This window comes from Myxine glutinosa, chromosome 9, assembly GCF_964187855.1.
Source record: "Myxine glutinosa chromosome 9, kmMyxGlut1.1, whole genome shotgun sequence".
In the NCBI taxonomy this organism is placed as follows: domain Eukaryota; kingdom Metazoa; phylum Chordata; class Myxini; order Myxiniformes; family Myxinidae; genus Myxine; species Myxine glutinosa.
In genome coordinates this window covers 74,326,161-74,386,660 of record NC_136269.1, presented here as the reverse complement: position 1 = coordinate 74,386,660, position 60,500 = coordinate 74,326,161, and the positions used below count along the sequence as shown (strand labels likewise).

Genomic DNA, 60,500 nt, shown 5'->3' with positions numbered 1-60,500 from the left:
TTTCCTCGAAAGGCTGCACGAGCAAATGGAAGCAATGTTTCTTCCAGAATGACCCTGTACTTGAACTGGTTCAGGTTTCCATTCAGAACAACCAGGTCAGTTTTGCCCCCTGCATGAAAAGCAGCCCAAACGGTCACCCCACCACCTCCAGCTTGGACTCTTGGCACTATACAATCTTCGTTGTGGGCTTCATGCACTTGTCTGTGCACTCGGACGCGGCCATCTTGACGATAGACCAGAAATCTAGACTCATCACTGAAGGTCACGTGATTCCAGTGTCCTGGCTGCCATTGACGGTGCTCTCTGGCCCACTGCAATCGGCGCTGGCTGTGTTGTCTGGTCAGGCGTGGCTTTCTCAGGGGACGCCTGGCACGATAGCCTGCTTGAACCAGTCGTTGGTTGACTAGCCTTCTGGATACAGGCACATTTGTCAGTTGCTGCCACTCAGCCCTAAGCCGATTAGCTGACTTGGTACGGCCATTGCAGACTAACCGGTGCAGCTGGTGATCATCTCTCCTTGTGGTTCTGCGTGGACGTCCTGGCCTCGGTATTGGAGTAGGGACACCCCTCTGAGCATTTCGTTTCAGTATCTTTGACACCTGACCTTGAGTGATGCCATACTGCCGAGCAATAGCACGCTGTTTCATGCCAGAATTTCATAAAGCCACCACTCCATGACAAACTGCATTGTCAAGTTGACGGACCATCTCCAGAGGAAGCGGCAATAACTTTTGTAGACGTGCAGCAGTTGTTTTCCACTAATACAGAATGCAACAACCCTTATATACCCGATTGTGAAGCCAATCTTCAAATGTACCTGTCCTTACATTTTGTCACGCCACCTGTGATATAACCCTGTTATTGACTTCTTGCTGAGAAAGACAATCAGTGACATGGTTCTTTCAACAAAGACATCACCGAAGGGTAAAATAAACTCACCAGATTGATATACTGAGTTCAGAAAGTAAACCCAAGTCAAGAAAGAAAAAAAATTCCATATTAAATGCCAAGTCTGTATTTGGTTTGCAGTGGAAGAAAACAAAAAAAGCTGGAAAAATTACTAAATATTATTCTACACAGAAATCCTAAAATGGCCCAGATATTATTATTGGCACCTTTTCGAAGTTGTCAGAAATAATTTGATTTCAAGCACGTGATTCTCCTTTACTTTGGAATTGAAATCACCTATGGTGAGTTGCAGGTTCCTGCAATATAAATAAAATCACTCATTCAAACAGTTTGAATGGAGAAAAGGAGTCACTCTGCTGTTTTGTGTCATTGTGTCCCATTTTGTGTCACTTCATGTTGTAGAAACAATGAGCATGGAGAAAAGAAAGAAAACCAGAGAATTGTCTGAGGAGGTCAGACACAAGATTGTATACAAGCATGGACAATCTCAAGGCTACAGAGACCTTGTGTTACGTGCTCCTCCCCAAACCCCGGTCACGGTGTACCTCCGAGCCCCGAGAGGAGTCACGGCAGAAATGTGTTATTCCGTGTGTCAAAGATCAATGGTGAAACCACACCAATTGTTACCAACAAACAAGTATTGTATTAAGATCACACAAGAATAACAGCACAATAACAATATTAATCAATTGTACAACCGATATATCATTCCTATGATGGTACCATCAGTTTCGTACAATATAACTCACTGTGCTCCAAGTGAGCGAAAATAACATTCCCAATGTCTCTGTCCCAACTTCAAACCAAAGTCGATCCACGCTCCATTGATCACCAGAACGATGCTGTATCGAGACCAGAATCCTGCTCGGTTGACAGTCACACTGCCAAAGATGGGCAAAGGTGTCCTCAAGAGGCGACTGGGAAATCAGACCTTCGGGTATGGACGTTCAATGGCTCACAAACGGCGAACCGCAAATTAACCTTCGGGTATGGACGTTCAACGGCTCACAGACGGCAAACCGCAAATTCCCACTCAAAATCCACGTTACGCACACACACACCAGATTAACGTCTGGATGGTTGTGAAAATGGTTGAAGCGAGGTGAAGAGCCGAGAGCGTTGCAAAATCGGTCGCGAGGCAAAATGGCCAACGGTCCGTTCTCGAGACGTAACGGCACTCCAATGATTTTCTTCGGAATCAACCGCAAAACCTGTCACGCAGGTTTATCTGTCACAGCGATAACAACTCTGTCGCAGTAATCCCTTTCCCAGGAAACCCCAAAGTTCACTAGTGACCCCCGTTCACCAGCATTTGCTCCAGACCTCCAAGCAGCTCGGCTTCTTCTCTGACCTCACTCGCTCCGCCTCTTCTTCCTCTTCTTCTTCCTCTTCTTCCTTTTCGTCCGGTTTCCGGTTTCTTTTAAAACACTAACTTTTTTTACCTTTTGAAAACAGCTATCTCTATTTCACTTAAACGATAACAATAAAATAGTACATGGAACCAAAAATGTTTACAGTGGATGAGAACCATAACAACGGAAGTGACGAAGCCGTAACACTTGATGTTCCTGTGTCCACCGCACACAATGTCAGCAAGATGTTGAAAGCCTATGACAATGTAGCCAACCTCATTGGACGTGGCCGCAAGAGAAAACTTGAGCGAAGATTGCAGCGAAGGATTGTTCAAATGGTGGAGAAAGCACCTCGATCAAATGCCAAACAGATTCAAGCTGACCTTCAGAAACAAGGTACGACAGTTTCAACTCCCACCATCCATCGCCAACTTAATGAAATAGGGTTCTATGGTAGGAGACCCAGGAGGACCCCACTGCTGAGAGAGAGGGACGAAAGCCTGACAGGAGTCTGCCAAAGCACACCTGGACAAGCCAAAATCCTTCTGTTGACAGATGAGACCAAATTGGAGCTTTTTGGTGAAGCAAATCATCTCTATGTTTACAGAAAACAAAATGAATCCTTCAAAGAAAAGAACACCTTCCCTCCAGTCAAACATGGAGGAGGGTCAGTGATGTTTTCGGGTCTCTGTGCTGCCTCTAGCACTAGGTGCCTTGAATGTGTGCATGGCATCATGAAATCTACAATCTGAAATCATCATCATGCCATCTACTCTGGACATGTTGCTTCTGCTGTCTCAAAAATGGACGGAGGTCCTCAATGCCAAACAGGAGATCAGAGCTGTCTCACTTGACATATCACGTGCCTTCGATACGGTCTGACACCCAGCTCTGCTCACCAAACTCTCCTCCTATGGTATCCATGGAAATCTCCACTCATGGCTTGTGGACTTCCTCTCCAGTCGTAGTCAACGTGTGGCCCTGAATGGATTTCTCTTATCTTCCCTTCTTGGTCAGGCTGGAGTTCCCCAAGGCAGTGTTCTGGGCCCTGTGCTATTTCAGGTCTTCATCAATGATCTCTCCGACTCTCTGGAAAATCCTCTCTATCTCTTTGCTGATGACTCCACTATCTGCCACTCCATTCCTCATCCCTCAGATCGGCAGTCTGCAGCCTCCACACTCTCTGCAGACCTGGACAAAATCACAGACTGGTCAAACAAGTGGAACATGTCTTTCAATCCTGACAAATCTCACACTCTACTATGTCTCTCCGAAAAGACCGACTGGAAAACCCTCCCATCCACTTTCTCAACAATCCTCTCCAAGAAGTTCTGTCGCTCAAGCTTTTGGGTCTCACTATCTGCAATGATCTTTCTTGTGAAAACCACATTTCCAAGCTGGCCTCCAAAGCCAGTCGACGACTGGGCATCCTCCATCGTGCGAAGTCCTTCGTTGGCACACCTGAGCTCCTCACCACGTACAAGGCTTTCATCCGCAGCTCAATGGAATACTGTTCCCCCCTCTGGGCCCGGTGCTCCTGCCTCACACATATCTCGGCTTCACGCTGTTGAAACCAAATCTTTCAGAATCATTGGAATCTCCTGCGATGAAGCTAACTCAGAGGGCCTTTCACTCACTCACCACAGGCAGGTTGGTGGTCTTTCTGTTTTCTATGGACTCCTCTCCGGCCTTGCTCCCCCAGCTCTCTCTGTGCTCTGTCCCCCTAATATTCCTTCAGGTCGCACATGATCTGCCTGCAAACCTCTTATGGTTAAACTGCCAAAATCTAGGCTCTCTGCTCACCTTCACTCTTTCATTCCCCTTTTCTCCCGCCTCTGGAACAAACTCCCACACTCCCCCCTTCAATCCCACTCCGCCCTCCAGGTCTTTAAAACAGCTGTTCACCACCATCTCATCTTTCCCCATCCAAAACCTTGATCTTTTCTGCCCCCGCTAATTCACCCCAGATATACTTTTTTTGAAATTCCAACTTCTTTCCTGGAAGTCCTTGCAGTGTTCATGTGTTTTATACCTCTCCCACCTCCCCCCAAGCCATCCCTTTCCTACATTTCTCCCGATGGCCCTGCTCTCAAATGTTGTTTTTGTGTCCTTCCCCCTCTCTCCCCATCTTGTCTACCGCTCCCCTTATTTTTGTGTTTTATGTGTCGGTTTGACTTTTTGTGTGATTAATGTTAGCTGTTTCACGAGGCTCGATCTTGTACACCAAAAAAAAAATCAGGAGATTACCAAGGCATTTTGGAGCACAATGTTCAACGCAGTGTCAGAAATCTGGGTCTCCGTCGAAGGTCATGGGTCTTGCAGCAGGACAATGACCCGAAACACACTTCAAAAAGCACCCACGAATGGTTCAAGACAAAATTCTGGACTGTTCTGAAGTGGCCAACAATGAGTCCAGATCTGAATCCCATTGAACACCTGTTGGGAGATCTGAAAACAGCAGTTGAGAGAAGGCACCCTTCAAATCTGGGAGAACTGGAGCAGTTTGCACAAGAAGAGTGGGTCAAACTGCCAGTAGAGAGGTGTGGGAATCTCATTCATGGATATAGGAAGCGCTTGACTGCAGTTATTTTGTCCAATGTCTGTGCTACCAAATATGAAGTCTTGGGTGTCAATAATTTTCCCAATGCCATTTCTTTTTATTTTCTGATTTAAAAGGATATATTAAGTTCTGAATCAAAAACAAAGGTTCTGCAATATTAAAAGTGAAATATAGAATTGTGGAAACCAAATACTTTTGTCAATTTCAACTTATTTGTAGAGAAAATTGTGAGATTTGAAAAAAGTGCAAGGGTGCCAATATTTTTGGCCACGACTGTATGAACAAAAGGTGGGAGCGGAGGGGAAGCTGTAGCCAGAGGGACTCTTGGGGTTTGGGAGGTATAAGAGCAGTACACGGAGAGTGAAAAAGAAGTTTTTTATGTACATCTTTTATATCGTTTTTTAAACCGTTTTTTATTTATTTATTTCTTTTTTGTTGTTTTTAAATAAGAATGCGATTCGACCATCAACTGTGCTCGGTGTAACTCATTTGAAGTGTTCTCTCATGGATATTTTAAAATTACAAAACTGCATTTTTTTGCCTGTTACGGATTACAACCTTCCAAGTCCCCAAGCGTAAATGGATGACGTCAGACGTTTGTCCATCGATCGTTTGAAGCGTGCACACGCGTCATTTAAAATGTGCTTTATCCGTAATAAAATTATCCTGTTAGTAAAACGCGCGCAACCTTCACTAAAAATGGATAATGGCGTTTCAATTTATATGGTTTAAAATGACATAAATCAGAATTGCGCGATTCGACAAACAACAACTCGTTTGGTCCCTTTCCTTTCGGCACCCATACGGATGTGACGTCATCATGGCCTTCCAGGCGAGAGGTGTGAATGGTACAGTTCACCGCTTTAACTGTGATTTGAGGGAATTTAGTGGAAGTATCACATTTGCTTTTAAGTTATCTGGCCTAGGTTCGATTACCGACCCAACTACAAGCTGTCCCATTGGTGTTTCCCAGGCATGGCGTTCAATGGTAGAATGCGGCGACCCTCGGATGGGAATCACCTGCCACCTGGACGTCCCGTCTGCCCACATTAGTTGGTGGATGTTATTATTTAAAGACCCTCGGTGTTCTGCGCGAAGACTAGGTGAGCTATCATCTTTGCCATTAACAAGTTCCAAATTACTACCCTCACTAATGCTGGGAGAGGGATGGCAAACCACCGAGCATGACTCTTGCAAACAACCTGCTTCAGCAGCACCAATGTTCTCAACAGAGTAACAAACAAGAACAATAGAACATACCTCTGCTTTAGTGCATATTTCTGTATACTAGCATAGAACCTACCATATGGCACATAGTGATAGTATACCTTTATTTACCTTATCATACTTTATCTTCTGACACATACCTTTATTTGGGCGGTGTATAAGCTACTGGCAGCTGCCTCAAGTGGTCCCGAATACAGTATACAACAACAACAACATGCATTTTAAGGCCATTTTCCCTGCAAGAGTGGGGGTTAGCCTTGCGGTCCCCATGACGATCTTCTCCATCTTGCCCTATTTTCTGCATCTCCCCTTGTTAACCCCCTTGCCCGCATTTCTTCTTCCAACATCTTTAGCCAAGTCTTTCTCGGTCTTCCCCGTCCTCTACTTGCTTCCACATTCATTTCCATCACTTCTCAACCAGTCACTTTCATCCTTCCTCAACACATGACCAAACTATCTCAACCTGTTCCTCTTCACAGCATCAATCACAGGCTCTATTCCCATCATCCTTCGCAATTCATCATTTGTCTTCCTCTCTCTCAACGACACTCCGCACATCCACCGAACCATTCGCATTTCCACCCTTTCCAGCCTTCGTTGCTGCTCTACATTCATGACACATGTCTCGCTCCCATAAATCATAACACTTCTCACACATGCAGCATACACCTTTCCCTTCAGCTTCAATGACACTCCCCTCCTTGACCGCACGCCACTCAGTTCCCGAAACTTCTTCCATGCACATCTCACTCTCGCAACCGTTGCCGAGTCTGATCCACCTTCTCCATTCAGCATGTCTCCGAGGTAGCAAAATGTTTTCACACCTTCCAGCTTCACGCCGTCTCCAAGATTCAACTCAACATTTCCTCCATCTGCCACTCCCTCTGTGCACACATCACATTTGAATGTAGCTGCCATACTGGTTAATGACCCTCTCAGACCACTACATTTTTGATGAACCCACTCAGCACACATTGTACACTGAATGGAGTTCACTCCGACACCCTTCCTGACACAGCACACGGCCACTTCCCAGTTCTTTCCACCTCACCACATGCTTTACCACTTGCCATCACCTTCGTCTTTCCTATATTCACCTTCAGACCTTTTGTCTCCATACATTCCTTCCACTTGTTCATCTTTTCCTTCAGTCCATCCATACTTTCCGCAATCAACACCAGATCATCTGCATACAACAACTCCCACGGTAAACCCTCCTTTACGGTCTGAGCCAGCACTTCCATCACAGCTACAAATAGTAGTGGACTTCGTACCGACCCCTGATGCACTCCCACCTTCACCTCAAACTCACCACTGTTCCCGTCCTTCGTCCTTACAGCTGTGCGCGCTCTTTTGTACATTGCCATCACAACTCTGATCAACCATTCCTCCACTTCTAACTTCCTCAATGCCCATGTCAATATTTCGCGTGGAACCCTATCGAATGCTTTCTCCAGATCAACAAACCCAAGAAACAACTTCTTCCTCTTCTCCTGCAACTGCCTCACAATAAAGAGCGTGTCTGTCGTTCCTCTTCCTGGCATAAATCCAAACTGCATTTCGTCGATCTTCACCTTCTTCCTTATCCTTCTCTCCAACACCCTTTCCAATACCTTCATTCCATGCTCCCATAACTTTATCGCTCGGTACGAGCCACACTCCAGAGGGTGACCTTTCCCCTTGTATAGAGGGACGAGGGTACTCAGTTCCCAATCCACTGGAATGCGACCTTCTTTCACCACCAGATTACAGATCTCTGCCATTCTCTTCACACCCCAACTTCCTGCTGCCTTCAACATATCTCCCACAACTCCCGTCGGCCCTCCCGCTTTTCTACTCTTCATTGCTTTTATCGCTTCCTCAACTTCCTTCTCAGTTATCTTTTCTACCGGTCCTAAAACTGGGTTACTCTCTATGTTGCCATCCCATTCATTCTCTGTATTCAACAACATTTCCATATATCTTTTCCATCTTCCTTTAATTCCATCTGGGTCCACAACGATTTGTCCCACTTCATCCTTCAAGCAACTCACCCCCATCACATCACACCTCTCTTTCGCTATCTGCTTGCAATCCTGAATACCGCTCTCTGACCCTCTTCCGAATCCAAGCGTTCTCCGAACATTTTCCTACATGCCTCATGCGCCTTTGCTACCTCTTTCTTTGCAGCCTTCTTGGCTGCCTTATAACTTTCATGCTCTGCTTTTTCTGCTCCCGTACCCTTCGCCTTCTGCCACTCCTTGAACTTCTTCCTCTTCTCGTAAATCCTCTTTCCAACTTCATCATCCCACCACCATGTTTCCGAGTGCCTCGGTGGTCCTTTTGTCCATCCACATACCTCACCACCGGCTCCCAACAGACTATCTTTCATTGACATCCAACCACGTTCAAGCTCAACCACATCATTCTCTACCCGACTCAGCCTCTCTTTTAATGCCTCCCTTACTGTCACCTCTTTCAACCTCCACACCTTCATTCTCGGTTGGTACTTCACCCGCCGAGCTCTCCTCACACCCTTCGCCCTTATGTCGCAGACAACCAAGTGGTGCTGTGAAACAGCCTCCTCCCCTGGGATCACCTTTGTGTCCCGGTGGTGCCCCCTATCTCGCCTACGCAACATCAGGTAGTCAACAGTTGTCGTCGACCCAACTGACGTGTATGTAACAAGCTTATTATCCCATTTCTGGAACTGAGTATTACAAATCAACAAATCAGCTCCGTCATCAAACTCCAAAATCCTTTCACCTTCTCCATTTCTCACACCATATCCGTAACCCCCATGAACTCCCTCAAAACCGTCCATACTCCTTCCCACATGTCCATTTAGGTCTCCTCCTACCACAAAAACTTCCTCAGCTTTCACGTTTTCCATCAGCTTCTCTATCACACACCAGAACTTGTATACTGAATATATTTATATATTCCCGAATATATATATTGTTACAGGTCGCGGACAGATGTTATAGACCGAGCGGTGGTGTAAGACCGCGACCTAACAAAACTCACCCGATTCACCCAGAACTTTGGCCGTATCGCACCGTAGCTGCTCAATGAGGGAAAAGACAAAAACGACGCAATGCAAGAGGAAAAGGAATTAAAACGAGAAGACGTACAGACGAGTAATGGGGTTTATTATTTACACACACAAGCAAAAAGGAGCAATCAAGTTTATTTACAACACATAAGACGCAGGTGACACAGTGCAAATACTAGCTTATCTACAGGCTTAACTTATCCCAGGACAGAACAAACAAAAGACACTGACTCACGCGGGGAATTGCAGGAATCGCAGGATGTGGATGGCTGGAGGGAGAGGGAGGTCCAAGGGGGGTCATGCAGCACGATCGGCGCGTTTAGCAGCCGCCGTTCCTTTTCGGCCCTGCTCCAAACCGCCGCCCAGGCCCCAAGCGGCTGCCGGGTGTCGCTGCTGCTCCCGCCTCCACTTGCCTTGCCAGGCCTTGTCCCACTCGTCTGGTCCAAACCCTCCACTCTTTCTTGGTCCCTCACTCTGACCACCGACTCCTCACCGCAACCAACTCTGTGCAACCAACCCTGACCAACGGTGCAACCAACTCTCTGCGCAACCAACTCTGTGCAACCAACCAACTGTCCAACCACCTCTCTTTTACTTCCGTGCGCGCCTTTTTATAGCGCCTCCGGCGGTTAAGCCGCCGGTGTTCAGGACACGCCCATCGGGGTGCTCACCTCGGCCCTGGTTGGTCGCGCGACCCTCGGGCTCCGCCCTGGATGACGACGGGCGGGCACGCCCCTCCTCCCCTCTGACGAGGTGGAGACACGCCTTTCTTCCCTGACTCGAGCCTCGTGGTCAATGGCGGTTATTGGAGGGGAGGTAATATGGGCAATCGAGGCTCGGCAATGACGAGAGGGGATGTAATATGGGATGGAGATTTTGGGGATGGGAAGGAAAGGGGATCTATTCTCTTTCACTGGTGCAATGGAGTACTTTCAATTAATGGGAGACACAGCCTTATCCTAAAACACAGAATAAGAGATAACTATCGAACATGGATATTCTATGATTGGCTGACGTGTATGCTTGTGGACTATGGGACGCCCTTTTGGTCTTTACACAGCTCCGGAGGCAGGAGGCACAGAATAAACAATAATAATAATCATACAGCACACAATCAAAAAAAATATACAGTCCTCATATCCACAACACTGCACCCTCCTCCTCTTAGGCACGGCCCGGGCCTACAACTTTTATTTAGTGTGACACGTAGGTGTAGTTCCCTCTATTTTTAACCTGACCCTGAGTGCGACAGTTTTAAAACATAAATAAATGTGTCCCGCTGCTCCATTGCACCCTGCCTAACAGTCTTACGCCCACAGTTAACCGAATTGCGGAATGGTCTTCAAACTATACACTGACGGTGGGGAGCATTATTTACACTGACACTATTTTTATTTACAAAACTAACCCAGGACCTGTAATTGTTCTTTCTGGGGGGAGACAGTCTGCTCTGCATCGACGCACCATTAAAAGCACCCAAAAACGCACCCAAGCACCAATCGGTGCAGTCACCATAGTTCATCAGTGTTCCATAAAAATAAACCAACAACCCCTAACCCTGCAGGTGATCTCTTGCTTCTTCGGCTCCCTCTGCTGGTTATTATTATTTGTCTTCCAGATGTTGTCATTCTCTTTTGCTTTGCTTACTGGCGGCCTATTTGCAATAAAGTGTGCCCAATGTGTCCTTCTTATTTATTTTATTTATGGCCCACAGGGCCGACTAGTGTGGTTCACCTGTGGGGCATCGGTGCCCTGTGGCCAAGGTCCGCCAGCAAGATTTCGGGCCCTCATGGCCGGTTCCAGCAGAGGGGCCATGCCCCAACCCATGGGGTCCATAAGTGGTGCTCGGCCACAGGCATGTGGTCCATAATGTGGTGCATCGATGCAGACAGCTGGTTCTGGGAATTTCGGGCGCACAATGGCCGACCCACGCACGCTCCCCTCGGCGCCCAACGGCGCACAGGTCATGTGGGAGACAAAAGAAAGACAATTGAGCGAGGGGTAAGGTCACAAGGGTACACGTCAAAAAGGCAATGCAAGGCGAAATGCGTACGGAGGGCGAAGTGAGAAAGCTCGTCCCTACCGTACGTCACCCCCCTGTTACCTAGCCCACCCTTGCCCTTACCCCATATGTACAAAACCTACACATTACCAATTCGTCACTACTGTCACGTCTTCCCCATATTTCCCCTATACCAAATTCGTCTCCACAATCCCTCTACTTCAAAATTTGCCATCACCAAATTCATCATCAATCCTCATAAGGAGGCAGAGATGGAACATCAAAGCACAATGTCACACCCACGTCATGATGCGTCTCACAATCCAAACATTTGCATCATAAAAATAATTAAACCATGGCATGGTGTGGAGTACCTGTCACCTCAGGTGAGTGGATGCAGATGGTGCGAGGAGACTTCATCCTAACTACTTTCTAAATGACATTAACACACTTTACACTACCCGGGGTCTTTCCCTGCCAATCCATTGGCCAACTTACACTATGGGTTCTAATAACCAATTCCCATTGATCAAACTGTGGTGCTTTTCAATTTGGGGTCTCACTCCCCCGATTCATCTCCCGGTGCCCTCGCACAATTTCTGGGCCGCGACGTGTAACTCTCCCAGCAGGTCTACCCACCTGCACACCCCCACCACTGCAGTTGCCTCCGAGCTTACCTGCTCCCTGCCCTAACCTAACTACCTGGGGAAGGCCCTCTGGCGCTCTCCCCACTCGGTGCCCTCTCTGGCACTGGGCTACCCGGGTCCGTCCTCCGGATCCTCGGGCCCCACTGACACTAACGGCTCCCAGAGCCCACCTGCGGCCTCACCTGGCCGACATCCTCACAGTGGTGGAGTGCCCAAACCAACTACACATACTAACAGGCTACACGCCCAGCCATTTCCACAACACTAATGCACCCATCCAAATACCATTCTGTCACCCGCACCACAGATGCCAATATCCAACCACAATTTACCTGTACCCTCTACCTAACACTTACACTACCCGCCCCGGGTATCCGTGATGGGGGTCCACTCTTCCCCCATTCACACCTTCGCACCATCCACTCCACTCCACAATTTCCACCATTCTCACTCCACGACCATCCATTCCAATACTCCATACCATTTATTCCATACACCTGTCTTTCATTCACCTGTCGTTGCACACCTGTGCAATCCTACCTGGTGCCACCTGCACCCTCCTCCTCTTCCTGGAACAGTTGGTCAACACAACACACAATCACCACTACTCCCTCATACACTGCTCCACACACCTGTTCAGTTGCACACCTGTGCAATCACACCTGTTCAATCACACCTGTTCAATCACACCTGTTCAATCCTCATACACACGGCATCATCTCAGCTAACTACTCCCCTCTGAAACTTGCGCTTCCCAGTCGTCCCTTTAAACTATTGCGCTCCCACGTCATTATCATCCACACTAATCTACCTGCGTCCCCACTACAGGTATCAGTCACTAACTAACCTTATCGTCACCTAATGTCATCTTCGCTAGATCCCTATCATTATCCAAGCCCTCCCTGGCTCGGTTGTCATAGCCACCCCGTAAACTATTGCGCATTTGCCCCCACGTCTGTGAGGGATGGTGGATTTGCCATCCCACCACATCGGGGGTCTCTCCACTATCAATTTTGTTCGTCCAAATTCCAACCAATTCAAAAATTTTCCATTTACTGCCAATTCTATTCACTTTTCTAAATTTCTGATGAAAACACTATCACTATCACGATCACCATCATCACAGTCCGCTATATCCTAGCCTCGGTGCGTCATGACATCATTAAACTCGGCTTCGTAAAGCCGAGCAATGAATTCGGGTGGTTTGGTTGCCTGCAGGTTGAATCCGTCCGGCTTTCGGTTCAAGGGAGGTGGTTTGGTTGGACCGAGGCTCCACGCACCATCTCGGCGCGGCACCTTGCGGTCCCGGGCCCGATGGCTCAATCTCCCCCGGTCGGAACCCCGTCCCCACGAGGGGGCACCGTTCCGCCTCCTCCCACTCGCCCTTGAACCGGACCGGTCGCCTCGCCCGGCAAAGCCCGGACTCGACCGTGCGGGGCGGGGCCAAGCCCGAATCGGCAACGACGCTTCGAAGAGAAGCGACGCAGCATCGATCCGCGCCGGGCCTCGCACCCAACCAAGCACCGCTCGCACCGAGTGCTCGCATCGGCTATCCGTCGCTCTAACCACTAAACCGGTCACCGTCGGTGCTTTACTTGCATGCTTACAAGCATACGCTACCCCTTTCACCCTCACAAAACCTGGCGTTCCAACGCCGTCCGTACATTCCACCAACGCTCTCTCTGTTACACACCACACCTCTTGCGCACACTTCGGTCCACACCTCTCCTCCGTTACGTCCTCCGTAACACTCACCATGGGCGTGCACTCCGTATTGCTCTCACTCCCTGTGTCACACCCCGTACACACCGACGTGCATTCTCGCTCGCACTCGGTTTCACTCCCACACTTTATAACACACCCACTCGCCGACGCACACTTTTTTCTCCCACGCGTGCCATTTCCACTCACACGGGACCCTTCACCAACGCCCGGGTGCTTCCTCGATCCCAAGCGCGCGAAAATTCTTTTGTCGCTAAACATCCTCCTGCAAAATCTACCCGCACAATATACAGCGCGACTCACCTGGGGGATCCTTTTCTCCACGCGAACCTGCAAACTTCCATTCGGGTTAGCGAGTACAGCATCAGGATGTGCATTTAGACTTTGAGCAATTTCCATTCCTTCCTCCGATTGTTGCTCTTTTAACTTTAAGTCCCCGGTCTCTCCAATTTCAACTATACCCATAATTTCTTTGTTCACCTCGACGACCGTTGGCTTTAATAAAATTCCCTCTACCTCATCGGTCGCCGGCTTTTTCAAACCCCGTGTCGCGATTTCTACCCCCGTCATTGTACCCGTGCTTTCCTCCGCTTCGCTCAACCAGCGCTTTTCGACCCGCTTTACCTCCTCGTGCACCCGTGGGACCTGCTCGCCCAACCTGCGGTCTCTGTCCCTCTGCTCCCTTTCCTCCCAATCGGCCCCCATCCTATCCATTTTTGCATTCATTTCGGCCATGAAGGCTTGCATTTGGGCCACCGTTGGTAGTACAAAGGGTACTGTCACGATTTGTTGCAACAAAAGGTTCAAATCCAACGGCGGCGCTGCTACGGTCGCGGGCGTGGGCGCCGTGGCCATGTGCGAGGCGCCATTTTGCGCGTCTGATACCCCCTCAACCACATTGCCATTTTTCTCCTCCCTTTCCTCCACATACATTTCCCCGAGGTCCTGGGTCGATTCCACCCCGTCTATCTCTCCCACCGGCATCCCGTCGCCTTGAACAGCCATGGCGCGATTTCAAAATTCGGGTTTTGCTTTAAAAAAACAAATTTCGGCAGCTCGTAATTTTGACCAAAAATTTTTTTTCTAGATGTTTTAAAAATTTGGTTCGGGACCCGAATTCCACTCCCAGACACCAATTGTTACAGGTCGCGGACAGATGTTATAGACCGAGCGGTGGTGTAAGACCGCGACCTAACAAAACTCACCCGATTCACCCAGAACTTTGGCCGTATCGCACCGTAGCTGCTCAATGAGGGAAAAGACAAAAACGACGCAATGCAAGAGGAAAAGGAATTAAAACGAGAAGACGTACAGACGAGTAATGGGGTTTATTATTTACACACACAAGCAAAAAGGAGCAATCAAGTTTATTTACAACACATAAGACGCAGGTGACACAGTGCAAATACTAGCTTATCTACAGGCTTAACTTATCCCAGGACAGAACAAACAAAAGACACTGACTCACGCGGGGAATTGCAGGAATCGCAGGATGTGGATGGCTGGAGGGAGAGGGAGGTCCAAGGGGGGGTCATGCAGCACGATCGGCGCGTTTAGCAGCCGCCGTTCCTTTTCGGCCCTGCTCCAAACCGCCGCCCAGGCCCCAAGCGGCTGCCGGGTGTCGCTGCTGCTCCCGCCTCCACTTGCCTTGCCAGGCCTTGTCCCACTCGTCTGGTCCAAACCCTCCACTCTTTCTTGGTCCCTCACTCTGACCACCGACTCCTCACCGCAACCAACTCTGTGCAACCAACTCTGACCAACGGTGCAACCAACCCTGACCAACGGTGCAACCAACTCTCTGCGCAACCAACTCTGTGCAACCAACCAACTGTCCAACCACCTCTCTTTTTACTTCCGTGCGCGCCTTTTTATAGCGCCTCCGGCGGTTAAGCCGCCGGCGTTCAGGACACGCCCATCGGGGTGCTCACCTCGGCCCTGGTTGGTCGCGCGACCCTCGGGCTCCGCCCTGGATGACGACGGGCGGGCACGCCCCTCCTCCCCTCTGACGAGGTGGAGACACGCCTTTCTTCCCTGACTCGAGCCTCGTGGTCAATGGCGGTTATTGGAGGGGAGGTAATATGGGCAATCGAGGCTCGGCAATGACGAGAGGGGATGTAATATGGGATGGAGATTTTGGGGATGGGAAGGAAAGGGGATCTATTCTCTTTCACTGGTGCAATGGAGTACTTTCAATTAATGGGAGATACAGCCTTATCCTAAAACACAGAATAAGAGATAACTATCGAACATGGATATTCTATGATTGGCTGACGTGTATGCTTGTGGACTATGGGACGCCCTTTTGGTCTTTACACAGCTCCGGAGGCAGGAGGCACAGAATAAACAATAATAATAATCATACAGCACACAATCAAAAAAAATATACAGTCCTCATATCCACAACAATATATTTGTTGATTTTACCAGAATACCAGAATAATAATAATAATAATAATAATAATAATATATACCAGAATAATATATTCCCGAATACAGGGTGGTGCTCAAAATAAAAAAAATATTTACTGGGACATGGCTTTATGTTGTTCCTTTTGTTCCAAAATGAAAAGACACCAAATATGAAAGCAATCTGATTTTATTTAGGGGTGCCACATCAGCCTTCAAACTAAAGGTGTCTGCAAAACTTTTCTATATATGGATCGAAAGCAAAACCAGAAGTTTGTTTTATGAAAATCCACCCTCCACTCACTTTCTTTGTATTCTAGCAAACACAAGTTACAATAGCTGCACAAATAGCACTATATTGCTATGAAAACTCAAATTCAATGATAACAATCCAAATGTTCAGTTCATAAAATGAAGAGACACCATATCACATAATATTAAAAAACCCAAATATAATGAGAAATGTAACTCCTATTTCTGGGCCTGTTTCACCACTGTTGCCTTCTTGGCATCGGGGTACATCTTCCTGTGAGCAGCAACAACTTGGAGCAGAGCTTGCTTTTGCTCTTCATCCTTTGTAAGGAGCTTATTGTAGTCTTGTATCAATGCGACACCCCTTTCTGCCCTGTCGTTCACCACGACTAAGCCACTGGCGGCTTTCTTTGCTTCCTGAAAGCTGGTTTCTTGCTCCCATGAACCAGGATCCTTATCCATCCAATCAGTTGGGGTCCCTAGGATGCTGAAGAAATGCTTGGTGTGTTTTGTTATGAGGCCAGCGATTGACAGGGCGGTTCCTCGTTTGATAGCTGGTCTCTTTGGAGAGGGGTTTTCACCGTCATTTTTCAATGCTTCAATCATATTGATCTTGCTTTCTTTGTCAATTCTGGTGTCAAAGAATGCAAATGCCACTAGTACTGGGCTCATGTACCACGTGTGGCGGCCAAGTGCCTTCAAGGCTGCCTGAGCCATCTTCTGATTGATTTGTTCAAACTTTTCCAACTTCTTGAAGAGGTTAATGTCATTCAGGGGAGCCTCAATAGCTTGTGGAGCCCGAAACCAAGCCTGTACATATACAAGGCAGACAAAAATGTTGAAGGCTCGGAGTTCTCTCGCCTCTCGAAGTGTCAAGTGGAACTCTGACTGAAACATGAACACCTGTAGTGAATATAGTGCTTTTGCCATCCATCTGGCTCTGTGCATTGCTCCTGGAGCCATGATCCGGATTCCACGAGGTGGGATTCCTCCCATGTAGATGACAGTCAGTTCTAGGAGTTCACGATAATCATCTCGTGGCTGCTGATCTTTCAAACACACGAGCAAATTCCAGAGCTTCATCCATCATGTCATTGTTCTGTGCAAACTCAGCTGCCGTATCAGGATCTGTGAATCCATTTTTTGGTTGGTGATGGGCAATGGACGGCCACTCCGCCTGAAACCGCTTAAAAAGCTGGATGTCAGGGCCTGATGAAGGACCGAAAAGAGTGGTGAAAACATCTCCCAGAATGATTTCGTGCGCATGATGGCGGCAAGCCAAATGAATTAGTTCAGTCTGTAGCTTCTTTTCAATGAGGACAGCAGCCCCTCCACGAACACCTGAATTGCTGGCCGTTGTGTCAAAAGACAAAGCCTTCACCTTGCCCACAAGGTTCCAGCTCTTCAGTGTGTCCACTACAGCGGTTGCCATAGCTTCTCCTCCCCCGTCAGGTAACTTGGGAACATTCAACAGCTGCTCCATTCCATGGTACTGGTTGGACACAAGGATTGGAAGACGATCCACCTTCACATGCACAAAATCTCCAGTGACATCGGGAAGAAGCTTTCCATCCCAATGGACCACTAAAGGACCCTGCACATTATGATGAAATGCTTCTTTTATTTCGTCCATGGTTTTGCATCGATGCATCATGCGATTCCGCCGCACTGTCCATCGGTTCAGTGCCAGCTCTGCAGGATCCCATCCTACTGCTCTACAAATGGATGCCAAGTTGTGGACAGCCATTCGGTCACTTGTTTTCGTACGATCCAAAGAAGCTGCGACTTCAGGAGTGACAATGTTGATAGGCCTTCTTTTCTTGGGACGAGATATCCCACCATCAGATGATGAAGAACCAGCCTGGGAATTCCTATTTTTGCATGGGGGAAAATTCATCACTGATGTGGCACCCCTAAATATTATTGGATTCCATTCAAATTTGGTGTGGTTTCCTTTGACACCAAAAGGAACAAAAATAGACCATGTCCCGGAGAAAATCTGCATTTTGATTTTTTGAAGCCCACCCTACCGAATACAGTATACTGTGTATATATATATATATATATATATATATACAGTGAAACCTTGACTTACGAGTGCACCAACTTACGAGTTTTCCGAGATACGAGCCGTCGCTCGGTCGATTTTTTGCTTTGTGATGCGAGCCGAGATCTGAGTTACGAGCGAGCGAGCTTGGATATAAAACACGTAATCGTCGAAAAACATGAGCGAGGTGTGCGTGTTGTCGACTTGGCAAGGCAGTACGATCGTAGTACTTATACGATATGTACGATGTTGAAGCAGAAGGAGTCGATAAAGGCTATAACGCCAGCCAAGGGCGTTAAGATTATTTCAAAGCTCCGGACCTCTGTCCATGAAGAGATGGAGAAGTTGTTGTTTGTGTGGTTGACGGAGAAGCAGCTCGCAGGAGATACCATGACCGAGAGCATCATCTGTGAGAAGGCACGAGACATTTACGGGGATTTGGTGCAGCAGACGGCGGGAACATCATCGGACGAGGCATCGGAAGAGTCATTCAAAGGCAGTCGGGGATGGTTTGATAATTTTAAGAAGAGGACCGGCATTCACTCCGTCGTCAGGCATGGTGAGGCAGCAAGCTCGGATGTGAAGGCAGCTGAAGATTTTATTATAACTTTTGCCGAACTGATAGAAGCCGAAGGATACATCCCCCAGCAAATCTTCAACTATGACGAGACAGGGCTCTTCTGGAAAAAGATGCCGAACAGGACGTATATAACAGCAGAGGAGAAGAGCATGCCAGGCCACAACTTGTTCAGAGTGCCGGCGATAGCTCGCCTTCTCTTTGTGGAAGACACGGTGAGATCCTTAACATCCAACAACTAATGGGACGCAAACGGGGCGCCCAGTTTAGCGGTACACACTGATGAATCACCCTGCCTGTGAAACACCGACATGACAGGTTATAGCTGGGTCGGGATTCAAACCCAGGCTGGACAGTTTAGAGTCAAGTGTGCGTACCTCCAGTCCAGGCCATCCTGCCAACTTGTATGCTGCATACAGGTGAAATATAAAGCGCGAGATATTTTTATATATATTGTTGCGGATATGAGGATTGCATTTTTTTTGATTGTGTTGTATTATATTGGAAATGGTGATGAACATTGTTGAATATGGCCCCTCCTGCCTCCAGAGTTGTGTAAAGGTAAAAAGGGCGTCTCGGTAGTTAATTCCATGAAACACCACATTGAAGGACACGATAAAACCCTTGTTCAGTAGCTTATATCTTATTATGTGTTTTAGAGTAAGGCCTTGTCTTCCATTAGAAGGACACTCCATTGCACCGAATCAATTAAGAATAGCTCCCCTTCAATACTTCCATTTCCCAGCCAAACTCTCCATCTGCGGGTAAAGCAGTTCACAAGCGTGGGGTGCACGCCCTCTCATTTCGCTGCTATAGTGAATATGTGCTCCGTGCTCTGTTTGAACAGGAGGGGCGGGGTCGCCCGGGAGAGGCAAGCCCAGGGCGCGCCACGAAGGGCGGGGCTGTTCAGCCCCATGCCCAAATAAGGAAACAAGCCCGTGGCTCGCCACGAGGGGCGTGCCGTCAGCCCCATGCCCAAATAAGGAAACAAGCCCGTGGCTTGCCATGAGGGGCGTGCCGTCGGCGCCATGCCCAAATAAGGAGACAAGCCCGTGGGATTACCATACAAGGTCACGAAACAGAGCACGGCGGGGGAGGGCGGTACCGAAACCGAGGAGGGCGTGTCAGACCCGCGCTGAAGGTTTGGACAGAAGGGTGTGACGATCGCTGGAACAAGCTACACCAGAGATACGGCAGATGAGTCCAGGTGCGTAAGAGGGTTGGCAGTCCACCGGGAGAGAGTTCAGAGTAGCACCGGAGTTGCGTGAGAGATACGAAAAGCCTTTGACAAAGAGCCGCTTCAACCAGCCCCGTTTCAACCAGCCAAGTGACCCTGCCGGCGTGCGCTGTAAAGCCGAATACAAGGAGCTGCCGGCTCCTCGCTCCACGCCCGGAGTGGACCTGCTCGCTGTGCCCTGTGATTCCACCTGCTCATCCCTCCAAACGATTCCTGCCCTTACATCCATTTGCGTACGTGAGTTTGTTTTGTTTGTTCTGTCCATGGGTATTTAATTAAGCTTGTATAAGGAATTCACTGTGTCTCTAAAAAGCTTCTGCATATTATTTTCTTATCTTTCCTTCTACAGGAGTAGATAAGATTTGTAGAAGTCCTTCTACAGGACTTCTACAAATCTTATCTTTCTGTATACTGTCCACAAGGCTACAAGTCCATCTCCAGAGACCTTGATGTTCCTACGTCCACTGTACGTAATGTTATCAGGAAGTTTAAGGCACATGGTACTGTAGCTAACCTCCCTGGACGTGGCCGCAAGAGAAAACTGGATTGAAGATTGCAGTGAAGGATTGTTCAAATGGTGGAGAAAGCACATCGATCAACTGCCAAACAGATTCAAGCTGACCTTCAGACACAAGGTACGACAGTTTCAACTTGCACCATCCATCGCCAACTCAATGAAAGGGGTTTCTATGGTAGGAGATCCAGGAGGATCCCGCTGCTAAGAAAGCCTGACTGGAGTTTGCCAAAACACACCTGAAAAAGCCAAAATCCTTCTGTGGACAGATGAGACCAAATTAGAGCTTTTTGATAAAGCACATCATCTCTATGTTTACAGAAAACAAAATGAAGCCTTCAAAGAAAAGAACACCTTCTCTACAGTCAAACATGGAGGAGGTTCAGTGATGTTTTGGGGTTGCTGTGCTGCCTCTAGCACTGGGTGCCTTGAATGTGTGCTTGGCATCATGAAATCAGGAGATTACCAAGGCATTTTGGAGCACAATGTTCAACCCAGTGTCAGAAAGCTGGGTCTCCGTCGAAGGTCATGCGTCTTGCAGCAGGACAATGATGCCAAACACACTTCAAAAAGCACCCAGGAATGGTTTTAGACAAAACGCTGGACTGTTCTGAAGTGGCCAGCAATGAATCCAGATCTAAATCCAATTGAACACCTGTGGGGAGATCTGAAAACAGCAGTTGGGAGAAGGCACTCCAATTCTGGGAGAACTGGAGCAGTTTCAACAAGAAAAGTGGGCCAAACTGCCAGTAGAGGTGGAGGAAGCTCATTCATGGCTATATGAAGCGCTTAACTGCAGTTATTTTACCCAAAGGCCGTGCTACCACATTAAGTCAAGGGTGTCAATAATTTTGTCAATGCCATTTCTTTTTATTATCTGATGTTAAAGGATATATTAAGTTCTGCATCAAAAACAAAGGTTCTGTAACATTAACAGTGAATGTGGTAAAGTAACAGTGAAATAAAGAATTGTGGAGACCAACTTCTTCTGTCAATTTAAACAATTTAAACTTAATTTTTAGAGAATATTGTGAGTTATTTGAAAAAAGTACAAGGGTGCCAATATTTTTGGCCACGACTATAGGACTGTGAGAGCAACCACACACAGCTCTGAACTTATCAATATATTACAACTCGTCAGACGTATGCTAGCACAGGGAGCTGCAATTGGCAGATTAAAACAAGTTTTCTTTCATATCACAAAACGACACCAAATCAAATTGGTAAAATACAATACGAATAGTAAAAATATTATTCATGAGATTTTTATGTAAATACAGCACAATACAAGAATTAAATATAGGGTCATTCCATGTCAAATCATCAAAGAATCTGCCGTCATCTCTCAGATTTTTGTAAAACTTTGGGAACCAATTGGGACCCATGAAAAACAGCTAGAACTCAAATATTTTTGCTAACAGCCTCTTAATTAGTGAGATACAGGTTAACGAACTTTGGACTAATTAGCGCGATGTCGCGAATTCAAATGGCCATATCTCTAAAAGTATAACACCTAGAGAGCTGGTTTTGGTGTCATTTTAAAGGTATTTTCATGCCCTATAAATTTGTCTGGGCAACATTTTCCTACCTCCAATCACAAAAAAGTTATCACAAAATATAAACTTCAATCGTGAATCCCAAAAAAATGTATCCTTAAAATTTCCTCAAATTCATCCCAGATGTACCTTATGATGTCAAGAAGCTTCCACATAAGTTTTGTGATGGGCACTCCAATAGTTTCTGAGATATGAGCAATAATGTACATGTACGTATGGCATATAGGTTCGAAAATCAGCATTTGTAATGTATTATACAATCATTCTAACCTAGCCATGACAGGGAACACAGGGAACAACCATCAATTGCTTTGAAGTATCATATACTTTCATTTTCAACTGGGCCTGAGGGGAATTCTCATCTGGGGAATTCCAACTGGGATTTCCCATGTGGGTAAGTCGAGGTGATGCAACTTTCACAGTCTAAGATCCCCAGGGAAAGTCCAAGTTGGCTTAGTGTAATGCTTAGGCCTGCCACCAACAGAAATTGGCAGTTCACTTCTGAAGGAGCTGCAGAAAAATGACGACTGCCAAGGAAAAGTTCATCTTGAAGCAGAAATCCTGCTGCAATCCCTTTGGAGCTCATGCAAAAACCAAAGTCGTCTGGCTTGAGAGCTGTTAGCCAAAAAGCCATAGCCGCTCATCCAAGCCTCAAACTGCAAAGTGCACAGAAAATCTGTACCCAGTGTCATAAGAAACTGGCAAAAAGACAACCAGGTGTGGTAGAGACTCAGAGTGAAATACCATTACCAGTGACCAGCAGCGCTATTAGCAGTAGTGAGGACAATGATGGTGGAGGTGAATCACCAATACCAGGCAGTTCAGGGGAGTTTGAATTTCATTCTCCTGAAATGGAACTGAATACACTGAATGAGTCTTTGGGATTGATTGGAGAATCACCTATTCCAAAAAAGAGACTTGCTGCAGATAAATATGTGAAATCCAAAACCAAGAAAATCGGTGACACTGGTTAGTGAACCTAAGTCAGGTTAGTGAACACTGTGTACTTGAACTCACTTATTGATTGTATAATACATTACAAATGCTGATTTTCGAACCTATATGCCATACGTACATGTACATTATTGCTCATATCTCAGAAACTATTGGAGTGCCCATCACAAAATTTATGTGGAAGCTTCTTGACATCATAAGGTACCTCTGGGATGAATTTGAGGAAATTTGAAGGATACATTTTTTGGGGATTCACAATTGAAGTTTATATTTTGTGATAACTTTTTTGTGGTTGGAGGTAGGAAAATGTTGCCCAGACAAATTCATAGGGCATGAAAATACCTTTAAAATGACACCAAAACCAGCTCTCTAGGTGTTATACTTTTAGAGATATGGCCATTTGAATTCGCGACGTCGCGCTAATTAGTCCAAAGTTCGTTAGTCTGTATCTCACTAATTAAGAGGCTGTTAGCAAAAATATTTGAGTTCTTGCCGTTTTTCATGGGTCCCAATTGGTTCCCAAAGTTTTACAAAAATCTGAGAGATGATGGCAGATTCTTTGATGATTTGACATGGAATGGCTGTATACTACAAGTCAATGTCGCGAGGAATCGGTGGTTGCTAGGATATGGCAGCATGCAAAAAACCGTTATAGGTGCCAGTTTGAACATTCGAAATACAGTTTGATCCAGAGGTAGGTGGTGTGGTCATGCTGGCTGGTAGATATGGTTTATTTAAGGTAAGATGTGCATGATTTCATTTATTATCATATTATCGAGTGTGTGAGGAAAGTTATAAATATATGATAATACATTAAATCCTCTAGCGAGTAAAGTTGGAATAAGTGATGTTGCATTGTTGAGTTGACTGACTGCCTGGACGCAACTAAGGTTGTGGATCTACTGATGTACCATCTATTGATGTGGATCCATGATTGAGGTTGTGGATCCGCCGTTTGGAGAGGTCCTGGGCTGAAAGGATCCAAACCTCGAGGAAGAACGGTGCCCAGCTGATGATCCATGCAGTCGGGAAACTAGTCAATTGCTTACGGGTTAAGGTTCTTGCTTTAGGTAAGGGAACTATGTCTTCAGGTTTACAATTTAAATAAAGTTGAATATGGGATGTTGTGACATTAACATCATTTACAGCAATCCTTTAAATTATTTATATTTAAGTTTAGGAACAACCGATACTGTACAATTAATTAAATGCATTTAAAAATAAGAATTGAATAAGAGAAATAAGAATTGAAAATCACAGGAGATGGAATTGTGAGGAACAAAAATATAAAAACAAGGTGTGTGTGTGTGCGTGTGTGTGTACGTGTACGTGTACGTATATGTGTACGTGTGTGTGCGTGTGCGTGTGTCAGTGTAATTGGCTGTTGTCTCCATGTGTGGGTTTCAGAAAGTGGAAAGTATCCACCTTTGTGTTTGTTGCACCACTTCTCTGACTGTTCTGGACCGATTACATCCAGCTTTGCTACATGTGATCAGCATGACCCCAATTGGTGTATATGGGTGCTTTATCTTTTCTGGTGGTTTGAGGGGGGAGAGGGGTGGAGGTGAGGGGCATCTATGTAAATGTGTATTGTGTAGCACCACCTCTAGGGTGGGAGAGTGTATTACAAGTCCCCACCCTTTACAGTTCAATATTCCTGTCCCCATGTTTTCCAGTGCAGTGAGGTGTTTTGAATTATAAGTAGTAGGCATGTTTTTGCTTCATGCATGCAACCTGGGTTATTTTTCTTTTATTTTTTATTTGTTATTTTCAGGAGTGAGCTGGCGGTAGCTTATACACCGCCCAAATATAGGTGTGTGTCAGAAGAACGTGTTGAACGCTTGGAACAAGATCGCCCATAGGGTGTGTAATAAAAAGTGATAGTGATAGTGATAGATAAAATGTGATTGCCGGTATGCTTCAGCAAGACTTTTTATAACGCATGTGATCATGTCTTTGCAGAATCAACAGATCAGCCAAAAAAACCAGTTCAACCGAAGGGTTTGACTATCATCACACCGTGTCTGGCTTGAAATCGTACCGTGGCCAAAGGGGCACTTGGGTCCAGGATGATGAGAGACACGTGTGAGATGGTTTGCCCATCAATGAGTGAATTGGGTCGAGAGGTGGCGACAAACCTGCTTTGCCCTGTTTTGCACTGTGGACGCCGCCTGCCCAACCCACCAGCTCTCTCAATGCACCTTGTGAAGTCGCACAGAATTCAGGTTCATGACACTCGCTATGTTCATATAGGTCACTTAACCTCCTCTCCCCCACCCACCAATCAACCTACCCCCTACCTCCCCAATTTCAACCCAATATCTGATTATTGTTGCTGGCACAGCCAACTCCATACATATCCGCCAAATAGTTATGCATTGATTTTTTAATTTTTTAATTTTTTTATTAACCTTCATCTTAGACTCACATGGAGGAACGTTTACATGAATCACATATAGGACAAGGACATACTGTAAGTAGCAATGGACATACATATAGTCTATGCCCTGTGGTATTTGAACTTGGGTTCCTAGTATTGTAAGCCAGGGCTTCAAATGGCAATATGAAATAGGCCAACCTAAACCCAACACTAACCAGCCTAGATTTCTGCTTTGTTGATGCAAAATTGCTTGATTTTAGAAATCTTTTTTGTTATCCCTATTATTTTTTTATCTGGAAAATGACTTTTCAATATTCCCTCTCCTCTCATCCCACCTTTCATTTGTATCTTCCTCCCCGCCAGGTCTTCTTTGTGCTAATGATCTAAAATAAAATATTAGCACAAATTGTGTGAATTTTAAATCATTGGGTCAGTCTTTTAACCCTGTATTTGAGTTTTAATTCCAAAAACATTAAAATAAACGGTTGAGGCATCTAGAGACAATATTTCATCAAGTTGGAGGCTTTCAAAGTAGATGCATGCATTTGTTTAATATTGTTACAGACGTGGCTTAGATGTTATTTACCGAGCGGTTTTGGTATGACCACGTCTGCACAAGTTACCCGATTATACCCGAACGTTGACTAATCGCGCTGCGCTAGGTCAATAAAGGAAAAGGCCACCCGGCTGGGATTAAAATGACACGACACCCAGGGTTCAGTTCTCAAGACCTCCGGAGGAGGTTATATTGTTACGGAAGGTTAGATTACAAGGACGAGAGGTACAGCATAGAAAGACAAGCACTTAGACACAATCTTATATTATTCCCAACAGACGACAGATAAACGGGACAAAAGGCTGACTCACACGGGGTTTGATGGCTAGGAAAGGCAGGATCGATGGCTCCAGGTGCACCTGGGCTCAAAGGTCAGAATCGACTCGGTCCGGTCCAGAGATGCGGGGAGGTATTCAGCGCTCGTACGTGGCAACTTCTCTCTCCAGGCTGGGGGCGCATCTGACCTCACATCCGGCAAGTGGCTGCGTAGATCCGGCGGGGAGTGACACGCCCTCGGCTCGTTAGCTCCGCCCCAGATGGAATCGGCTCGTTGCTTCTCATTGGGTGCGTGCGGGGGGGTTACCGGCTCCGCCCTTGACGAGGAGCTGACAGCCAGCCCCTTCGTGGTAACCCCGTGGAGCGCATGGTCCGGCGCGCATTGTCAATGGCGGCTAACCGAGCCGGTGTGATGACGCACACTCCCCCGGTGCAGCGTCGTTGTTGTTGTAATTGTTGTTGTAGTTGTAGTTGTAGTTGTAGTTGTAGTTGTAGTTGTAGTTGTAGTTGTTGTTTGGGGAAGAAGATGGAAGGAGGTATGGGAAAGGTCCTAAACTCACTACTGGTGCCATATAATCACATTCTGGTGCAACGAAGAGTCAGAATTAATGGAAAGGAGTCCTTAACTGACATAGACTAAGAATAACTAGCAAGATGTCCGAAAGTTGTCCGTGAGATGCGGTGGACCTGGGCACGACATTTAATGGGGGAAAAAGGGGAAGGTCGGCTCTACTGATTGTTGTTTACAGACAATGGGACTAGGGAATGGGGGATTGGGGATAGTTGGGGAGTATTGGGGAAATAGGGGAATATTTACAAGCGGATATGGAGGCCAAATTCCATATTCGCAACATTGCACCCTTCTCTACCCTCGGGGCGTCCCGACCCGATAAATTTTTACCTACTTTAGTGTGGCACGCAATGTAGTTCCCTCTACTATTAACTCTACCCTGAGTGTGACAGTTTTACAGATATTCACAAATGAGTAAATATGTCCCCCTGCGACGTTGCACCCTTCTCCTCACAGAAACACACCCACAGGATAACCGAATCCGGAAAGAATCCTCAAACTAAACATACAGCCGGTAGGGAGCATTATTTACACAAGACTACGCTGATTTTTACACTACGATCCAGGACCTGTTTTTGGAGGAACACATGCAGATGTTATGCATAGAGAGAGCACGCATGCTAGCATCGATACACCAACCCACGAGTGCTCTGTGGCCTACGGCCTTTAATAATGTGCAGAGCACCCCTTCCAAGCATCAAGCACCACCCCATCACACAGTGAGCACCATCCGGTGCACCAATAAAGTGTCTATAAATCACCGGTGGTGTCGCAGCCGGCCGATGTTCTGCCGCTGGTCTTGCCTTCGTGTGGTGCACTTGGCCTTCTTGCCTCTTTCAAAAAATAAAGAAAGGCACCAACCGCGTCCGTTTCTATATTGTGGCCTTCAGTGGTGTCAACTAAAAGTGGTTCACCTGCATGGCATAGGTGCCACGTTGACCCATAGGTCCATCCACGGGTGGTGCTTGGCCGCAAAAGAGCTGCGGTCCATGGTGGGTGGCCACAAACATTGCGGTCCATATGGTGTATCGATCCAAGCAGCAAGCAGCGAAAGTGCAGGCCCACAACTGCGTAGCCAGCACCTCTCTCTCCTCTCTCTCTACCCCAAAGCCAGATCCTCGGAGGTGGGAGACAAAAGAAAAGACAAGTGAGTAAGGTGGTAAGGGCGCAAAAGTGCACGCAATGTAAGGTAATGCACACTGGGGGCACATGGGAACCAGGTGAGACAGGTACGTTCCTACCGTACACTCCCCCCCCCCACCAGGTAACCTACATGGCCCCTCCCTTACCCCTTACTGTATCCACAAAACACAACACTACCCATAAACATCTACTTTACAAATCAACAAACATCCCTACTGTCTTCCCCGTTCCTCCCATATACCAAATTCGTCTTCTCTCCCTCCTAACCAATCAAATTTGCCATTTTCAACTCAACATCATAATTTGCCATCTCCAACTCAACATCATAATTTGCCATTACCAATTCATCATCAGTCCCTCCTAGGGAGGGAGAGATGGAATCACCCCAATGTCTCATCCACGTCGTGATGCGTCTCACAATCCACACAGCAATTTCATTTCCTGCAACAAAACAAAGAAAACACAGGTGTGGAGTCATCATCATCACCACAGGTAAGTGGCTGCGTATGGTGCGACAGGTTCATCAATCCTAACTATTTCCTAAATGACTTTACAACTTTACACTACCCGGGGTCTTTCTCCGGCCAAACCATTGGCCCTCTTACACTATTGGGTTCTAAAAACCAATTCCCATTGGCCAGACTGTGGTGCTTTTCAATTTGGGGTCTCACTCCCCCGATTCATCTCCCGGTGCCCTCGCACAATTTCTGGGCTGTGGCGTGTACCTCTCCCAGTGGGTCTACCCACCTGCACACCTCCACCACTGCAGTTGCCTCCGAGCTTACCTGCTCCTTACCCTAACCTAACTACCTGGGGAAGGCCCTCTGGCACTCTCCCCACTCGGTGCCCTCTCTGGCACTGGGCTACCCGGGTCCATCCTCCGGATCCTCGGGCCCCATCCACAACTCTACCGGCTCCCAGAGCCCACCTGCGGCCTCACCTGGCCGACATCCTCACAGTGGTGGAGTGCCCAACCAACTACACACACTAACAGGCTACACGCCCAGCCATTTTCACAACACTAATGCACCCATCCAAATACCATTCTGTCACCCGCACCACAGATGCCAATATCCAACCACAATTTACCTATACCCTCTACCTAACACTTACACTACCCGCCCCGGGTACTCGTGAAAGGGGTCCACTCTTCCCCCATCCACACCTTCGCACCATGCACACCACTCCGTACCACTTACTCCAACTCTCTCCACACACCTGTACTTGCACACCTGTGCTCTCACTCTTGGTGCCGCCTGCACCCTTCTCTCCCCAAGCGCATTCGCGCTGATCCACAACACTCACTACTCATACACTGCTCCACACACCTGTCCAGTTGCACACCTGTGCAATCACACCTGTTCAATTCTCACACAGCATCATCTCATCTAACTACTCCCCTCTGAAACTTGCGCTTCCCAGTCGTCCCTTTAAACTATTGCGCTCCCACGTCATTATAATCCACACTAATCTACCTGCGTCCCCACTACAGGTATCAGTCACTAACTAAACTTAACGTCACCTAAGGTCATCTTCTCTAGATCCCTACCGTTATATCCTAACCCTCCCGGGCTAGTTTTCACTGCCATACACCCCATAAGCTATTGCTCCTTTGCCCCCACTTCTGTGAGGGATGGTGGATTTGCCATCCCACCACATCGGGGGTCTCTCACTACCAATTTTGCACATCAAATTTCAACAAATCAAAAATTTGGCCAATCATTGCCCATCATCTGCCAATCACTACTGCCAATCCTTTGCCAATCATCAAATTTTGTTTTTCTCTAATTTTGGGTCCAAAACACGAACCTCATCACCCAGTCGACTCACTAATACCTCTCGGTGCGCCAATCCCTGTCCAAAGCCCGGCTTCGTAAAGCCAAGCAATGGATGCTGGTTGTTTTGTGCCAGCGGCTGGATGCGTCCCGCATTCGGTGCAGGGAAGGAGGTTTACCCGGGCCGAGATCCCACGCACCATCTCGGCACGGAGCCATCCAATGCCCCGATCTCGACCTGCCGGCACGTCTCACCAAAACGTGGTCGCCATGACGACCCTTCCTATCCAGCTGCCCGCTCCACCTAGTGGAGCACGGACGCGGCCGTTCAAAGCGAGGCCCGGCACGCACCGAGGGCCCGCTTCGGCTAAAAGTCGACCTAACCTCTAACCTGGTTACCGTCGATGCTTCACCTGGATTCTTACACCCCGCAGCCCGTTCCTTGCTCACACATCCAGCCGTCTCCATGCTCCTCGTACCTTTCCTTACACACCTCGGTACTCTCATTCCACTCACAGCCTTGGTCACACACCTGACCACCGAACACTTTGGCACACATTCGTTGGTCGCACACCTCACCAATACACCTCTTCGCACCCCCTCCTCTGTCACCTCCTCTGTGACAATCACAGGTGTGCTCTCATTCGCACACCCAACCACGTGCCTCACTACCAACTCCAGCGTGCATTCCCAGTCACGCTCTACCATTCTAGGTGTGCATCCTTCCATCCCAGGTGTACATCCTCGCTCACCTGTCACAACCAACTCACTCTCCTTGTCACTCTCACTACTCTCACCTCCATTCTTGACAGCGCACTCACCCTTACTCTTGACAGCGCACTCTTTCCTCATGCACCTGTCCGTTACACACCTTTCTCGCGCACACTCTCCCGTTACGCCCTCTGTAACACTCACCACAGGTGGACACTCTTCCTTACTTCTGACAGCGCACTCTTTCCTCATGCGCCTGTCCGTCACACACCTTTCTCGCGCACACTCTCCCGTTACACCCTCTGTAACACTCACCACAGGTGGACACTCTTCCTTACTTCTGACAGCGCACTCTTTCCTCATGCGCCTGTCCGTCACACACCTTTCTCGCGCACACTCTCCCGTTACACCCTCTGTAACACTCACCACAGGTGGACACTCTTCCTTACTTCTGACAGCGCACTCTTTCCTCATGCACCTGTCCGTCACACACCTTTCTCGCGCACACTCTCCCGTCACACCCTCTGTAACACTCACCACACCACGCTTCCATGTGCTCCCTCGCACATGTGCTACGACCGACTCACTCTCGCCAGCACCCTCACTCCTTGGCACGCACTTTTTCCTCACACACCCCAGAGTCGGACTTTCTCGCTCACCTCCTTTTTCGCACACCAGACCTGTCGCACACTTCACCCACGGCCTCTCACGAACACCCGGGTCCATCTCGACCCCCAAGCTTCTTAAATCCCCTGGCGCATCATACGCACGACCATATTGGTCACCACTTACACCGGGTCCTCTTCCTCTTCGCTTCTCCTCCATCACCTGCGAATCCCTCATCCGGTTAATGAGCACATCATCACGATCCAAACACAGACTTTGGACCAATTCTTTTATCTCCTCTTTTATCTCTTTCTTATCCCCTCTCCGTCGCTTCTTAATTTCGCTCATCCCTTCTTCCACTTCTTCTAATTTGTGCTTCACTTCTTTTATTCCCCGGTACGTCTCCTCAAGCTCGTCCTCCAAGGCTACCTTGACCGTTTCCATGTGCGTCCTCACCTGCCGGTCCTTCGTCTCCATTACCTCTATCACCTCGTCCAGCCTCGTTGTCAGTCCCTCACGTACCATCTGACATTCCCTCTTCGTCGCTATCAAGTCGTCTTTTAGTTCTTTCTGTGTCACTTTTAACCCTCCTAATACCGCAGTGTTCCTTTGAACCTGCTCCGTTAGTCCTTTTTGTCCCTCCGTCAGCTGTTCCACCTCCTGCGTCAGGTCCTCTATGCCCCCTTGTAATTTTACAGTCCCCTTTCTCACCTCCTTCTCCATGTGCTCCTTACAGTGCCTCACCTCCTCGCGCACTCCTCTGACCTCCTCACTCACTCCTCTTCTGATCTCCTCTCCCATCACTTGCATCTCCTGCCCAGATGCCACCCTCATCTGCTCCATTTCCTCCCTGTGAGCATCCAGTTTGGCTTCTACCCCCATTCTGACCCCCTCTATCTGCTGCCCCATTTGGTTAACTTCCCTTTCCGCTTGGTCCCTCATGTCCCTCAATTTGCCTTCCATGGTGTTTTCTAACCCCTCTAACCCTTTTTGCATCCCTTCCATTTGATTCTCTTGAGCGGCCATTCTGTTTTCTACCCCCGTTAACCCATGTTTCACTCCCTCTATCTGATTCTCTTGAGCGGCCATTCTGTTTTCTACCCCCATTAACCCATGTTTCACTCCCTCTATCTGATTCTCTTGAGCGGCCATTCTGTTTTCTACCCCCATTAACCCATGTTTCACTCCCTCTATCTGATTCTCTTGAGCGGCCATTCTGTTTTCTACCCCCATTAACCCATTTCTCACCTCTTTTATCCCGTTGTCTAACCCCTCTATTCTACTCCCTAACCCTCCGATCTGGGCCCCCATGTCCTTTTTCAATTTCTCGCTATTGGACCCCATGTCCTCCCTCAATTTCTCGCTATTGGACCCCATGTCCTCCCTCAATTTCTCGCTATTCTGGGCCATAAGGGCCTTCATTTGTATGAAAAACAAGTTCCAATCCACCGGGGGCGCTGCCACGGTCGCGGGCGCGGTGATCAGCGAGGCGCCATTTTGCGCTCCCGCAATGTCGGGCACAACGACGCTATTTTGTGCGTCTGCTACCCTCGCTGCTTCGCTCTCCTCCTGTCCCTCATGTCCCTCAATTTGGTCCTGGACCGACCCTGCCTCACTCTCCCCTACCGGACCCCAGCTGTCTTGGTCTGCCATAGCGCGACTTTCAAAATTCGGGTTTTTATACAACAAAACAAATTTCGGCCGTTATAATTTCACGCGGGAAACGCGCTCCGAATCGATTCTACTTGTTACAAATTTGGGCCTAATAAATTTAGTCCCGGGTTCGAATTCCACTCCTCGACACCAATTGTTACAGACGTGGCTTAGATGTTATTTACCGAGCGGTTTTGGTATGACCACGTCTGCACAAGTTACCCGATTATACCCGAACGTTGACTAATCGCGCTGCGCTAGGTCAATAAAGGAAAAGGACACCCGGCTGGGTTTCAAATGACACGACACCCAGGGTTCAGTTCTCAAGACCCCCGGAGGAGGTTATATTGTTACGGAAGGTTAGATTACAAGGACGAGAGGTACAGCATAGAAAGACAAGCACTTAGACACAATCTTATATTATTCCCAACAGACGACAGATAAACGGGACAAAAGGCTGACTCACACGGGGTTTGATGGCTAGGAAAGGCAGGATCGATGGCTCCAGGTGCACCTGGGCTCAAAGGTCAGAATCGACTCGGTCCGGTCCAGAGATGCGGGGAGGTATTCAGCGCTCGTACGTGGCAACTTCTCTCTCCAGGCTGGGGGCGCATCTGACCTCACATCCGGCAAGTGGCTGCGTAGATCCGGCGGGGAGTGACACGCCCTCGGCTCGTTAGCTCCGCCCCAGATGGAATCGGCTCGTTGCTTCTCATTGGGTGCGTGCGGGGGGGTTACCGGCTCCGCCCTTGACGAGGAGCTGACAGCCAGCCCCTTCGTGGTAACCCCGTGGAGCGCATGGTCCGGCGCGCATTGTCAATGGCGGCTAACCGAGCCGGTGTGATGACGCACACTCCCCCGGTGCAGCGTCGTTGTTGTTGTAATTGTTGTTGTAGTTGTAGTTGTAGTTGTAGTTGTAGTTGTAGTTGTAGTTGTAGTTGTTGTTTGGGGAAGAAGATGGAAGGAGGTATGGGAAAGGTCCTAAACTCACTACTGGTGCCATATAATCACATTCTGGTGCAACGAAGAGTCAGAATTAATGGAAAGGAGTCCTTAACTGACATAGACTAAGAATAACTAGCAAGATGTCCGAAAGTTGTCTACGTGAGATGCGGTGGACCTGGGCACGACATTTAATGGGGGAAAAAGGGGAAGGTCGGCTCTACTGATTGTTGTTTACAGACAATGGGACTAGGGAATGGGGGATTGGGGATAGTTGGGGAGTATTGGGGAAATAGGGGAATATTTACAAGCGGATATGGAGGCCAAATTCCATATTCGCAACAATATCCTTGGTTGCATCGTTAACCTACTATTGTAAAAAAAATAAAAAAATGCAACCATGTTGATTGCTCAGATATGACTATATTATGAAAAACACAAATTGGGTTGATCATGTCATGTGACATTTGATCTCAGAGGTTCTATAAAACTGGGAAAGCAGCACAGTTACATATTTAAGTGAGGCAACAAACGGGAAAAAGGACGAGACAGCAAAATTCCAAATTGGCACAATGTGGAGGCGTATCAAGCATGTGCCAAAGCAGCAATCTTGTTTATGGTTATTAATCCCAACATTCCATTTTGGTGATGAATATCCTGTGGGTTTAGCTAATTATGCTCAACAATGAGTATTGTCTTGCTGAAGTAAACAGAAGTGTTGAAAATGTTTAACCAGGAGAGGGTTACTGGAGGAACGTGTGCATCTGGGAATTGCTGGGGAGGATCTGAGAACTGAGAGATGGGAGGGAGCATTGTTGGAAAATACACGGTAGAAAACAGAGATCACTGACCTGCCTGCAATGTGAGAGTAACAGACTTTGTGCTTTTGCCTCGTCGTGGGAGAATCCATTAATTTTGAGAGCTTTAGCTTCTACAGAATCTGGGAGAGACCCATGCGATGCTGGAGCACCAACCCATGGCTGAAAACAGTATTCCACTTGGCAATGGACAAAGGCCTTTTTGACTGTGAGCAGCCCTGATTTTCCAAGGAAAGACTTGGATTGACTAAGGATGCTCATTCTGCAGCTGAATCTGGAGGACAGCTTTGCTATGTGGTCAGCCCAGGAAAGGCCATAGTTTTGATGGTGAGGACTAGAAGTTGGAAACTGAATATCTTCCAGTGGATGACCAAGGAAATATATAGATGGGTTTGTTTGATTATTCAGGAGCAATTGGCTGAGACTTCAGTTTTCCAGGATCGAAGGACATGTTCCTTTTATGTCCTTCAATTCTGGACCAGAGTTTAATCATTTCCAGAGAGAGAAGAGAAGAGAAGAGAAGAGAAGAGAAGAGAGCTGCAGCTGCTGTCTGCCTAGCAGTGGGTTGGGGTACTATATGACACAAGAACGAGTTGTTCTTGGACTGGTGTCGTGCAGGTTGGCATGGCAGAAAGCGAATTAAGTGAAGAATGGCGATGAGGAGGCCAGGAGACTGGGGGAATGGCAATGAGCAGCAGAACTGTTCCCCCCTCAGCCGGGGCTCCACATATTACCATGCTGGCCAACAGTTCATGATGGTTCCACGCTAAATGCGTGAAATACTTATTTGGGCCTTTTTGTGTCCAAGTCCTCACCTGGCCTCGCCTGTACTCTTCATCAGCCAAACGGTTCATGATGGTTGCTTCCTTTAAAAGCATGTAGCCTTTGTGCCAACAAGTTCACTTATACAGAAGTTTTTACACATTGCAATCTTACTTTATACTACCTTATAATCTGTGCACGTTTTACGATGCGACCTGATTTTTTTTTATGCCTCTGCCGTTGAAGTCACCCGAGGCATTATATTTTCGGGATGTCCATCAGCCCGTCCGTCCATGATAGGATTTTTTTACAGCGATAACTTAAGAATGGATGAAGGGATCCAAGTGAAACTTGGTACAAGTACTGTATGTATAAGGATGCAAAGGTGAACTGATTACCCAGCATGCAATCCATCAAAGTGCTTGGTGTGACGATGCAGAAAAAAACTTGAAATGGGAGAAATGCTTAAGAAATGAAAGTTGGACATTTTGCGTCATCTTAAATCGTATAACTTTGTGACCTTGTGACTATTGATATTGGCTACATAAGACTATTGTTGCAGTATTGTGTACCTATTTTCAATGCAGCCTTGACTAGAACAGCACTCAGTAGAGAGCATACCTCTGCCATGCTGAACAGTTTATGTTTTGTATCCCACTGATAGGCCGGATCTGCATTCAGACCTGAACCAAAATATAATCAGCTTGTTCTTGTCACCAAACCAACTCGTCCACCAAGTTTAGTCATAAGTCCTCCATAACTTTTTTAAATATCATGTTATATATCACTTTTCACCCGATATCCCAATGGTGAAGAATGACTTAAAAGAATAAAATAATTCTCGTATCCGAATCCATAATCACATCTTCACCAAAATCGAATCAATTCGGTCTTGTCACATACTCGACCTCTCCACCAAGTTTCGTCTGAATCCGTCTGTAACGTTTTGAGATATCGTGCTACGTATCGGTTTTAGCCCTATCTACCAATGGTGAAGAATCACTTATTATCTTGCCAAAACGAAGTTTTTGCAAGATGTATTAGTCAGCTTGTATGTTTGTTTGTTATCTTGCCAAAACGAAGTTTTTGCAAGATGTATCAGTCAGCTTGTATGTTTGTTTTTTTGTTTGTTTGTGGTTAATCATTTTTTTTCACGTTTAGATCACTCTGTAGACCACAGTTATTATTGGAAACTCCTGTAACTTCGCATATCAGAGTCCTATAGAGATACCCTTCAGCACACAAAATTTTGAAGGTCAAGGTCAAAGGTCAAGGTCACTTTGTGGTCAATCATGGAGGTCGACGAAACACTAATTTTTTGAGTAACTTTGATCGGATCGTCTCCAAACTTCATGGGAATCTAGTATATGGTCCGGCGCTCAGCTGATTAGTTTTTGGTGGCGATCGGCCTTGACCTTCATGGTTAGCGCTGGAGGTCGAAAATTATTGACCCCAAGGTCAAATTACGAAACCCTTATTTTTTGAGTAACTTTGATCTTATGATCTCCAAACTTGGTGGGTATATAGGGTGTGGTATGGCGCTCAGTTGATTAGTTTTTGGTGTCGATCGGCCTTGACCTTCAAGGTCATTTTGAAGGTCATTCAATTTTGACCAAAAGGTAAAATTTTCAAGTTTCAGTTACCATATCGAGTAGTACCTCAAATTGAAGCCCTTGTTGAGTGCTTTCCAAACATATAACTAGTTTGACAATGTGACGTCATTTGACGGCGTTATGACGAAAAAACTGCACTTTTCATGTATATTGTATTGCTTTAGTTCGCATTGTTTAGGTCACTCTGTAGAGCACAGTTCCCTTTGGAAACTCTTGTAAGTTCGCATATCAGAGTCTTTTAGAGATACCCTTTAGCACACAAAATTATGAAGGTCAAGGTCAAAGGTCAAGGTCACTTTGCGGTCAATCATGGAGGTCAACGAAACCCTTATTTTTTGAGTAACTTTGATCGGATCGTCTCCAAACTTCATGGGAATCTAGTATATGGTCCGGCGCTCAGCTGATTAGTTTTTGGTGGCGATCGGCCTTGACCTTCATGGTTAGCGCTGGAGGTCGAAAATTATTGACCCCAAGGTCAAATTTTGAAATCGTAGGTACCATATCGAGTAATACCTCATATGAATGCCCTTGATGAGTGCTTCCCAGATCTGTAAACAGTTTGACGCTATGACGTCATTTGATGACGTCATGACGAAAAAACGGAATTTTCATGAAAAAATTATTTCCTCAGTTCTCATCAAAATCTTTCAATATTTCATGTGCGTTGGTCATGAAGACATACTATTCACCATACGAAATTATTAAGGTCAAGGTCAAAGGTCAAGGTCACTTTGCGGTCAATCATGGAGGTCAACGAAACCCTTATTTTTTGAGTAACTTTGATCTTATGATCTCCAAACTTGGTGGGTATATAGGGTGTGGTATGGCGCTCAGCTGATTAGTTTTTGGTGTCGATCGGCCTTGACCTTCAAGGTCATTTTGAAGGTCATTCAATTGTGACCAAAAGGTAAAATAGACAGATGCAGGGGCAAGATACGGTTCACCCTGTGGGTGACATATGTTTATTATCTTGCCAAAACGAAGTTTTTGCAAGATGTATTAGTCAGCTTGTATGTTTGTTTTTTTGTTTGTTTTTTTGTTTGTTTTTTTGTTTTTTTGTTTGTGGTTAATCATTTTTTTTCACGTTTAGATCACTCTGTAGACCACAGTTATTATTGGAAACTCCTGTAACTTCGCATATCAGAGTCCTATAGAGATACCCTTCAGCACACAAAATTTTGAAGGTCAAGGTCAAAGGTCAAGGTCACTTTGTGGTCAATCATGGAGGTCGACGAAACCCTTATTTTTTGAGTAACTTTGATCGGATCGTCTCCAAACTTCATGGGAATCTAGTATATGGTCCGGCGCTCAGCTGATTAGTTTTTGGTGGCGATCGGCCTTGACCTTCATGGTTAGCGCTGGAGGTCGAAAATTATTGACCCCAAGGTCAAATGTTGAAACCCTTATTTTTTGAGTAACTTTGATCGGATCGTCTCCAAACTTCATGGGAATCTAGTATATGGTCCGGCGCTCAGCTGATTAGTTTTTGGTGGCGATCGGCCTTGACCTTCATGGTTAGCGCTGGAGGTCGAAAATTATTGACCCCAAGGTCAATTTGATCGGATCGTCTCCAAACTTCATGGGAATCTAGTATATGGTCCGGCGCTCAGCTGATTAGTTTTTGGTGGCGATCGGCCTTGACCTTCATGGTTAGCGCTGGAGGTCGAAAATTATTGACCCCAAGGTCAAATGTTGAAATCCTTATTTTTTGAGTAACTTTGATCGGATCGTCTCCAAACTTCATGGGAATCTAGTATATGGTCCGGCGCTCAGCTGATTAGTTTTTGGTGGCGATCGGCCTTGACCTTCATGGTTAGCGCTGGAGGTCGAAAATTATTGACCCCAAGGTCAAATTTTGAAATCGTAGGTACCATATCGAGTAATACCTCATATGAATGCCCTTGATGAGTGCTTCCCAGATCTGTAAACAGTTTGACGCTATGACGTCATTTGATGACGTCATGACGAAAAAACGGAATTTTCATGAAAAAATTATTTCCTCAGTTCTCATCAAAATCTTTCAATATTTCATGTGCGTTGGTCATGAAGACATACTATTCACCATACGAAATTATTAAGGTCAAGGTCAAAGGTCAAGGTCACTTTGCGGTCGCTTTAGACATTATATAAATGACGTCATTTGGTGACGTTATAAGGCAAACACGTATTTTTCAAGGTCACTCTCTAGAACGATTATCATCGGAATATCTCGTGGGCAGACATTCCTCAAAGAGTCGCTTCTAGTGGATAGCAGTTCTGTTCACCTCAGTGTGACCTGAAGCAAGTCACTCATGTTCACATTTTGGCAAGATACGGTTCACCCTGTGGGTGACATATGTTCATTTGTTTTTTTGTTTGTGGTTAATCATTTTTTTTTCACGTTTAGATCACTCTGTAGACCACAGTTATTATTGGAAACTCCTGTAACTTCGCATATCAGAGTCCTATAGAGATACCCTTCAGCACACAAAATTTTGAAGGTCAAGGTCAAAGGTCAAGGTCACTTTGCGGTCAATCATGGAGGTCAACGAAACCCTTATTTTTTGAGTAACTTTGATCTTATGATCTCCAAACTTGGTGGGTATATAGGGTGTGGTATGGCGCTCAGCTGATTAGTTTTTGGTGTCGATCGGCCTTGACCTTCAAGGTCATTTTGAAGGTCATTCAATTTTGACCAAAAGGTAAAATTTTCAAGTTTCAGTTACCATATCGAGTAGTACCTCAAATTGAAGCCCTTGTTGAGTGCTTTCCAAACATATAACTAGTTTGACAATGTGACGTCATTTGACGGCGTTATGACGAAAAAACTGCACTTTTCATGTATATTGTATTGCTTTAGTTCGCATTGTTTAGGTCACTCTGTAGAGCACAGTTCCCTTTGGAAACTCTTGTAAGTTCGCATATCAGAGTCTTTTAGAGATAGCCGCTCCAGACATTCCTCAAAGAGTCGCTTCTAGTGGATAGCAGTTCTGTTCACCTCAGTGTGACCTGAAGCAAGTCACTCATGTTCACATTTTGGCAAGATACGGTTCACCCTGTGGGTGATTTTATTTTGATTTTGAGTTATCTTGTTCACAGACAAACACAGGGGTGAAAACATTACCTCCATCCAACTTTGGCGGCGGAGGTAACTAAAGCAGTTGAACAATATAGAACGTATTCAAAAAAGAGCCTGCAAAATTATGTTTGGACAAAGGTACACATGTTACCATTTTGAGGAACTATGATACAAGTTGTGTAAAGATTTTGCACTTGCTATCAAAACCCATTATTTGTGTGGAATGTGGTTACCTGCCATAAGAGATTTTCCTTTTAATCTCAGGAAAGCAGGAAAGTAGGAAAGTAATCACAGTACAAAATAATGTCAAATGCAAATATTTCAAACAAGTGCATTGCCCTTTTAATTGACATTCTTAATAGTTTGTAATAATTTATCTAAATCTAATATTTATCTTCTGTTTGAAGTATGCCACGTCTGCTTGTTTAATTCTGCATTTTCTTTATTTCACTTTTTGAACATTTTCCTATCAACTTCAAAATTAAGCAGCAATTACATAGTGCACCACTGAATTGGGAAACCAACTATTTTTGAGATCAAAAGGTAAACTCAAGGTCAAACTTCTAATATCATCAATTTTCATCTGAAAAATCATCAATTTCAATCCAATTGACCTGAGCTTTGATTAAGATCAATTTTAGTCTTAATGAAATGGACAATTTGATGTATCCATGGCAACTTTTTAATTTGGGGAGAGGTGGATTTTGCAAGTATCGTGCTCTGCATGACGTCTTCTTGTTTCTGGATTTACACTTTTTTTTACCTTATAAGCAATCATTGATTGTAAATTATGAATATATAATTCCATTTGCCATAATTCCAGCCATTGGCTGCCAGAAATGCTTTTAATGTAAACCATTTTTGATTGATTGAGCATCCAGTTGTTTCATAATTATGCTTTTTTTTGTCAGAGTAATTTTATACAGAAACAGGGAACCAAATTGAACCTTTGCAAAATTTCACATCTAGGAGTGAATTGAGCAACATTAATATTTATGAATGTCTGTATAATGCAGGTGAAATGGAGATACAAAGCTTCAAGGGGGCAGTAGAGACAAGCTAAATTCTTAATCCATCCTAACCGACACCTACGTATTGTACAACAAACTGAACTTGCAAGAAAGACAGAATCTATGCAGATTATGGAAGCACTAAATATTAAATTGGCAATGATATGTTAGATAAAAATATTTTTAAATGTGTTCGACATTATTCTCTGTCACTATCACAGGGAGCAAACTGCTACTCTTTTAGTCAAAGGGAAGCGCTGAGACCTCGCTCACTTGCCAAGGTGTTCTGCTGCCCAGTGCCAGGCTGTCCTCGAGGTCCAGCCCGCCCTTTCCTGGAATTTGGCCGTGTCCGGCAGGTGAGATTCTGGGAATGGATATCTGAGATGTGTCATAGGTATCAGAATTAGAATGTTTCTTGTGGTTTTATTTTGGAATTAAAGTGGTGATTTTGTTGGCCCACGGGATTGTAGTTACGGCAATGTGTAAGTTGACTTCCGGACTGACAGGATGGCCTATAGGTACGCACACTCGCCTCCAAGCTGTCTAGTCTGGGTTTTAATCCCGACCCAGCTATAAATTCTCATCCCAGTGTTCCATAGGTAGGGAAATTTATCAATATCCCTCAGATGGATGTTAAACGGGCGTCGCGTCTGCCAGCATTCGTTGGTCGATGATAAATATCCCATGGTGTCCTTCACAATGAGTAGGCGAGCTATTGCCGGCACCCTGAACAAATTCCAAATTCTTGCCCTAACCAGCAGAGGGCATTGCATCAGTGGCACAGCCACACCCTCAGGTAATGATGCTACCCCTCAGCCTTGTGCTGCATCTGAATGAAGAAGAAGAAGAAGTTGACAACATGCATGGTGACATTCCTATCATCGTAAAGTTAAGATAAACTTTGAACCATCAGCAGTAAGTCTTGGTGCCAATTTAAACTGTTTCCACTCGCTTATACGTACATCTGGTTTTATACTTTTGATTGTTTCGTCTAAGTTAATGAGATTATGATCTTTTTTATGATTCTTGCATACTTCCCGTGGTGCAGCATTTCCTGAAGATGCATGCCGAGCGACGGCATCACTGCGACCAGTGCACTCGTGCCTTTGGCACTGCTTCGGACCTTGCTCGACACCAGGGTGCCTGCGGACGTTTATTTTCCTGTTCATGTGGTTGCCCGTACGCCAGCCGCAATGGGCTTCTTTCCCATGTGGCACGCACTGGTCACAAACTTCCCGAAGAACACAGGTAAGCCACGGCAAGCAAATCCCCTCCTACAAACGTTTGCAGAGAAAGGAAGCTGGGAGGGACTCGGAGGATACATCAAATCTATCGTTTTATTTTTTTAAATAACAATTTGTATATAATAATATAGACACAGCACCGATGTAATAATGGCCACAGTTACCAATTATTGGTGCATTGGGGATTATTTTCTCTCCACCCTCCAACCACCCCACCTTCCTGATATCCCTCCTCACACAATCCTCCCATCTCAACCATGATCTACCTCTTTTCCTCCTACCTTGCTCCCTCAACCTATCTGCTGTCTTTTCCATTCTCTCTTCCCCAATCCGGACCAAATGTCCAGCCCATCTCAGCCGGCATTTCACCAAACTCCCCATCAAGCTCACCTGCACACCAATCTCCTCCTGCAGTTCATCCATCCCCCTTCTATCCACCCTCTTCACTCCTGCAAGCCTCCTGGCCCAGTTGTTCTCGCAAACCTGTAGCCTCTGTTGTTGACTCTCTATCAGTGCCAATGTCTACAGACTGTAAAGGTAGGCCGGCGTTACAGACGACATCAGAACCATCACTTTCAATTACCTTGAAATACTTCTGTCTGTCATTACTCCCTCCACCCTCCTCCACACATTTGTACCTACCTGAATCCTCCTCCACACCTCTGCTTCTGACTTACCACTGTTCCGTCCAGATACTCAAACCTATTTCCCCGTTTCTTCTCCTCTTCCTCCAACCTGTTATTCATTTATTTTCTCTGCTGCCCGACCCACATCACCTCGTTCTTCTCCACACTCATTTTCAGCCCACGTTTCTCAAATGCCTCGTTCCACTCCCCCAGTACTTCCTGCATCTCCCACCTACTCTCCACCACAACAGCCATATTTGCCACATACTACATTCTCCCAAGAATACCCCTCATGTTTACCTTCCTGCTTACCAGCCCCTCCGAACAATAACAAGTTCATATCTCACATAACATTGGGGACTGTCCCTCTTTCCCCCTCTTTGTCCATGCATGTCACAATATAATGATATGCCACACTGTTTCAGGGAGCCAAATTGCTTAGCAAGTACTACTGGTTTTGTGATATTGGAATATACCATGGATAGATGTGTTAAAATGAAGTGTATCAGTTTTGAAATAAAAATAACATGTGCAGATCGTCATCAAACAGCATGCAAGCTCTTATCTTATAGTCAGGTTCACTATGTCAATAAATTATATTTCGTTCAAAATCATGGTAGATTAGCAAACCTATACATTTTTGGAAAGGTTATAGCATAAGGAAACTAAAAATCAATGTTTACATTTGGAGAGATACCTGTATGGCGGCCATTGGTCGAATGGTCGATCGAATCGAATTCGATGAATCGAATCGAATCGAATCGATCGAATTGGTCGAATGGTCGAATGGTCGATCGAAGTGATTGGTCGAATTGGTCGAATGGAATTGGTCGATTGGTCGAATTGGTCGAATCGAATTGGTCGGAATTGGCAAATGTAAACATTGATTTTCAGATTTTCCATGTAATAACGTTTACAAAAATGTATAGGTTTGCTCATCTACCATGATTTTGAACGAAAAAACATAGTGAACCTGACTATTAAAAAGATTACACAAACCCTTGCGGTCTGAGTGCTTTCCTCATGACACTTTGTCCAAGTTTCAATCAATTGTGTCCTCATACCTTTATCTGGGATATATTTGCAAATGCACCCATGACTCTTAAGTGCTTGTTGCTACCTTTTGAAACTTTCTACGTTTACCAAGTCCAGGCAGCATTGACTCAATATGTCAGTAATGAGAATTTGAAAAGTAAGATCAACAATTGGAGCAATGCATGGTGGGACTGTCAGACACCCTGCTGGTGCAGCAGAGCAAGGTAGGGTCGAAGCCATGTTCCATTGGCTCTGCCATTTGTTTCTGATCTCGTGTTACAGATCTCACATCCCAGTTTGCTGGCAATGTTCAGTAAAACACTGTGGGTTAATCGTAAATTAGGTACCAAATTACTTCTCTCTCTCAGCTAATTTGGGGCCTGTCCGCTCCCATGGCTTGGGCTAGTGGTGCAACCTTTGGAGGCAACAATACAATAAGTATTTGCTTGAACAAGAAAGCCATTATGAAGGTAGTTTTAACCTGCTATTGGTGGTTCCATCCCCCCCTATTTCACACACCTTCTTCTTTCTACTATTATTTTTATTTTACTATGTCCTAATCCTTTCTTTGTTCAAGCTCATCCATGAGCCTTGACTATGTATACGAAAAAAGCATGCCCTTCCCCCGAAAAGAGAAGGTAACCACCATGCAAACTGTAGTCACCTTCTGTCATAGGGAGGGCTTGTCTGTCTGTTACACATCTGGCTTCGCATTTAATCATGTGCAATGCCACCTTGTTCACAGGGATCCTCCCACACGGAAACGCAGGTTATTGGAAGGAATGCCCGCGACGCAGACATCGGTCAGCGTGGTATCTCTTCCTTCAGTGTCTTGCGCCAGACCTATGGGTGACCGGGCAGAGGGTCAAGGAGAATCGTCAACTTCGAAGAGCTCGACACCTGCTCTACACCACGCTACTCGTCACGGTTCTGCAATTCGAGCCCGGCACAAATCCGGCATGATTGAGGCCCACAAGCTCACAAAACGTGGTGGTAGAACATCGTTTTGTGTGAGCAACAGGCCAGCCGGCCGACGGGTGCTGAAGCGGTTGCTCCCAAAACCCGGTGCCGTTGCTATCATAATGACTGCCTTGCAGCTGCACTCCCCATCTTTGATTCTGCTAAATCCTAGCTCACCCTTCCACACCCCCATCTCTGAAGTGTGCAGACTTGTCTCTTCGGACTACCACAACAATTATAGAGAAGGTTCAGTACTTCATTCACTGCCTACAGCTTTTGGAGCGTCACATTGTTCATCAGATACTCTAGAGAGAGTGTCACAACAGCACCCGGCTAAGCAAATGAGGGAGGACCGTCTCTCGACTACCGTAGTAAACACAACAGTTGGACTCGAAACATCTATGGATGCCTCCTCCCCTGCTTTGGCAATATCCAAGGCTGTTCTTCAGCAAGTTAAAGCTGCCACAATGAGGCAGAGCAAGTTGAATAGCCCTGTGGCAAACAGCCAGCAGGTCGCCTCGGACGCAGCAAAGACTTTTAATCCGGACTATTCAATGTCTGAGAATCATTTGGCTGAAAAGGTTTCCCTTCCCTTGCATGCTGTGTCGAATTCCGTTTGTGGAAACCACAAGGAAAGTGCACACGCCAGTCCTTTAGGTAGAGGATGCAGCCCACCCGGTGTAATGGATGGTTTTTTCCCTGATTATTCTGAAGCAACGGGCGATGCACGTGAGGGTACAGCCATCGATATGCAGACCCAGACAAGTGATTTTAACACATTTTTGGAGCAGCTTTTCATAAATACAAACACTCCATTTGGCAGGCCTTCATCAGCAACCACGTATGAGACCTCTTCACAAACCGAGCTACCATTTGCCACAGAGGGTTACCTTGGAGGCATGGTGGATGGAGCAACACAAACGCCTTGGCTTGACAGTGCTTTGAACCTCTTCGATACGCAGACGCAGACCGATTTTGACCGACTTTTTAGCTCACCAGCGTGCTCTGTGGTCACTGGCTACGACTTCCAATCTGATTCTGAGATCCAGATTAGTTCATTGGAGACGGCCCAAAACCTTGGTTCGCACCAGAGTTCTGAGACCCAGACAGAGGTGCAGTTTTGTCCAGGTGAAAAGAATTACTTTGAATCGTCAGTTGTGCAGGATGTCTTTAACCTGGTACCGCATGGCACTGCATTGGATGAGACCATTTTGCCCGTTTTCATTTCTCTGGGGAGAGTAGGTGACGGCACCTTCTCGGGCTGCTCGGCTGACATTCCCGCTCCATCTTTGGACTCTGAGACTCAGACGGAGTTGGAGCTGGCGTTTCACATCGATTCATTTGATGATGGGCCTCTGGCAGCAAGTTCGGCTTTTACCATGACACCCTCTTCACTACTTGACACTGAAACTCAGACAGATTCGGCAGCTGGAGGCGTACGCGCGCCGCTGAATTCCACAGAAACGCAGACCCCACGCACTGATCTCGATGACTTTTTCTTCACAAGCATCGAAACACAGACCGTTGAAGACGACTTCCTGCTTGCTGACGTGGATTTCTCAATGGGGGAGCACCCGTCCCCAAGCTACTGCGGACTGCCGTCGCCCGATCCAAATGATACAACAGGTGTCGCAGACAAAAGCGGCACTTCCAACTTGCTGTCAGATTTTGAGTTTTGACATGATTCTACGAACAGTTTGAATCCTGTGGTTTATGTTGAATTTTTGGATCACTTTTTTTTTTTCTCTCTCTCTCTCTCTCTCTCTCTCATGAAAGGTTGTCGAGCACCGTTACGTCAAACTTGTTTAACCACATTGAATGGAATTTGGATTTGATGAACTCAGAGAGGATGTTGGCATCCTATAGACAAGATAAATAAACATAACTCACGGACCTATTTCTGCGTCGGAGTGGTGATCCATACAGGATCCATACAGGATACATACAGGATACATACAGGATCCATACAGGATCAACCTTTGCAGAGAGACTGCTTTGTCGGGACTCAGTGTGTCGTATCATGATTATCATGATGATGGGCCTGTTTAAAGTTCGCAACTGGCTCTATAAAGCAGGACGGATTAATTTGTTAATGTCAAACAAGGGAAATGCTGACTTGATTTTTTTTTTTTTCAAGCATTTAAGTTATTTATGTACGGATGGAGTATTTATAACATTCCCAAGACACATCCGATCCTTCAACTATGTGATGACCATCTCGATGGTTAAAACAATAATAAAAATGGGATGAAGAATACGTTTGCATTGTCATGGGCTTCGGCATATTTAAAGCAACCTGTTCAACGACTACCTTTTTGCAAATTGAAATATGTTTTTGGTTCCTTTCTTGTTTACAAAAGGAGGAACTACTGTTGGTATGGACTTGCTGAATGGCCTAGAAATTCACATAATTGCCTGTAAGCTGTCTAGCCTGGGCTCGAATCCCGGCACAGCTGTAAACTGTCATTCTGGTGTTTCACGAGCAGGTTGATTCATCCATGTGTGCAGCGTCCATCTGATAACCGTTAAACGGGTATGCCAGCATTAATTGGTGGACGTTAAATATCTCATTGTGCTTCGTGAAGAGTAGGTGAGCTATGACTGGCACCATGACCAAATTCCAAATGCATGCGCTAACTAGAACGGCACGCGGAAGAGTGCATACCTCCGCCAGACTGAACAGTTTGTTTTCTATCCCACTGATAGGCCGGATCTGGATTTGGAGCTGAACCAAAATCTAATCGGCTTGTTCTTGTCACCCAACCAACTCGTCCACCAAGTTTATTGATAGCTCATCCATAACTTTTTAAATAACATGTTATATATCGCTTTTCGCCATATCTCTCAATGGTGAAGAATCACTTTGAAAATGAAAAAATTCTCATATCCGAATCCATATTCAGATCTTCACCGAAATCTAATCGATTCCTCCTTGTCACACAGACAACCGGTCCACCAAGTTTCGTCCAAATCCGTCCATAACTTTTAGAGATATCCTGCTATATATTGTTTTTGGCCCAATGGTGAACAATCCCTCAGCTAACGATGCTACCCTGCAGCCTCATGCTGCATACGAACGAAGACTGATGTTATCTCTTGCCATTTATGCTTGCTTACTTGCTTAAGATCCTGTTGTGCCTGTCGACATAGCTCCTGAGGAACTCGTACCACTTCCGCATGTCCTTGTGCCCACTGACTGATCGCCATATAGGTGGTTTCTCGCTCCCTTACCTCCGCCGTGTGCCACCAGGCATCTGTTCATTCCATTTCCTCCATGATGTTTTCTCTTCCAGTCCTTCCTTCTACCTCCTTCTTGCCAACTCTATCTGAACAGAAGATTCACAAAAAAAAATATTTAACAGCTGTAAACAAAGGATTTGTTTCTGTGCCACGAGCATGTTTTCTTTTTTCATCTAATCGAGTGGGTGATTGGTTTGCATAAATTTGTTTAATTTTGGGAAATGAACTCTCTTCCTCTTACAGCAGAATATTCACCAGAAAAATTTCTTCTTGTAACCCTTGAAACTGCTTTGTAGTGTTTCTTTCCAATGAATAGTGTATGCAATACTGAGTAACACTCAACATTATTGATGGACCAAAAAAAGCCAACCCCTGCTCTGCGGGGAAAAATGGCCTCTAAAGGTGGTGCTTTTTTTCTTCTACTCAACATTATTGATGGGTCACAGCTGAGCAGTGGCTGTTTTACTTATTCATTCGTTTCGTTTGCAACCTGAGGCTGTTGGTAGCATCATTGGCTGAGCGTGCGCCGCTGATGCAGTGGCTGGTTAGGGCCGGAATTTGGAATTTGATCATGGTGCCACGAATACTTGCCTACTCTTCATGAAAGACACCGTGGGGTCTTTAACATCCACCAACTAATGTCGGCAGACGTGACGCACGTTTAACGTCCATCCGAGGTGTGGCACACACATTTATGAATAACCCTGCCTGTGGAACAGATGGCAGTTTATAGCTGTGTCGGGGTTCAAACACAGGCTAGACAGCTTAGAGGCGAGTGTGTGTACGTCTAGGCCATCCTGCCAGTCGTATTTATGTTTGTCCAGGGTCTAAGGCTCATGAAAGAGCAGTCGCACACAATGCAGGCACAGACACCACACGACACAGGATTGAGATGAACACGGATGTTGACCTTCGGAAAAGTGCTCCGGGTGCCAGCAGTGCTATATCTCTCTGCAGTCAGCCTGGCATTGTAAGGATAAATCCTCCTTCCCTCCCCCTCCTCTGCCTCCCTCCATTCCACTCCATGGGCTGCCAACTCAGTTTGTCCTGCTCTATCTTCTAAATGCTGAGTCAACCAAGGACGCAGTACATACCATTTTGATGGTAATTGAGCTACGGATTCCAAGGCTCAGGGTGGACGCTCTAATAACAATGCCACCAAGTCTGGTTATCCGCACTGTTCTAACCACAATGCTGATGAGAGTTTGCAGCTGTATCCACTTTGTTCACGCCCTGCGTCCTTCTCGACCTCATTCTTCCCCACATCCTTTATTTTTCTAAGTCTCCCAATATTGTGTTCCTCAACCTTGATGTTATTGTCACCCCCCTTTCCTCTCCCCACCCACTCCCCCCACCTCTTTCTACTGCTCCTTTTCGTCTGTTACGTCTTCATCCATTCTATTTTCCAGTTACTCCCTGAGAATCAACATTGTATACGAAAAAATAATCTTTTTGGTAACTCCAAGTCTCTAACCACAATGTGTTTTGTTGTTATTTAGAAACAGGAAAGCTTTTTGAGTTAGCCTCCTTGTGAAATATTCCATACCGAGATGCAAAGTAATCCCCCCCCCCCCCCACCCCCTGCCCCCATTTGTTTCTTCCCTGTAACTTGTTTGGGTGCATATAATAAGAGCCTGTACCTTTTAGCACTGGAAACACCTCATAAAGTGCAGAAGCATGACGCTTGACGCATTGTGTGGAATGGCAGATGGTACCCGCATGTACAAAATCGTAGGTTTGAGGAATGGATCGAGCGACTAATCCCAGGATAATCCTTTTCTGTTCCACATTTTCATGGCCTCTGCATCACCATGTTCATAGATATTTGCAATTTTTCTAATTTGTTAGCTTCGTACATAGAGCTACAGTGGATGTGTTGATATAGCCTATTACTAGCAAAAGTACCCATCGGTTTGTGATGGAATTAATCAAAACGCATGTTGTACTTCACAAACATTCTGCTCTATTCCCTCTATAATTAGCCAGAGGTCATCTTCCATCTGCTTGAAAGTGAGCTAACATCACCTTCATCAACCATCCTTCCTGTTTTATACGGCGTGAGCGAAAATAACATCCACTTCTCCGCAAAACTCCATATAGGTCGCTTTGGTTTGAACCTCCACTTAAAATGAGTGAAATGAAATATTTTGAAAATTTCGAATTATTTTCACTTTGATTTCAACATCACTGCAATGCATATTATTATGTTGTTTAAACTTTCTTCCTATAAGATGGTATGTAATAATAGCTACCACCAGGTGGTGCTATACAATGCACATTTACATAGAGAGATTTAGGTTCTTCCCCCCTCCCACCCTCTTCCCCCCCCCCCCCCCCCACATCCCCATCCTGAACCCTACCGAGCCAGATAGAAACATACCTCAGATATGCTACCCAGATAGAAACCATACATGGGATATTCTAAGGCAACATGCAAAATTTGGTTGGATTTGGTTCAGTAGTTTAGTTTTTGTAGCGTATGTAAACAAACAAACATGAAATCATGTATATGTATATGAAATTAGATGGAGTAGTGTTTTTACAGTGTAGCCCTGGTGTTGGCTTAGCGGTTAGGGTGCCGGCTTGGGATCCTAGGATCCTGGGTTCGAATCCCGGTCGATCGCTGAATTAACGCCAGGGGGGTTGACTCAGCCTGTCATCCCTCCGAGGTCGGCAAATTGAGTACCAGCTTGCTGGGATGAATGATCACGGTGTGCACCCCGATTTAGAATAGGCACACCGTATCCCTGCGCATCGTAAGAGCGTGACCAAGGGTTGGCGTCAGGAAGGGCATCCGGCCATAAAAACATTGCCTCAAACAGGGAACCATGATTGTCATGGGGCCCGCAAGGCCAACCCCCGCTCTAGCGGGGAAAATGGCCTTAAAAAAAAAAAACGATCAATATAGTGTTTTTACAGTGTAGCCCGTAGGGCAAAGCCATCTAGAACAGGGTTTGTCTGTCCGTATATATGTCTGTCCCTCAAAAACGTACGCCAATCAGATCTGAGGATCTGGTCACATGATATAATGTGATTATGTTTGTGATGTCATTATGGCGTACAACGGCTGACTCCACACACCGCCATTTTGATTTCTATGCCATTCAGCCCGAACATATCGTCGAACCTGTCATATATCACAATCGCCATGCTCTACATTTATGTTTTACCTTTTGGTGTGAAATGAAATCGCCTTTTGGTGTTTGGTTTTGGTGTGAAACACAAACAAACCAATTGTTAAAATGACCATTAACTATCGAAAGCATCGGCGTACGTATAGGCCTTAGGCTTCATGCCTTCGTGCCTCACCTTAAAGCTGTTTTGGACAAATTAACCCAAGTCTCTTAATACAGTAACATTGTCTTCATAATAACAATAATAATGTTAACAACATCGTAAATTAATTGACATATGTGGGAATATTACAGGCCCAGACCAGGAATCAAACCCAGGTCCTCTGGTGAACCGTACCCATGGTGACAGACAGCTTCGAGACTTAATACTCACATTATTTGCTGACGGGTATCCCCACCCAGGTCATACTATTCTTTTCAAGTAAAGCAACAAGCCCTGCTACGCCGCTGTTAGACTTTCGCTCTTGATTGTTTTCAGGAACGTGCTTAACGAGTGAAGATTCCATTAGTAATGGCTCAAAATGATTTTTTTTTTCAGTTGCATCCTTTTGTTTTTGGCTCTTCTGTTATGTCCGATTTGACTTTTTCGTTTCTCACTACTAGATATCATCATGGGTAAAGACGAATCAGCTTGACCGGGAAAGGCAGCCAGTACAAGGCTCATTTTACTTTGGTCTAGTGAAGTTTGTTTATCCTGGAATGGCGCACGTGAGTGAATTGGCAATGCAAGTGGTGTGTGCGTGTGCAGGTCGTCACGCTTGTCATTGCACAGTCCAAAAGGCAGGGTCCACAGTTTAGAGCAACTGCAGCTGCAGCACCAAGCGTAACTTCACTTTGATATGAAGGAAACTACTTCTGAAAATGGAATAACATATTTGATGACATTTGACACCGTAGTCTAACAAATTCAGCCTGTAAGGGTTTTGGCAGTTGTTAGATACTGTGAGTGCTGCATCTGAGAAGTAGTGGCTAAACAACACAGTCTCTGAATATATGCTTCGGGCTGCGTTCCAATTTGCAACACGTGTGTTTATTTCAAAACTACAATTACGAGGTGGCATTTAAGTTGCAATTGTTTCATCTGCGCTTTGACGCATTCTTTGAATTGCGTTTCGATTCACCTTATCATGTTGCACGCAATGCAGTGCAACAAAATTCCAAATCGGAGTGATCATAAAAGTGTACAGGAGCGTTTTGATGCCTGCGTAACTTTTGTTGTGTTGGCTGGTGATCCAGATCCAGCCAGGTGGCCCACCGGGCTTACCTGGTAAAGGATGTAGTGCGACTGCTCGGTTGTAGTGCTTCTGTGTATGCCTGAGCTGTTCGTGTATATTTGCTTCTATAACCACAACCACAGATTAGGCTTGGCCCTCCCTGGCAGAGGCGATGGATCTGGACTTTCGATACCTCCTGACTTTTCTGTGTATTATCCCACCTGGATCACTGCATCAAGGCATCACTTTGGGGAACGCCCTGCACAAGTGAATATTGTTACTTGATTGTGCAGTTTGGCTGATTTGTGATGGTAATAGCTTCAGGGTAATGTACATAGTTGCACTTTTGTAAATGTCTGACGGATTAAATGGGTTTGTTGTCTTGTATGTACAGTCATATATATATATATATATATATATATATGTATATATGTATGTATATATGTATATATGTATGTATATATGTATGTATATATGTATATATGTATGTATATATGTATATATGTATGTATATTTGTATATATGTATGTATATATGTATATATGTATATATGTATGTATATATGTATATATGTATGTATATATGTATATATGTATGTATATATGTATGTATATATGTATATATGTATGTATATATGTATATATGTATGTATATATGTATATATGTATGTATATATGTATGTATATATATATATATATGTATGTATATATATATATATATGTATGTATATATATATATATATATATGTATATATATATATATATATATATATATATGTATATATATGTATATATATATATATATATATATATATGTATGTATATATATATATATATATATATATATATGTATGTATATATATGTATATATATATATATATATATATGTATGTATATATATATATATATGTATATATATATATATATATATATATATATATATATATATATATATTGTTACAGACACGACTTTGATGTTATGGTGGGCCGAGCGGAATGGCCGCCGTGTCCGCACAAGTTACCCGATTATACTCGAACCTTGGCCGAGTCGCGCTACGCTAGATCAATGAAGGAAAAGGACACAACGGCTGGGATTAAAATGACACGACACCAGGGATACGGTTCTCAAGACCTCCGGAGGAGGTTATAATATGGCGGAAGGTTAGATTACAGGAATGAGAGGGACAGCATAGGAAGATAGGCACTTAGACACACTCTTATATTAGCCCCGACAGACGACAGATAAACGGGACAAAACTGACTCACACGGGGATTGATGGCAAGGAAAGCGGGCAGTCGATGGCTCAAGGTGCACCTTGGCTCAGGGACAGGGTACAGTACGGTCCAGTAGATGCAGGGAGGTCACAGCGCTCGGAGGTCGCGACTTGTCTTCTCAAGCTGGGGGCGCATCTGACGTCACGTCCGGTAAGTGGCTGCGTATATCCGGCGGGGAGTGACACGCCCTCGGCTAGTTAGCTCCGCCCCAGATGGAATCGGTCCGCCCTTCTTATTGGGTGCGGGGGGGCCACCGGGCTCGACGAGGAGCTGACAGGGAGCCCCTTCGTGGTAACCCCGTCGGAGCGCATGGTCAATGGCGGCTAACCGAGCCGGTGTGAGGACGCACACTCCCCCGTGCCGCGCCGCCCCCATTCTCCTCTGTTGTTGTAGTTGTAGTTGTTGTTGTTGTTGTTGTTGTTTCATGGGGAAGATGGGAGGAGGTAAGGGGAGGTCCTAAACTCACTACTGGTGCCATACAATCACATTCTGGTGCAACGAAGAGTCAGAATTAATGGAAACGAGTCCTTAACTGACATAGACTAAGAATAACTAGCAAGATGTCCGAAAGTTGTCTACGTGAGATGCGGTGGACCTGGGCACGACATTTAATGGGGGAAAAAGGGGAAGGTCGGTTCTACAGAGTGTTATTTACAGGCAATGGGACTAGGGAATGGGGGATTGGGGATAGTTGGGGAGTATTGGGGAAATAGGGGAATATTTACAAGCGGATATGGAGGCCAAATGCCATATTCGCAACATTGCACCCTTCTCTACCCTCGGGGCGTCCCGACCCGATAAATTTTTACCTATTTTAGTGTGGCACTCAGATGTAGTTCCCTCTACTATTAACTCTACCCTGAGTGCGACAGTTTTACAGATATTCACAAATGAGTAAATATGTCCCCCTGCGACGTTGCACCCTTCTCCTCACAGAAACACGCCCACAGGATAACCGAATCGCGGAAAGAATTCGCAAACTAAACATACAGCCGGTAGGGAGCATTATTTACAAGACTACGCTGATATTTACACTACGATCCAGGACCTGTTTTTGGAGGAACACATGCAGATGTTATGCATAGAGAGAGCACGCATGCCAGCATCGATACACCAACCCACGAGTGCTCTGTGGCCTTATGGCCTTTAATAATGTGCAGAGCACCCCATCCAAGCACCAAAAGCACCACCCCAAGCACCAATCGGTGCAGTCACCATTGTTCATTAAAATAAAAACAACAACCCCTAACCCTGCAGGTGTCTCTTGCTCTTCGTGTGGTGCACTTGGCCTTCTGGCTTCTTTCAAAAATAAAGAAAGGCGCCAACCGCGTCCATTTCTGTATTGTGGCCTTCAGTGGTGTCAACTAAAAGTGGTTCACCTGTATGGCATAGGTCCCACGTTGACCCATAGGTCCATCCACGGGTGGTGCTTGGCCGCAAAAGAACTGCGGTCCATTGTGGGTGGCCACCAACATTGCGGTCCATATGGTGTATCGATCCAGGCAGCAAGCAGCGAAAGTGCAGGCCCACAACTGCGTAGCCAGCACCTCTCTCTCCTCTCTCTCTACCCCAAAGCCAGATCCTCGGAGGTGGGAGACAAAAGAAGCAGACAAGTGAGTAAGGTGGTAAGGGCGCAAAAGTGCACGCAACAGAAGGTAATGCACACTAGGGGCACATGGGAACCAGGTGAGACAGGTACGTTCCTACCGTACGCTCCCCCCCCCCCCCCCACCAGGTAACCTACATGGCCCCTCCCTTACCCCTTACTGTATCCACAAAACACAACACTACCCATAAACATCTACTTTACAAATCAACAAACATCCCTACTGTCTTCCCCGTTCCTCCCATATACCAAATTCGTCTTCTCTCCCTCCTAACCAATCAAATTTGCCATTTTCAACTCTCATCAAAATTTGCCATCTCCAACTGAACATCAAAATTTGCCATTACCAATTCATCATCAGTCCCTCCTAAGGAGGGAGAGATGGAATCACCCCAATGTCTCATCCACGTCGTGATGCGTCTCACAAATCCTCACAGCAATTCTCATTTCCTGCACCAAAACAAAGAAAACACAGGTGTGGAGTCATCATCATCACCACAGGTAAGTGGCTGCGTATGGTGCGACAGGTTCATCAATCCTAACTATTTCCTAAATGACTTTAACAACTTTACACTACCCGGGGTCTTTCTCCGGCCAAACCATTGGCCCTCTCACACTATGGGTTCTAAAAACCAATTCCCATTGGCCAAACTGTGGTGCTTTTCAATTTGGGGTCTCACTCCCCCGATTCATCTCCCGGTGCCCTCGCACCATTTCTGGGCTGTGGCGTGTACCTCTCCCAGCGGGTCTACCCACCTGCACACCTCCACCACTGCAGTTGCCTCCGAGCTTACCTGCTCCTTACCCTAACCTAACTACCTGGGGAAGGCCCTCTGGCGCTCTCCCCACTCGGTGCCCTCTCTGGCACTGGGCTGCCCGATCCACACCCGGGATCCTCAGGCACCCACTCACAACTACCGGCTCCCAGAGCCCACCTGCGGCCTCACCTGGCCGACATCCTCACAATGGTGGAGTGTCCAAACCAACTACACACACTAACAGGCTACACGCCCAGCCATTTCCACAACACTGATGCACCTATCCATGTACCATTCTTTCACCCGCACCACAAATGCCAATATCCAACCACAATTTACCGATACCCTCTACCTAACACTTACACTACCCGCCCCGGGTACTCGTGAAAGGGGTCCACTCTTCCCCCATCCACACCTTCGCACCATGCACACCACTCCGTACCACTTACTCCAACTCTCTCCACACACCTGTACCTGCACACCTGTGCTCTCATTCTTGGTGCCGCCTGCACCCTTCTCTCCCCAAGCGCATTCGCGCTGATCCACAACACTCACTACTCATACACTGCTCCACACACCTGTCCAGTTGCACACCTGTGCAATCACACCTGTTCAATCACACCTGTTCAATCTTCAAACACACGGCATCATCTCATCTAACTACTCCCCTCTGAAACTTGCGCTTCCCAGTCGTCCCTTTAAACTATTGCGCTCCCACGTCATTATAATCCACACTAAACTACCTGCGTCCCCACTACAGGTATCAGTCACTAACTAAACTTAACGTTACCTAATGTCATCTTCTAGGGCCCTATCAATATAACCTAACCCACCCGGGCTAGTTTTCACTGCCATCAACCCCATAAGCTATTGCTCCTTTGCCCCCCTATGGGAAGGATGGCAGGGATGCCACCCTTACCCACCGGGTCCATCGCTCACTACCAATTTTGCACATCAAATTTCAACAAATCAAAAATTTGGCCAATCACTGCCCATCATCTGCCAATCATTACTGCCAATCCCTTGCCAATCATCAAATTTTGTTTTTCTCTAATTTTGGGGCCAAAACACTAACCTCATCACCCAGTCTACTCACTAATGCCTCTCGGTGCGCCAATTCCTGTCCAAAGCCAGGCTTCGTAAAGCCAAGCCATGAATGCGGGTTGTTCTGTGCCAGCGGCTGGATGCGTCCGGCACTCGGTGCAGGGACGGGGGCTTACCCGGGCCGAGATCCCACGCACCACCTCGGCGTGGAGCCATCCAATGTCCCGATCTCGACCTGCCGGACTGCCTCAACAAAAAGTGGTCGCCATGACGACCCTTTCTATCGGGCTGCCCGCTCCGCCTAGTGGAGCACGGACGCGGCCGTTCAAAGCGAGGCCCAGCACGCACCGAGGGCCCGATTCGGCTAAAAGTCGCTCTAACCTCTAACCCGGTTACCTTCGATGCCTCACCTGCATGCTTACACGCCGCAGCCCGCTCCTTGCTCACACATCCAGCCGTTCCCATGCTCCTCGTACCTTTCCTTACACACCCAGGTACCCTCATTCCACTCACAGCCTTGGTCACACACCTGACCACCGAACACTTTGGCACACATTCGTTGGTAGCACACCTCACCAACACACCTCTTCGCGCCCCCTCCTCTGTCACCTCCTCTGTGACAATCACAGGTGTGCCCTCATTCGCACACCCAACCACGTGCCTCACTACCAATTCCAGCGTGCATTCCCACTCACGCTCTACCATTCCAGGTGTGCTTCCTTTCTCGCCTGTCACAACCAACTCACGCTCCGTGTCACTCTTACTACCCTCACCTCCATTCTTGACAACGCACTCACCCTTACTCCCGACAGCGCACTCTTTCCTCATGCACCTGTCCGTTACACACCTCTCTCGCGCACACTCTCCCGTCACACCCTCTGTAACACTCACCACAGGCGTGCATTCTTCCCTGCCTTTGACAGCGCACTCTTTCCCCATGCACCTGTCCGTCACACACCTTTCTCGCGCACACTCTTTCGCACACTCTCCCGTCACACCCTCTGTAACACTCACCACACCACGCTTCCATGTGCTCGCTCGCACACGCGCTACGACCGACTCACTCTCGCCAGCACCCTCACTCCTTGGCACGCACTTTTTCCTCACACACCCCAGAGTCGGACTTTCTTGCACACCTCCTTTTTCGCACACCAGACCTGTCGCACACTTCACCAACGGCCTCTCACGAACACCCGGGTCTATCTCGACCCCCAAGCTTATTAAATCACCTGGCGCATCATACGCACGACCATATTGGTCACCACTTACACCGGGTCCTCTTTCTTTTCGCTTCTCCTCCATCACCTGCGAATCCCTCATCCGGTTAATGAGCACATCATCACGATTCGAACACAGACTTTGGACCAATTCTTTTATCTCCTCTTTTATCTCTTTCTTATCCTCTCTCCGTCGCTTCTTAATTTCGCTCACCCCTTCTTCCACTTCTTCTAATTTCTGCTTCACCTCTTTTATTCCCCGGTACGTCTCCTCAAGCTCGTCCTCCAAGGCTACCTTGACCGTTTCCATGTGCGTCCTCACCTGCCGGTCCTTCGTCTCCATTACCTCTATCACCTCGTCCAACCTCGTTGTCAGTCCCTCACGTACCATCTGACATTCCCTCTTTGTCGCTATCAAGTCGTTTTTTATGTCGTTTTGTGTCGCTTTTAACCCTCCTAATACCGCAGTGTTCCTTTGAACTTGCTCCGTTAGTCCTTTTTGTCCCTCTGTCAGTTGTTCTACTCCCAGCGTCAACTCCTCTATACCACCTTGCAATTTTACAGTCCCCTTTCTCACCTCCTTCTCCATGCGTTCCTTACAGTGCCTCACCTCCTCGCGCACTCCTCCGACCTCCTCACTCACCCCTCTTCTGATCTCCTCTCCCATCACTTGCATCTCCTGCCCAGATGCCACCCTCATCTGCTCCATTTCCTCCCTGTGAGCATCCAGTTTGGTTTCTACCCCCATTCTGACCCCCTCTATCTGCTGCCCCATTTGGTTAACTTCCCTTTCCGCTTGGTCCCTCATGTCCCTCAATTTGCCTTCCATCCTGTTTTCTAACCCCTCTAACCCATTTTTCACTCCCTCTATCTGATTCTCCTGGGCAGCCATTCTATTTTCTACCCCCTCTAACCCCTTTTGCATCCCTTCCATTTGATTCTCTTGAGCGGCCATTCTGTTTTCTACCCCCATTAACCCATTTCTCACCTCTTTTATCCCGTTGTCTAACCCCTCAAAATTATTGTCTAACTTCTCACCGGTACCCCTCGCTTCGTCCCTCATTACCCCCATTTGGCTTCCCATTACCCCCAATTGCTCATTCTGAGCCTCCATCCGGTTCCCCATTTGTCCCATACTGCTTTTCAAACCTCTAATTTGGTCTCCCAATTGCTCACCCATTTGTTCCATAAGGGCCCTCATTTGCAGGAGGAAAAGGTTCGAATCCACCAGGGGCGCTGCCACGGTCGCGGGCGCGGTGACCAGCGAGGCACCATTTTGCGCGCCCGCTACGTCGGGCGCAACGACGCTATTTTGTGCGTCTGCTACCCTCACTGCTTCGCTCTCCTCACGTCCCTCAATTTGGTCCTGGACCGACCCTGCCTCACTCTCCTCTAACGGAACCCAGCCGACTTGGTCTGCCATAGCGCGACTTTCAAAATTCGGGTTTTTATATTTGGTAAAACACAATCGAATTTCGCCGTTATAATTTCGAGCGCGGGAAACGCGCTCCGGATCGAATTCTACCTCCCAACACCAATTGTTACCCTAGTGGTACAATTGGTGTTCCAAAATTTGGGCCTAATAAATTTAGTCCCAGGTCCGAATCCGACACTCCTGACACCAATTGTTACAGACACGACTTTGATGTTATGGTGGGCCGAGCGGAATGGCCGCCGTGTCCGCACAAGTTACCCGATTATACTCGAACCTTGGCCGAGTCACGCTACGCTAGATCAATGAAGGAAAAGGACACAACGGCTGGGATTAAAATGACACGACACCAGGGATACGGTTCTCAAGACCTCCGGAGGAGGTTATAATATGGCGGAAGGTTAGATTACAGGAATGAGAGGGACAGCATAGGAAGATAGGCACTTAGACACTTAGCCCCGACAGACGACAGATAAACGGGACAAAACTGACTCACACGGGGATTGATGGCAAGGAAAGCGGGCAGTCGATGGCTCAAGGTGCACCTTGGCTCAGGGACAGGGTACAGTACGGTCCAGTAGATGCAGGGAGGTCACAGCGCTCGGAGGTCGCGACTTGTCTTCTCAAGCTGGGGGCGCATCTGACGTCACGTCCGGTAAGTGGCTGCGTATATCCGGCGGGGAGTGACACGCCCTCGGCTAGTTAGCTCCGCCCCAGATGGAATCGGTCCGCCCTTCTTATTGGGTGCGGGGGGGCCACCGGGCTCCGCCCTTGACGAGGAGCTGACAGGGAGCCCCTTCGTGGTAACCCCGTCGGAGCGCATGGTCAATGGCGGCTAACCGAGCC

General features: G+C 46.5%; 1 protein-coding gene across 5 annotated transcripts; it reads left to right on the top strand.

Moving 5' to 3' along the window:
• The first annotated feature begins 5,620 nt into the window (after window positions 1-5,620).
• On the top strand, window positions 5,621-46,990 carry ATMIN (ATM interactor). Of its 5 annotated transcripts, none has more exons than XM_068128985.2 (6): window positions 5,621-5,660; window positions 5,795-5,924; window positions 24,959-25,221; window positions 41,092-41,226; window positions 41,919-42,118; window positions 44,521-46,990. In XM_068128985.2, the coding sequence occupies exons 3-6, from the start codon at window positions 25,066-25,068 to the stop codon at window positions 46,412-46,414; spliced, it is 2,385 nt and encodes a 794-aa protein (XP_067985086.1). In that variant the 5' UTR covers window positions 5,621-5,660; window positions 5,795-5,924; window positions 24,959-25,065; the 3' UTR covers window positions 46,415-46,990. The 5 variants fall into 5 exon arrangements, with proteins under 5 accessions (XP_067985086.1, XP_067985085.1, XP_078640572.1 ...); XM_068128984.2 differs by having other exon boundaries at window positions 5,623-5,669; XM_078784446.1 differs by lacking the exon at window positions 5,621-5,660 and having other exon boundaries at window positions 5,686-5,924.
• Window positions 46,991-60,500: the final 13,510 nt, after the last annotated feature.

Excerpts from the sequence above, each read along its gene's own strand:
- ATMIN (XM_068128985.2), top strand. The coding sequence starts at position 25,066 with ATGATGAGAGACACGTGTGAGATGGTTTGCCCATCAATGAGTGAATTG. Across the intron at positions 25,222-41,091 it reads TGAAGTCGCACAGAATTCAG|GGAGCAAACTGCTACTCTTT; the intron begins GTTCATGACACT and ends TCACTATCACAG. Across the intron at positions 41,227-41,918 it reads AATTTGGCCGTGTCCGGCAG|CATTTCCTGAAGATGCATGC; the intron begins GTGAGATTCTGG and ends CCCGTGGTGCAG.